The sequence below is a fragment of the Cyprinodon tularosa genome, unplaced genomic scaffold (genome assembly GCF_016077235.1).
Source record: "Cyprinodon tularosa strain WSP-4 unplaced genomic scaffold, ASM1607723v1 ctg634, whole genome shotgun sequence".
NCBI classification, from domain to species: Eukaryota; Metazoa; Chordata; class Actinopteri; order Cyprinodontiformes; family Cyprinodontidae; genus Cyprinodon; species Cyprinodon tularosa.
The window spans coordinates 415,001-483,091 of NW_024039379.1; the positions used below are offsets into that span (position 1 = coordinate 415,001).

Here is a 68,091-nt window from a genome sequence, read left to right on the forward strand (position 1 = left end):
GTTTACAGACCCCCGAAACGCCGGCTTCGTATGGATGAGAGGCTGGTTTGGTGAAAAATTAGTGCGTTTAGGCCAGGGTTTGACTTCATGTGGACGGGGCCTGAGCCTCAAACGCAGAGATGAAGTGATACATTTTTTTTTTTTTTTTAAGATTATAAAACTAAATATAGTAGTTATCAGGGCTTATTAACTTTTCAATTATCCTTTTACCTTTTATTCAAACTTAATCTCCAGCAGGTAATCTATCATTCAAGGGTTCATCTAATTGGTCAACTGACAAAATAAGATTTACAGCAATGTAGCAGCATCTATGCTGAACGGCTGGATATAGATCTAGTGCTTCTAGAGCTCACTGAGGGACCAAGGGGGGGGGGGGATTGATCAAAAACGCTAAATTGCCTTATAAAGGGTTGAGGAGAAATACACTTAATGTAAAAATCTTTTTCTTATTTCTAGATGTTTTTTCCAGTGTAACGGTGCGCTCCAGTGTTGGTTTAACTGGTTTGTGTTTAGACTCCATTTGAAGAGCGATACAAGTGATACAATCGCTAACTTAGCCTATAAAGGGTTAATGATCAAAAGGTTCCTTCAGAGACCCAATGATCCCCCCCCCTCCCGGCCTCCTCACTGAGTCCCTGAGTAATATCTCCAGGCAGGTTGTCATGGCGACAGAGCAGCGTGCTCCTTAAAGAGCCTCCCTCTGACGTCCACAGACACCTGCAGCATGGGGGGGGGGTTAAACTAACAGAAGGAGGGGGTCCATCCTCCGTTTGATCTCAGGTCCTCCTGAACCTCAGTGACGGGTCTCTGCAGCGCGTCAGGGTTTATCAGCTGATCTGGATCCTCCTGCTGGGACTTAGATGGATCACATGGCAGATCCTCCATCAGCTGACCTGCTGTTATGCAACACAGTGTTTGTTTCAGAGAACCAAATTGCAGCCTGGTGCAGGACGCCCACAGACCGCTTCCACTGCTGGGAAGCTACGTTTACACTCTGATGACGAATCAGGGCTTTAAACTATTAAACATTCACAGGGATGTTTGCACAGAAGGTCTGATTCCAAGACTGACAAAAACCAGAATGACTCGATTCATTTATTTATGTTTTTAGATGAAGACAAAAAAATATCTGCTTTGTCTCTTTCTTTGTGGCAAAGTTTATTTCTGCAGCATCATTCATACAGACAGTAACTTTTAGCTTAGCCTCTAAACAAAGTTTGCTTCAAAATAAATAACCCAAAAAAGTTGAAAAAAATGAATAGAATCACGTCAAATTAATCAAATGAAAAGAAACCAGCTTTTAAAAGACGATTTAATGGATAAAATGAAGAGATTCGATAATTAGATTCCACAATATTTTAAACTGTTTAAGTTTTATATGTTTTATATTAAGGTTTATGGGATGTTTCATTGTGACCCGTTTAGTTTGATGGTAACACACAGAAACTTTGGTCTGAAAATCTGATTATTTAAGTCTATCTGGCTGTGTGTTTTCCTGTTTAAAATTAAAATTTTTGTATCTATGCTTCTTTTTCTATGTCTGCTTCTGTCTCCTTGAACCCCAGTGGGCCTCAGCAGATGGCCGCTCACACTGAGCCTGGTTCTGCTGGAGGTTTCTTCCTGTTCAAAGGGAGTTTTTCCTCTCCACTGTCGCTACAAGCATGCTTAGTGTGAGGGATTGCTGAAGAGTCAATGAGTCGATGCAATCAGCTGGTTTTCCTTAGATAGAAAACTTTGAACCAATCTGACTGGATGATCTGGTGAACTGGAAAGTGACCTGAGATGACATGATGTGAATTGGAGCTATAGAAATAAACTGAATAGAATTGAATTAAGCGGTTTTCTGTGCAGATAAACTGAGCAAGCATCAAATAATCCTGATTCTAACTCAGCCATTAAAAACCAGCAGCAGGTCAGAGTCAGCAGGAGCTTCAGGAACCATCCTCCCTCATATCTTCTGATCTCAGAGGTTAACAGGTCGGTGTCTCCAGGTTCCTTAGAAGCGAGTCTTGAAGCCAGAGATCTCCACCTCATCGATGGCTTTATGGTTGGTGAACTTGGCTTTGGAGATCCGACTCGTTGGACTTCCTTCTTTGCTCAACCACACCTTCCTGCAGGAGGGAGAAGAACGGAGCAAATCATGCTGCAGGTCAGAAAGATCTGGGATCAGGTTCCATCATGGACATGTTGGGAAAAGAAAGAGACGCAGAATCAAACCTAAACGCCACAGAGACTTCTGAGTCCAGGACTAAGAAAAAAAGAATGTGAAGAGAAATCAGAGCAGAGAATAATCCGCAGCTGAGGTATCAGGGTTGGGTTGGGGTTTTGAGGACCTAAATGCAGAGGTGAGTTCTTGAAGATTTAATTAAATAAATGAGGCAAAAATCCAAAGAAAAAATTACAAGCAACCAAAAACCAGACAACTTCAGGGGAAACCTCACATGGGGAGCCAGGGAAAGTACAATCAGGGGACAAAACAAAGACGGAACTAATGAGCTGATTGGGAGCAGGTGTGAACAGAGGAGTCTAGAAGGGAGCTGGGGAAAATAAGACCAACACAAGAGGGCAGCAGAGGGCAAACAAGAAATACCTAAGAACTCAAATACATCCAGAAAACACCACTAAATAGGAATTAAACCAATAAAACTATTTTAGTTTCAAAGGCTTATTTTCAAATCTCAAGAATTAAAGGAAACAAGAAGAAATTCAAAGAAATAAAAGAGAAATGAAACCAAACTGCAGCAGATAAGAAAAAATCGGAACCAAAAATCACTTCGTCTTCTGGTTGGATTAAATATTTTTCCTATTTGCTCAAATAACAAAAGCATTTCCCTGATTTCTCATTTTACTAATGATTTCAGTTTTTCTTTATTTCAAACCTTGAAGATAGAAAAACAGATTCTTTAATGCTAAAGGAAAAGTTCTGTCAGCAGGAATAACCGATGGATCATTTTTTATACCTAAAACTAATATGTTTGCTGTAATTTAATGAATTTTGCGCAAATCAGTAAAAAAAAAAATAGAAACGCAAATTTTCATTGCGATCACTGAGTCTGGGAGCAGCCATTTCCCCCCCCCCAAATATAGTAACCGCTCCCTCTGGACTCTGTAACAGGAGGCAGAATTAAATCGAGTTAAAAAGTTTGATTTGTGGCTGCAGGAAACCCTGTTATGGTGAAGTTAATGATCTACTGAAGCTCCTCGGTTTGTTTTTATTGGAAATAAATCAGCGAATAAAAGAAAACCAAACTAAACTGCAGCCAAATATGGTTTTAATCGTTTACCCTCTATTGGTTTATATCGTTTGGAGCTTTTTCTCCTTCCTGGTTGCTCAGAGCTGAAACCAGCTACCAGCCCCCGGCATGGTGGTGGCGCTGTTTAATAGTGGTCCTGTGGGAAAACGTTTTTTTTTTCCTTTCTTTGAAACAAACTCATCCAGACCTTCCTCCTTAGACCAGCTTCATCTCTTTGTAGAAGTTATAAACAGTTTTGAGGTAGGTGGCGCTAATGAGCCTCCTTAACGAGCCTCAGGCGTTGAGAGGAGATGCAGGAGTTCAATTAATCCTCATCTTTAAATTAGTCTCAGGAGAAAATTATTTCATAAATCATCAGAAAGTTCACAACCTGATTTACAGTAAAGGCATTAAATGAGTTGTTTTATAGAAACTCAGCTTTTTATCAGGGCTGAGCTATTAATTACATTTGCGATATAATTGAACAAACACTATTTTCACAATCGCAGAGGCGCTCGGTTTTAGTCACAATACATTTAACAACATTAAGATAAATTCTGGTAAGTACATTTCTCCCTCCGGCCTTTAGGTGGCGCTAATATGCTACAAATTGCTTTGCAACAACGCAGAACGGAAGAGACAGTTACAGGAAGTAAGAACTTTTTTTAAAATTGAAAATAAAGAATATCAATGACAATTTCGAAAAATACGTCAATAATGAATATTACAAGAAAAAAAATTTGATCACAACCTTTAATAACTTCAATAGAAATTTAAGGATAGAACAAGAAAAAAAAAGAAGAGGGGAAAACTGAAATTCTTCCATTAAATCAGACAATTTATTTATGTATATTTCATCCAAATTCGATTGAAATTTATTTATTTTTTCTTTATCCTCATCGCTCCAACATCATTTCTTGTAAAGTGACATAAGATCTTTAATCACTAATGTTTCTTCTGTAAATCTTGACCAAGTTTAATTGAAAATGTTCTAATTTTATATTTCAAATACTCCCATTAAAAAATTGGTGTTTCAATAAAATTACCATTTGAAATATCTAGAATTAGTTTTTCAATATAATGACAAAAATCCAAATTTGTAAAAAGTTTTGAATTAAATTTCCAGTAATTATTGGGTTTATAACTTCTATTTAGCTTTTGTATTTTCAGTTAGAGGACAGCTTGCAGTTTCTGTTTCTTTAACATTCTCTGCTGCAGATATCAGCCAATAATCAATACGGGATTTACTTTGACCTTTAGGTTTGTGCCAGGTGAACGGTCTAAGCTCTCCAGGTATCCAACAATTTCGCGTTATTAACAAATTCTTTAAGGACAGGATTCATTTTCATTTTTCCGCACTGAAGGCCATCGATCCATCTATTCATCTGGAGCCAAGTTAAAATCCCCACCAACTATAATATAGTCTGTAAGAAATGTGGCAGTAAACTCCGCAATAACCAAAGTTATATCAAATAACAGAGTTTTGTCCTGGGATGTACCTTTTGTTCTTTTCTCCGGCGTACTAGTCGGGGTGCGAGCTTCTGTTTCTCTTTGCTGCTGGTAGCTGACTCCATCGGCACTTTCAGAGCTATTGGAATGCAGAGTCTAGACTACAGGTGGTATAAACTTGTTGCTTTTCCTCATACTTTGGGCTGAGTACTGATATTACAGATATTTACTAATAGTTCACTTCATAAGTTAACTTAGAGACGGGACCTCTCCAGGAGCTCAGAGAAACATGACTACGCTGTCCGCCATCTTCCCCGAACTCTTTTCACACAAAGTTTAAAATAAAAAAATCCTGCAACAACTTTAAGAAAAAAACGGAAACCCCTAGTGAAACAACTACGTATTTATGCTTAGTGTAAAGAGGAATCGCAATAAAATCACAATATTGGTTAGAATTGGTTACGATTTTTGGCAAAATCGTTCAGCCCTACTTTTTATACATTTATTGCTTTGAAAAGGAATAACTAATGGTTCATTATTTAAATCTAAAACTAATACGTTTATGGTGATTTAAGAAATTTTGCATTCATCAGTAAAATATAAAAAATAATGATCTGGGAGCGGCCATTTTTGCCCAAATATAGTAACGCCAAACTGACAATGCCCACGTGCATGGCAGCTGGATGCTGGAATACATCGGGTAAAAGGGAAAAAAAAAGAGTTATTCCACCTTTCTGATTCCCGATCCTCCACGGACGGGTTGGTCGTTGGATCGCCAACTTGAAGAGGGAGGATTCGCCATCGAACTTCTGGCCAGAGAAAAAACCCGTAATATGTAGCCAACATTTGGAAGAAGAATGTTTTCAAGATGACTTGGATAATAGCGCGTTGTGACAAACACCAGATACAGCACTGGGACTTGATCAACAGCCGATACCGCACCGTGACAATGTCACTAACCAGTAGGTGGCAGTAGTGTTCTTTGACAAACATGGATGCCTCCAGTAAAGCACATTCACAGTTTACATTCAGCACATTTTTCATCGGTAGTAATATTGAATATTGAGCTGCTGTTTCCCTCATTTTTTAAACCATCTTGAGGAAATTGTTCTGTTCAAAATCCCCAAACTCTAAGAGTCACGATATAAATATGTATAAAACTTTATCTAAATGAATGCTAATTACAAAAGTTTTAGGTTAAAAATAAAGATCAAAGTTTTCACGGCTCACCTGCTGATCTCACCATCAAATTAAATCTGGATTATTCAAACTGAGCGCAGCAGAGAATTATGGGAAGCAATAATGTGCTTCTATAAAGGAAGTTTCCTAAAGGAGATAAAGAAGGAAGCCTTAAAGCTCCTTTCCTCAGGAAGCAGAAAACTCAGCTAGATGTTATCAAAGTCTTTCATTTTCAGGTATTTTCAGTCAGTCTGCAGCAGATATGATGAAAGGAAAAGAGAAACGTTAAGAAAGGAATCAGACTGAGGCAGAAGATCCAGATTAGAGAAAATTAGGATTAACTTCATGATCCTCAGAATGAGGAAAAAAAGCAGGAATAAAATAAAAACCTGGACAGAAACCCTCTGCCCCAACAGATGTCCTTTAAACCAGACGTCTGGGACAGAAAAAACGCAGCCGGGTCAGAGGGTCAGTCCTTGCTGTGGACCCAGGGGCATGATGGGTAAACGGGGACATATTTACCCTGAGAAGGAGGCGGGATTCTGTCAGCAGATTAAAGGAGATTTCAGCAGATCTGGGTCAGCTGGGAGCATCTGTACGGACTGACCCACTCATCATACCCACTCTGACGTCCACACCCACAGCGTAGACAGGAACCCCTGCTGGTTAAAACCAGCTGATCCCTGTCAGCCAATCACACTCTGCCGCTGCAGACATGAGAGGACAGCAAACATCCCACCTGGTTCTGGTTCATCGGATGTTTTTAATCATTTATTAAACCTTTTAATTATTAGCTTCCACCTTTTCCTTCTGTAGACTTTATTATTCTTTTACTTTGAAAGGCCAGCTCCCCGTCACTTCCTGTCTCTGGGTTCAGGTTTTATTTCTGTTCTTTCTGAATCCAGCTTCACTACAAAAATGATCTATAAATAAATAAAAATGTCTTAAATTAAGGAAAGTTCCCGTTAATTAGAGCAGGTAAATGAGATGATCTGCCAATAGAATGAGTAGTTTTGCTCCTAAAATAAGTTAATTAGAAAAAGAACTTGAGAGTTGAGTAAATTGTCTCACTTAACACATAAATTCAAGAAAAAAATGCATTTATTTAAAGAAAAAATGACTTATTTAATCAAAATCTGTTGTCATGTCTCCTGCACTGCAAAAACCACCTGGAAATAAGTAAAAAATTCTTAAATCAAGTGTATTTCCCTTAATTTGAGCAGGTAAATAAGATGATCTGCCAATGGAATGGGTATTTTGATTTTTATGTTGTTTATTTTTATCTTTGATTTTATTGACCACATGATTTTTATGGTTGATTTTTATCTTTGATTTTATTTGCACTGTGTAGCACTTTGAGATTTTTCTTAATGAAAAGTGCGGTACAAAATTGGATTTATTATTATTATTATTATTATTTTTACTCTTAAAATAAGATCATTAGATAATATGCACTGAAATAAGACAATAACATTGTTTTTTTCTGATTTTAAAAGTCTTGTTCCATTGGCAAAGTGTCTCACTTACCTCCTCAATTCAAGAAAAAATGCGCTTATTTTAAGAAAAAATGACTTATTGAGATTTCTGTTTTTTGCAGTGTGGTTTTTATACTTCATATATGTTATGAAGTTTTACTTTACTTACTTTACTTTAAATAGTTTGTCCTGACTGATCTCTTTTCAGGAAAAAGAACCGGAGCGAGAAAGCTTCGAGGTGGAAACAGAGCTTTCCTTTAACAAACGGTTCTTTTTCCTGAAAAGACATCAGTCAGGACAAACTCTTTAAATTACACGTTATAACGTATATGTATTAAATAACAAGGAGATATGAGAGCAGATTTTGATAGAAATTGATAAATCATCAAACATTAATTGCTGGTTTAAATTATCAAAGAAACTCTCAGAATTGTGGTAAATATTTATACTTTGTTCATGTACTCATATATGACATGTTATCCCTGTGAACGTTGTTTTGTTTCCTTTGTGATGTATTATTGTTGCCTGTCTATTCAGTGGATGTGATTCCTGGATGGTAGGGGAAGGGGGTTATTTTATTGATTTTATTTACTTTATTTCCACCTTTTTTTTTTCATTTCTTACAATCATTTATTATTATTATTGTTGATATTTCTTTAATGCCTTGACATCATTGGGTGGGGAGGGTGAAAATGAGGGCAGGAGCAGGGGAGTGTAGACATGGGTGGGGAGGAAGGGTGTTCTACTATTGACGACACAAATCTGTATATACTGTACAAAATGTTGACTAGCTGTGGTTGGTGCACATGTTGCTCCTCTAATGTGAAAAAAAACAATAAAAAATTTATCACAAAAAATAAAAAATAAAAAATTGATAATGTGGAGACCTGGTGGTTAGAGGGGCGTTGGCGTCCTAAAGAGGCCCTAAAGGTTGGTGGTTTGAAACTCTCCCTTAGCATGACTCAGTGTGGGGCCCACTGCTCCCTGAGGGACGGTCAAACCAGAGGACAAATGTCCACCTGGGAGACCAATTCATGAAAATACAGGAAAATATTCATCCTGGATGGTTTATTAAACTGGGCTGCGTTGCAGCACGAAGGTTCTGGGTTCAATTTCCGGCCCGGGGTCTTTCTGAATGGAGTTTGTTGTTCTCCCTGATGATGTGTGGGTTCTCTCCGGGTACTCCAGCTTTGTCCCACAGTCCCAAAACATGACTGTGAGAGTGGGATTGGTCCTGTAGACGACTGGAGATAGGCTCCAGCACCCCTCGCCACCCCAGCAGGGATAAAACATGTCAGAAAATGGATGGATGGGTTTATGAAACCAATCTGGTTCATTTTGGCCTGAGTAAAAATAATGTTTGGTTTATATTTTCCTGATCTCCACTGATTCCTGCTCCTCCTCCACAGCAGCTTGTTTCCCATCCCTCCTCCTGCTCCCCTCAGACTGACCCTGCGGCTCCTCTCTGGGAACGACTTGATCCTCAGAGGTGAAGTAGAAACCTCCCACCAGCAGCTTTGTCCAGATATGTGCCCAGTTCCCAGGCCTGGCAGGAAGTGAGGTCGCGGTGAAAGTGGGACAGACAGGAAGCAGTTGAAGCACGGATAAAGCTCCTGATGTCATGGAGGCTGTGGGTTCCTGGGTCATAAAGTCCTGCTTTATTTTTCCTAATGAGACAGAAAAGGTTGATCTCATCCAGAGTCTCTGTTTTAGCTCAGAATTCCTGATTCAGCCAGAGGGGGGGGGATTCCATTAGGCAATACTAGTTAGGTGCCTAGGGCCCCAAGTTCCTGGGGGCCCCATAAAACTCTGTTTTCATGTATGGTTAATAAAACTATTCCTTATTTCTGCACATTGATTATGTTTTTGATTGACCTAAAATAACTTATTCATGTAAATCCTGGAAGACAATCTGAGTCAATCAGATAAAATAAAGTCTGAATCAGCTGGATTTTTTTCTTCTTCATATTTCTGTTTAAAGGAAAATCATTAAAGATGCAAATGAGGATAATTAACACGAATCCTTCATGAAGCTGTTATTTCTCTGATCAGCTCTGATTAACCAGTCTGAACCCGGTGATGACATCACTGTTTGACGTCCTGTTATTTTAGTGAAGATCAGAACCTCTGTGGCCCGTTCAGAGTTCTGTGACCCGTCAGAACCAGCTGCTGGATAATCCGACCTGTCCTCCGTTTATTTTTTTTACTTTTTCATATACTAAGGGGCTAAGGGCCTTGCTCAGGGAGCCAGGGTGAGTGGGGGATCGAACTCACAACCTCAGGATTCAAATTCACCACTAGGCCGTCACACCCCTTAATTATGATGAAGCAGCATTGTTTTTATCTCTACAATCTGAATCTGGATTCCTGTTTGAAGAAAAACATCCCAATAACTAAAACCTGCAGACATTTAAACGCTGCTTTCTTTAAACCTGACAAGTTAATCGGCAATTATAAAAAATAAAAATAAAAAAAAGAAGAGGAGGAAAATAATGAATTAACTTTAAACTGAAAATGAATCCGTGTATCATTCGTTCTTTCTATTTTCAATTGCCAATCAAAAAACAAAAAATTGACTGGTTATTTGTTTTTTATGGTTAAACCAAAAACGAAAAAAGGATTTGTTTTTCATATATCAATTCTAAGCTCAGATCAAGAATACGAAATGGAAAAACGGACAGCAACGCAGAATTTGTTTTTAATATTTAATCGGTACAGTTTACGTGACCCGGAAATAGCTCTTTGCGCAGCAGTTGGGGTAATGAAGTGGCTACCATGGCGACGCTAGAACCACACACTATGTTGATCGAGAAGCTGTTTGTTGTTGCTAGTTAAAAGTACAGTGCACAGAAAAGTTTCAAGAAAAAAGTTATACCTGGAAAATCCTGCAAATTTTCTCCGTTGTCATGTCCTCCTCAAGAGTCACACGCTTGGATCCTCGAAATAAAACGTAACTGTCCATGGCTGATAGGTCCGACTGCCTTATCTGGTGCAGTTTGATCGAACGTGGTGGGAGTAAGCCAATTGTTTTTTTAGCTAACGCTCCACCAAACTTCCGGGTCATGTAAACTGTACCGATTAAATATTAAAATCAAATTCTGCGTTGCTGTCCGTTTTTCCATTTCGTATTCTTGATCTGAGCTTAGAATTGAAATATGAAAAACCAATCCTTTTTTCGTTTTTGGTTTAACGATAAAAAACTAAAAACAAAATAACCAGTCATTTTTTTTTTTTTTTTTTGATTGGCAATTGAAAATAGAAAGAACGAATGATACACGGATTAAAATGTCTCAGTTTATTGGACTTTTGATCCTAACAAACCTCCTCCTCTGAGGCCCAAAGGTTTGGCTGTAGCAATAAGAAGGTAAATGGCTCCATCTAGTGGCTGGAAATTTTCCTACATCTCTACAGAAAGTGGAGCAAACCTCCAGTTTCTGTCCCATTCAAGAGCGTAGGTTTGATTTCAGCTTTGGTAGGGACACTATTGGACTGAAGTTGAATTGGTCTGATGTCAAAAATATGCTTGCTCCTATTTTTTTTTATTTTTATGCTTGACTTTAGCATCAGGGTGCATTTCATTTAAAGAGAAAACAGCATTTTTTGCTACATTTATACACATTTTATAAGCACTAAACACACAAGATGCTGTTTATCAATGTTTGAAGCATCAGTTGCTCTGAATAATGTAAAATTGGGACAATTTAACACTTTGAAAAGGGTTACATTACCAGTGACTAAGATGGAAGGTAAATATTTAACCAAATATAATCTAAATAGGTCTGTTTTATGTGTATTTATCAGACATTTTCTTTAGAAGAAATAGAATTGTGCAGAGGTAAACACAAGTAAAAACCACTCTTATTTTTTTTATCTGATATGCTGATATTCTGTGTATTGTAAAACAACATATTCTAGGGAATGCAAATAGATTTATTGTATCTCCATGAGAGCGGAAACTATAAGAGGAACTGACACTGATCATTTAAAATATGAAAAACTGAAAAACTATAACTCTAGAGTTAGAGCTGGGTGAAGGTACTCCAGACCTGCTCCATGAGGTTCTGCCAGCTGCTGATGGACGGTTGTTCTGGATGAAGGATCAGAGATCCCTGCTCTCCAGTTAAAGCTGCTACCTGACCTTCCTCCAGATGTTCTGCTCTGCAGATGGACGAATACTTCCATGTCCTCCATCTTTGTTCTTAATCAGATCAGTGATTGTTTCCTGACCTCCGTCCTCAATCTGAAGATTCTCTGGAGCCGCCTGCTCCTCAGATCATCATCCTGGTTCCAGATTAAACCGGTTCTGAACCTTTATGTCTCCTGTGGAACATCTGGACCTGCAGAGGAACCCCAAATAAAGCAGAACTCAGAGGCGACGTTGCTCTCATGTTGTTCTTTATTCTCCAGAGGACATCACTGACAGGTTTCCACAGATCTTCACAGCGTTTACAGAGTTGTGGAGAGAAGGCACAGAACCAGAGACGGCCTCCTCCAGCCGGACCTTCACAGACGGTCCGGAGTCAGGACCGTCACCGAACCGGGCCGAGAAAAAAACACACGACACCACATGTTGCTCTACCTTCATGGACTCAGCTGATTGTCAGCTACACGCTCCTCCTGGACCGGAACCAAACAGATCCGCTCTCTGTCTAAAATAGACCTTTGACTGCTAGAAAACACACAGATTACAGCAACTTCTAGATACACCGAGTCTGCAGCTAAACGTGGAACAACATGGAGAAGATCAGAGGTTCTACCGTCCTGGAAACATTCAACACCTCAGTGAGAACTTTAAAATGTTGGACAGACTTCAACAGGATGCATTATGGGAAAGGTCAGAGGTCAGGGGCTCCGTTCAACCTTTCAGATTATAAAGGATTTTAACAGAACATCAGCATTAATGCCTCTAAGGTTATGTTGGACCAAAAAAAAATGTGTTTCTTTCTCTCAGAGAGTTTTTCATGAATTTCTTCTAGAAGCACTTTTGTTATTTTTCTTAACATATTCTGGTAAGTTGGCGTTTCTTGTTATTATACTGACATTAATTTTTTCCATCAAAATATCCATATTTTTTTAATGTTCCAAAGGTAATAAGGTCTTGTCCTGGATTCCATTTACACTATTGGCTGGAAATTTAGTTTTTAAAATAATCTGACTATAAAGTGTTCATTTGAGCAGGTAAATGAGACAGTTTACCAATAGAATGAGTATTTTTACTCTTAAAATAAGATAGATAAAATGCACTTGAATAAGGCAATGCAATTGTTTTTTTCTTATTGTAAGTATAAATTGTCTTGTTCAATTGACAAAATGTCTCTTTTACCTCCTCAAAGAACAAATGCATTTATTTTCAGAAGAAATTACTTATTTAGGTTTTGATTTTTTCCAGTGTAGAACTTTGTTCTGATCCATTTCGACTGAATCCTGCTTCCTTCTCGGATCAGACAGGAAGGTTTCGCTGCAGACGGATCAACACGGCGCCGTGGGTACCGCTGGGTTTCTGGGTCCAAGCTGAACATCAGAACATTCTGTTCTCCAGATGAAGACGCCACATTTGCTGCTTCTGGTACAAAGTTCTGGGCTGCAGGAGATCAGGAACCTTTGACGTCTTTCTGGGCCTTCAGAACAATCCTGATGAGCCTGAAGGCTGAGAGGTCCGTTTACTTTCAGATGACAAACAGAAACTAGACCTGGTTCTGTTCTGGGTTTCATGAACCCAATTGGACCCCAAAGAATCGATCTGTCACCTGATATATTACATGTTCTGAAGTTCTGCTTAGAAATGGATCCGATTCCAACTACTGATCAGAACCAACATCTACTGAAAGAAAAATAAACTTTACCTTTTCCTTAAATAAGTGCATTTTGTCTTGAATTTAGGGATTTTTTGCCAATGGAACAAGACAATTAATATTTAGAATAAGAAAAAAAAACAATTGCATTGTCTCATTCCAAGTTAATATGATCTAATTATCTTATTTTAAGAGTAAAAATAATAATTCTATTGGCAGATCATCTTATTTACCTGCTCAAATTAAGGCTAAATACACTTAAGACATTTGTACTTATTTCTATATTTTTGCAGTGTTTGGGTTCCTGAAGTTTCTCCTTGGACTTTTCTTTGAACTACACTGCAAAAACAATCTGGAAACAAGTAAAACATTCTTAAAATTATCCTTATTTATCCTTAACTTGAGCAGGTAAATAAGATGATTTGCAGGTGTTTCACTTGCTAACTCAATGCAAGAACAAATGCAATTATTTTATGAAAAAAATGACTTATTTAGATTTTGTTTTTTTGCAGTTTCGAGGATCTCTCTAACAACTGAAGGACTTTCAAGGATTCTCAATGTAAAGAAGTTCCAGAACATTTTTCATGCAGATAAACTGATTCCTGCATCAATGGTTTCTCATGATGAAGATGCCTGATCTTCATCCCTGGACAGCAGGACGGATTGTTGAAGATCCTCCGCTCAGTAAATCTGCCTGATGGAATTCCAGGATTTCCAGGTCCTGTCAGGATCCTGATTGTAACCCGATCAGGTCTCAGGAAGACAAGCAGCTTCTTTAAATCAACACAGAAGAATCATGGCGGTGAAAACTGGACTGAAAAGAGGAGAAAAGCAGGCCGAGCCCAGAGAAGAACCATCAGAACCTTCCAGGAAGATCCGGCTGCTTGGATGGAAAAAATGAGGAAGAATTTATCAACTAGATGCTGAAATAATCTGATAATCTGAGGGTTGGACCAGAAGAGATTAAAATCTCCTTGGTTCTGTTTCAGGATCAAATATTAAAGATCTAATCTGTAGAACCAGACGACACCGACTATGATCCAATCAGAACCGTTTGTGCTGATGTAGAAAGAACCAGAGAACCCAAACCGACGGTACCAACTGCTTGGTATCAACATGGTCCAGTAGTGACATCTGTTGGTTCTGAAGGACATTATGATCTGGACCGGGTTCTTCCGGGTTCAGATTCATACTTAGACAAATATCCAGAACCTAAAGGTACCAGCAGAACTACTAAGAACCCCAAGGTTCTGATAAAAGTTAATTTTTTTACCCGTAAAGTTTTATTTACAATATTCTAGGCAGAAAGTTGGTTCTGATGAGGTTCTGTTCATGTGGGCCTGGTGGTTTGAGGACCCACTGGGTCTCAGAACCAGACCCCATCTCTCCGGTTCTAGGCCTCGTACCCGGTGGACCGGCGCCGCTGGTGGTTCCAGATGTCGTCTCTGTGTTCCGGTCGACAGAACAGCCGGGAGGACTGGGCCAGGCACTCCTGCCGCTCGCGCTCCACGGCAGCGTTAGGAGCGGCGCCGAACTGGGAGGAGGACTGAGTCCTGCTGTCATGGAAACCAGAGGAGAAGATCGGACCTGCTGCGGACCTGAAAGCATCACAGAAGGTTTCCGTTCAGCAGGAATCAACCTGGATCAAAGTTATCGGATCAAAGGCTCAGAGGTTCCACCATGAGAAACACTGTCAGCACGGCGGTGGAGGAGTGGTGATCTGGACCAGAGATAAACTCAGTCTGTCCAACATGTGACCACTCATCTCTATTTATTCACTGGATTACTGGTTGCCAGAAAAAAGTGAAGCCACTGGCGGCCATATTGGTACTCCAACATGTTTCCTGCAGGGATTCTTTAAAGATAAACATTCCTGGAAATTATCCTGGAAATTTATCCCACAGCCGGTCGTCGTTTCTACAGCTTAAAAAAAACTGATTCATGACTAAATCTTTGGATTCAGAAGAATAAAAAGTCTTGATTTCAGATTAAAAACATTGGATTATTTTCTTATATTTAATCAATTATTATAAAAACTCACCTGCTTTTAGTGATTCTGTGGCGGCAATGATCAGCCTGCTGCTGCTGCTGGGAGAGAAAACAAAGCAGGATTTGATTCCAGCAACAAGAGGAAGAAAAAAAGACTTCACATAAAAATACAAGGTTAAAAAATACAGCTGACCAAACAAAACATCGTTAAATCAATTAAAAACAAACAAAAACAGCATAAAAAACAAAAAAATAGACCAAGAAGAAGAACATTGTGCCACTCAGCTGAAAGCAGCAGATCTATGTGACCTAGACTGGCTGCGGTACCTGGTAGCGCTCACACTGGGCCGGGCTGCCGTTCACCTGGTAGAACTCCACCAGTTTCTCAGCCAGGGCGATGCGGCCCAGCAGGCCCTCGATGAACCGCTGGATCCGGACCTTCCCGCTGGTCTCCTGGCGCGCCGCCGCCTCCAGGAACCCCTGGATGGTGATCACCTCCCTGGACAAGCAGAGCATCAGGCCACATGTTCTAACCAGGTTCTGACCTGCAGGCCGTCCAGGTGTTCCCACCTCTCTCTGCGCTCCAGCTCGTTCTCTGAGGCGTAGAGCTGCTCCCTCAGAGCGGCGATCACCATGACGGCCACGTCCACCTGCCGGCTCAGAGAGCGCCGCCTGTCTGCCACCTCCTGCCTCTCCTGGGCCAGATGCTGGGAGTGGGCGCGCTCACACAGCAGCTCCGTGTCGGTTCTGGCCAGTTCCGTGCTCAGCTTGGCCAGCCGGCGCTGCATGGTGCTGTCCGCGGCCCGCAGGATGCCGGCCAGCCGCCGCCGTACCGCCGCTGAGGCGGCCGCCGTCTCCAGGCCGGAGAAGGAGCTCTGAGCTGGAGGAAACAGAGGAGGCGGGTTATCACCATGTTGTTACCTTAAAGTTAAAGGAGTCAAACTGGATCCTACCGGTCGGGTCCAGGTCCAGGTCCAGGTCCAGGTCCTGGTCCTGGTCCTGGTCCGGTTCTGGGTCCATGTCCAGAGGTGGGGCGATGGAACCAGGAGGGAATGAGCGGTGATGCTGGAGGCCAGTTTCTGGCTTTTTATTGGACACTGGAAGCTCTGACTTAATCCTGGGTTCATCTGCTCCTTTATCATCATCATCATCATCCTCCTCTTCCTCTCCTGTATCTTCATCCTCCCCTCCTTCCTCTCCCTCCTCTTCCTCCGCCTGCGTCCCCACCCCTACGCTCTGGGTGCGCCTCCTCACCGAGCCGTAAGGCTGCAGGAAGCCGCTGTCTCTGCTGTCGCTCAGCGAGCGAAAATGAGGCGGCCTGGTGGCGCCCTGCTGCCCCCTGCGGGTCGGGAGGCTCATGTCCTGCCAGGGGATCGCCGCCGTCAGCGGGTCGGGGTGTTTCCCAGTGATGCTGAAGTCTCCGGAGATGACATCGGGGGAGCGGTAGGAGTAGCGGTACTCCAGGTGTGCTCTCAGGGACGCCAGGCTGCGGAAACGCTCCTGCTCGCCGCACCGGGGGCAGCGGAAGGGGAGCTCACAGGAAGTGGCTGAGTCTGTGACGGCGCCGCACGCCCGACCGTTTCTGTCCAGGAGGAAGGAAGCTGGACCTCTGGGACACACCTTCTGCTGCATGACTCCCCTCCTGAGGAACAGAGAGAAACCAGAGGGTTACTTTTGGGTTTGGTTTATAGTTTTGATCATTTTAGCGTCTTTATTAAAATGATGCAGCTAATATCTGCATAATGAGTCAGTTCAGAGCTGCAGGTGGAGCCGAATGTTCCTCTCACTTTTAAAACGGTGTCATTTCAAATACTCCACTCACTGTGGTGAATGCATCTACCTGCAGAGGTTGCCATGGTTACAGCAGGTTGCATGGAAGCAGGAGGAGGTGCGGCTAAAAACAGGAGTAATCAGAGCAAACTGCCTGTTAAATTTTTCTAACACATGGGGGGGATTCACCATTAGGCAATAATTGGCAGTTGCTTAGGGCCCCGAGTTCCTGGGGGCCCCATAAAACTCAATCAATGTTTTTGATAAAAATCCTTTGGCTAAAATGCCATCAGAACGCTGATAATATTAAGTGTGTCTCACCCCCCGCCCCCCTTCAGTGTCCACCATATTGGATCAGTCCATTTGCTGCACATGTTCAGAAAGGTCCAAACAGACAGCAGCAAACCATTTGAAAACAAACCATGCAAAGAGCAGTGTTGCCAACTTAGCGCTTTAGTCGCTATATTTAGCCACTTTTCAGACCCCTCTAGCACTTTGATTTCTAAAAAGCTCCTAGCGCCAAATCTAGAGACTTTTTTCTGCTACTGGAGACTTTGGAGACAACATCTAAAAGCAGCGAACTCTGCTCTCCAGAGCGAGTAGATTGGTAACCCCGCCTCCTGCTCTCCTCTATCTTGTCTGCTGTCATGATTCATGCAGCTATTATTTCATCCAAATGAAAAATGGAGAACAGATAAGCAGATCATGGCTTGTCTACAGTGAAAAGAAGGACTGGGTTATTTACTTTGGCCTTTTTGGAAACACAGGAAGGAGCAATCAGCTAAGTGAGCTTAGTGCTTGGAAAAAATCTTTCATTCCTTTAGAGACAGCATGAAAAGTCAGCTGAGTACAAAACATAGAGAGGAAAACAAGAAGAAAAGGGACAAGAAGAGAGGGACACAACCTAGAACAGATAATGGATGTCTATTCTATTAACATTTCTACATCTGGAGAATGGGGCTGATCTATGTGTTCTCCATTCAGAGGGCCCCCTGCCTGTCTTTGCCTAGGGCCCCACATTTCCTAAATCCGCCCCTATTTTTAACATCAGCATTTTTATCCCAGACTAGGTTTAGAGCTAAATGTTTGTTCAGAAGGCAGAAAATGTTCAGATTGTATATTTGATCAGGAGAAGATTTATTTTAGAAATGTTAGAATAATCCTTGAATGTATTTAATGCCTTTAAAGTACTCAGCTGTAGTACTTAAGTAGTATTGATACTCGTAGTCAAATCTTACTCAACCACAAGTAAAAGTCAAACATCTACTAAAGTTAAAGTATTAATAACTTTTTAAAGCAGTTAAATATTCCAAAATATAAATACACTTTTCAAGTATCAGAGCAATTGTGTATAATTTTTTCAGAGTAATTTAAAAGAACCTTTAACTTTCAGAAACCTCCTGATGTATAGGTGCGTCTGTAAAGAACGACGGGATAAAAATACCACAAGAAATAAGGATAGTTAATTGGATTTTTATTTCTTATTTTAAAACAAACCAAATAGAAACCAGGAGAGTCTCTATTCTCCTCTTTTTTCCTCTATAGAAAAGAGGTTAAAAGTTGAATCTATTAGAAACTAGAACTCTGATCTGAGACTCATCCTACTGAACAACTTAGCCTCATGGCAACAACTAACGCCTTAATAAAACGATAAACTACTAATAATATCTATTCTGAGTTTCTCTCATCAGTGGAACGTCATTAAATCTGTAGATCAGTGGCGTCTAGATTCAGTCCTAATGGCTGCTATCCGCCATGATGGATGAAAAACAGCAACAGAAACTAATCCTGGGAATGGAAAAAAAATAAAAATAATAATAAAATAAAAATAATTTTTAAAAAGTACTTAAGTACAATAATCAAGTAAATGTACTTAGTTAGTTTCCATCCCTGCTGAGGGGTAAATCCGTGTTTATCAGCAGCCAGTTTATGATCTTTTTCCAGCCTCTGGATTAAGTTTATTCTGAATAAAACTTTTTCTTTCTGTCCTTCAAAGAATCTGAAGATGGAAAAGAAGAAAAACTGAAAACCTCCAGATGTTCATCCAGAGAATTTATTGACTATGAAGATCTGAGTCACCTAGATGTGCCAGTCCTGGTAGAGGGAACATTTCTGCTCTTAATCTGGATTAGAACCCAGTCATTAGAACCCTGATGACCTCCAGCGGTCCTGAGGATGATGATGATGATGATCAATCAGAGGAAGGATTTAGGAGAAGAAAAGCAGAAATGTTCTCAGCAGCTTCTAAAAGTTTTCACAGATTATTAAAAATTAAACAGAATCAAGAAAAATCAGTTTTTATAAAGCTGGAGAAAAAAGAATAATAAATAAAGAAGAAATATTAGAATAAATGAATAAATAAATAAAAAGAGTGAAGCTAGGATTCATATATCTACATTATTAAACCTTTATCTTTATTCCACAATCAGGAAAATGTTTCCTTTGTTTGATTATAATATAATAATTTTTTAATGACATAATTTAACACATAATCAGAATGAGGCTGATTATTAATAATTATTAATCCATTAATAAATTATTAATAAATAATTAATCAAACATTTGGGTCGGTCGGAACAATCTGTTTGATCTCACACCGAACATAATAAACCGAACAGAACCAGCGGTTCTAGAATGTGGTTCTAATCCTGCAGAACCAACAGCTCAGTCTGTCCTCACTGCTGGTTCAGAACCGGGACCAGGACCAGAACCAGGACCAGAACCTGGACCAGGACCAGAACCAACAGGTCAGTCTGTCCTCACAGCTGGTTCCTCTGAGGCACCGAACAGCAGCGACTCTGACCCACTAAAGCCACCAGAACAAGAACCAGGACCAGAACCATGAGCAGAAACCGGACCAGGACCAGAACCAGAACCAGAACCCGAGCAGCAGGAGGTGCAGCGGCTCCTTCTTACCTCCTGTTTAGACTGAGCAGCTGGCTGAGGGAGTCATGGCGCAGAAACACAGACCTCCATGATGTCATCCACGGCAAGCTGACGACGCTGATAGGACTTCCGGTGGAGGATTTCAAATAAAACCGGTATGTGACAGTTTTAGAGCACAGAATAAATCCTGTTATTAAAACATTAATATTTAATAATCTAAAAGGATCTAATTAGGTTAAAATGATAATGCTACAGAAACTCACTTGATCGGTCCGAGAATGTCAAACCTCTTAAGAAGGCTGAAGCCATGGCGGAAGTACGTCACCGGTGGCCATAACCCCGCATCGACTGTTGCAGCGCAGGAATTACGGCCGCCATCTTGGGGAGGTCAACCTGCTACAACGATACCTCAACACTCTGTGGCGTATTTTAGTTTGAATCGACGGACGGCCTGAGGGATAACTTTGTGTAGTAGCCAGATCTGCACACTAAATAAAAAATAAATAAAGAAATAAAAAATAAAATAAAATATATATATATTTATATATACAGAGAGAGAGAGAGAGAAAAGAAAATCCAGTGTTACAGCAACAAAAGATTACAGCAAAAATGGTCATCAAAGTTTTTTCCTTAAAAAGTGTATAAAAATAAAAGAATAAGTGACAGACTTCAAAATATGTCTAAAAAATAAAATACTGTACTGTACAGTGTTTTTACAAATGTAAATACTCTGCATTTGAACAATAAATAATCTATACAGCTGTGGACATTTTTATTGTATTTTACAGTATTTTCACAGTCTATTTATACATAGAAAGAGATACATATATATCTATATACACTATATTGCCAAAAGTATTTGCTCACCTGCCTTGACTCACATATGAGCTTAAGTGACATCCCGTTCCTAATCCATAGGGTTCAATATGACGTCGGTCCACCCTTTGCAGCTAGAACAGCTTCAACTCTTCTGGGAAGGCTGTCCACAAGGTTTAGGAGTGTGTTTATGGGAATTTTTGACCATTCTTCCAGAAGCGCATTTGTGAGGTCGCACACTGATGTTGGACGAGAAGGCCTGGCTCTCAGTCTCCGCTCTAATTCATCCCAAAGGTGTTCTATCGGGTTGAGGTCAGGACTCTGTGCAGGCCAGTCAAGTTCATCCACACCAGACTCTGTCATCCATGTCTTTATGGACCTTGCTTTGTGCACTGGTGCACAGTCATGTTGGAAGAGGAAGGGGCCAGCTCCAAACTGTTCCCACAAAGTTGGGAGCATGGAATTGTCCAAAATGTCTTGGTATGCTGAAGCATTCAGAGTTCCTTTCACTGGAACTAAGGGGCCAAGCCCAGCTCCTGAAAAACAACCCCACACCATAATCCCCCCTCCACCAAACTTTACACTTGGCACAATGCAGTCAGACAAGTACCGTTCTCCTGGCAACCGCCAAACCCAGACCCGTCCATCAGATTGCCAGATGGAGAAGCGCGATTCGTCACTCCAGAGAACGCGTCTCCACTGCTCTAGAGTCCAGTGGCGGCGTGCTTTACACCACCGCATCCGACGCTTTGCATTGCACTTGGTGATGTATGGCTTGGATGCAGCTGCTCGACCATGGAAACCCATTCCATGAAGCTCTCTGCGCACTGTTCTTGAGCTAATCTGAAGGCCACATGAAGTTTGGAGGTCTGTAGTGATTGACTCTGCAGAAAGTTGGCGACCTCTTCGCACTATGCGCGTCAGCATCCGCTGACCCCGCTCCGTCAGTTTACGTGGCCTACCACTTCGTGGCTGAGTTGCTGTCGTTCCCAAACACTTCCATTTTCTTATAATACAGCTGACAGTTGACTGTGGAATATTTAGGAGCGAGGATATTTCACGACTGGATTTGTTGCACAGGTGGCATCCTATCACAGTTCCACGCTGGAATTCACTGAGCTCCTGAGAGCGACCCATTCTTTCACAAATGTTTGTAAAAACAGTCTGCATGCCTAGGTGCTTGAATTTATACACCTGTGGCCATGGAAGTGATTGGAACACCTGATTCCAATAATTTGGATGGGTGAGCAAATACTTTTGGCAATATAGTGTATATGTATATATATGTATATATATATCTATATATATGTATATATATATATATCTATATAGATATATATATATAGGTCAGATATATATATATATATATATATATATATATATATATATATATATATATATATATATATATATATATATATATATATATATATATATATATATATATATATAGATATATATATATATATATATATATATATATATATATATATATATATATATAGATATAGATGGCTGATTAGTGGAGCAGTGAGTAGCACTGCTACCTTGCAGCAAGAAGGTTCTGGGTTTGATTCCTGGCCCGGGGTCTTTCTGCATGGAGTTTGCATGTTCTCCCTGAGCATGCGTGGGTTCTCTCTGGGTACTCCGGCTTCCTCCCACAGTCCAAAATCATGAATGTTAGGTTAATAGCTTCTCTAAATTCTCCTTAGGTGTGAGTGTGTGTGTGAGTGGTTGTTTGTCTCTGTGTTGCCCTGCGATGGCCCCGCCTCTCGCCCGTAGACAGCTGGAGATAGGCATCCCTCGGGACCCCACTCAGGATAAAGCGTGTCAGATAATGGATGGATGGATATATATATATATATATATATATATATATATATACACTCACCGGCCACTTTATTAGGTACACCTGTCCAACTGCTCGTTAACACTTAATTTCTAAGCAGCCAATCACATGGCAGCAAATCAGTGCATTTATGCATGTAGACATGGTCAAGACAATCTCCTGCAGTTCAAAGCGAGCATCAGTATGGGGAAGAAAGGTGATTTGAGTGACTTTGAACGTGGCATGATTGTTGGTGCCAGAAGGGCTGGTCTGAGTATTTCAGAAACTGCTGATCTACTGGGATTTTCACGCACAACCATCTCTAGGGTTTACAGAGAATGGTCCGAAAAAGAAAAAACATCCAGTGAGCGGCAGTTCTGTGGGCGGAAATGCCTTGTTGATGCCAGAGGTCAGAGGAGAATGGCCAGACTGGTTGGAGCTGATAGAAGGGCAACAGTGACTCAAATAACCACCCGTTACAACCAAGGTGGGCAGAAGAGCATCTCTGAACGCACAGTACGTCGAACTTTGAGGCAGATGGGCTACAGCAGCAGAAGACCACACCGGGTGCCACTCCTTTCAGCTAAGAACAGGAAACTGAGGCTACAATTTGCACAAGCTCATCGAAATTGGACAATAGAAGATTGGAAAAACGTTGCCTGGTCTGATGAGTCTCGATTTCTGCTGCGACATTCGGATGGTAGGGTCAGAATTTGGCGTCTACAACATGAAAGCATGGATCCATCCTGCCTTGTATCAACGGTTCAGGCTAGTGGTGGTGGTGTCATGGTGTGGGGAATATTTTCTTGGCACTCTTTGGGCCCCTTGGTACCAATTGAGCATCGTTGCAACGCCACAGCCTACCTGAGTATTGTTGCTGACCATGTCCATCCCTTTATGACCACAATGTACCCAACTTCTGATGGCTACTTTCAGCAGGATAATGCGCCATGTCATAAAGCTGGAATCATCTCAGACTGGTTTCTTGAACATGACAATGAGTTCACTGTACTCAAATGGCCTCCACAGTCACCAGATCTCAATCCAATAGAGCATCTTTGGGATGTGGTGGAACGGGAGATTCGCATCATGGATGTGCAGCCGACAAATCTGCGGCAACTGTGTGATGCCATCATGTCAATATGGACCAAACTCCCGGAGGAATGCTTCCAGCACCTTGTTGAATCTATGCCACGGAGAATTGAGGCAGTTCTGAAGGCAAAAGGGGGTCCAACCCGTTACTAGCATGGGGTACCTAATAAAGTGGCCGGTGAGTGTGTATATATATATATATATATATATATATATATATATATATATATATATATATATATATATATATATATATATATATATATATACCCCTACCCCCTGGCAGGCGCAGGGAGGATAGGGTCTTCTCACACCCCATGACCCCGGTGTGCATTGGTGGAGCTGGCCCGGCCAGCCGGGGCCCAGCTGGGGCCCCTGTCTGGGGGTCGGGTGCCCCTGGGGCCTCGGATCCCTGGGGCCAAGTGCCGGATTCACTTTGGGGTAGCTGGCTGCCAGCGGAGCCCGCGGACGAGCCCCCACAGCTCCTGGGGGCTCCGGCATTGCGGTGGCTGGGGGTTTTCCTCGGGGCTGTCTCTCCTCCTCCCTTGGTGGTGGTCGGATATCCGGGGCTGTCCCCTCCTTGGGGCCTTCACTCTTGGGGTCCCTTTGGGCGTCTGGGGCTTTAGGTCCCCCGGCGCGTGCCTTGGTGCTCTGGGGGGGTGCCTCTTTGGCTCTTCACAACCACTATTGAGCATTTTTTCTTTGTAAAAAGTTTACATGCACAAGTGCACTTTCACAAACAACTACAGGTTCTTGGTTCCAGGTACTCAGAGATTCACTTCCATTCAGAAAGCTCATATTCTGATCTTCAGGTACCACAGTATACATGTCAGATTAAATATTACTACTTCAGCGATAGTAGCTAGGTGTTACTTTATTGTATGTCTCGTACCATGTCTGTTGGTTGTGCTGTTCTTTTTCCATCTCTTTGCAGGTGTTAAAGCAGACTGAAGATGTTTTATCATTCTCTCCCTTCTAACTTCTCTTTCTTTCATCTTTTCTCCTTTTTTTCCTGTTTTTCCTCTTCAGTTCTACTTACATTGCAGTGTCAATATAATCTGTAAAACTCCCTGCATAATTATAATAAAGCTATTTATATGCATGAAACAAGCGGAACACTATGGCGATAGCACTACTGCCACTGCATGAAAAGTGGGATTTTCGTCAATATGTATGCACTGTAGATTGTCGTGGAACTTCAGGTTAGCGGCAGTTTACGACAATTTGCAGGCTTCGCCGAAAACTCCCGTAAATTGTCAGAAATTGACGTGGACTTTGTTAGGCAGTGTTCCTCCCATGCCTCCCCCCCATGGAATTCTAGGGGAGGCTTTAACATGTAAATGAACATGCTGTGAGCTATACAAATGCAAATCAGGGTTGCAGGGGGGGTTTACTCCAAGTGACATTTTTCTAAAAGGTAAGAAAATCTCTGATACAAAGAGATCAGGCTCAGTATAGCCTCTTACATTTTAGCTTGAATTGATTTATTTAATTAAAGTATAGAGACCAAAACAGATCTTTAGCTGACAGAGCAATACATTTAAGCAGCAGTAAGCAGTAATTATTATTTTTTTTTTTATTGCATTTAAGATAAAAAATAAAATGTTGTCTGTCAATATGCTCAATTCACAATAACTTAAGTGGAAAAGTTTCAAGAAACGAGTCTGAGATGATTCACTTTATAACATGGCGCATTATCCTGTTGGAAGTAGCCATCAGAAGATTGGTACACTGTGGTCATAAGGTCCGGCCAGGTCAAGATCCGCAATTGCAATCGCACCAAACAGGAAAAAGAACATCGACAAATTCCGGTTCGTCAAATTAAAATATAGCAGCAACAGATCGGTGACTAGAAGTCAAGAAGAGGTGCGCAGTGCGCTGATTCATTGTTTTTATTTTCAGCTTCTGAAAGCGAGGCAGAGTGTGCTAGCAGATGAGGAAGTGGAACTCTGGATGGATTGTACGGTCGCCGCCATTTCGTAGGCCGGATCTCACTGAACTCTGTGTTAAGCTGCAGTCCCGGTTAGAAGCGATGCCGAAGTACAGGGCCACGCACAGTAGGCGTCTGCACATCGGACCTGCCTCGGAGGGAATGCTGCCAGTTACCTCCAACCCCGAGGAAGCAAACAGACCGTTCAAGGACTTTTAATTTTTAGAAACGCATGTGTTTGGATACGCGTTGTATATAGTTGTGTGTGTGTGTGTGTTTCAATAAAGCTCTTTCTTTGCATAAACAGCTTCCTGGCAAATGTTCATTTCCTGTATAAATTCATTCATGTCCTTGAAGGTAGCATAATAATTGTGTAGTAGTGTAGGATAACATAAATACACACCATATGAATGAATAAATATATATATATATATATATATATATATATATATATATATATATATATACACTATATTGCCAAAAGTATTTGCTCACCCATCCAAATTATTGGAATCAGGTGTTCCAATCACTTCCATGGCCACAGGTGTATAAATTCAAGCACCTAGGCATGCAGACTGTTTTTACAAACATTTGTGAAAGAATGGGTCGCTCTCAGGAGCTCAGTGAATTCCAGCGTGGAACTGTGATAGGATGCCACCTGTGCAACAAATCCAGTCGTGAAATTTCCTCGCTCCTAAATATTCCACAGTCAACTGTCAGCTGTATTATAAGAAAATGGAAGTGTTTGGGAACGACAGCAACTCAGCCACGAAGTGGTAGGCCACGTAAACTGACGGAGCGGGGTCAGCGGATGCTGACGCGCATAGTGCGAAGAGGTCGCCAACTTTCTGCAGAGTCAATCACTACAGACCTCCAAACTTCATGTGGCCTTCAGATTAGCTCAAGAACAGTGCGCAGAGAGCTTCATGGAATGGGTTTCCATGGTCGAGCAGCTGCATCCAAGCCATACATCACCAAGTGCAATGCAAAGCGTCGGATGCGGTGGTGTAAAGCACGCCGCCACTGGACTCTAGAGCAGTGGAGACGCGTTCTCTGGAGTGACGAATCGCGCTTCTCCATCTGGCAATCTGATGGACGGGTCTGGGTTTGGCGGTTGCCAGGAGAACGGTACTTGTCTGACTGCATTGTGCCAAGTGTAAAGTTTGGTGGAGGGGGGATTATGGTGTGGGGTTGTTTTTCAGGAGCTGGGCTTGGCCCCTTAGTTCCAGTGAAAGGAACTCTGAATGCTTCAGCATACCAAGACATTTTGGACAATTCCATGCTCCCAACTTTGTGGGAACAGTTTGGAGCTGGCCCCTTCCTCTTCCAACATGACTGTGCACCAGTGCACAAAGCAAGGTCCATAAAGACATGGATGACAGAGTCTGGTGTGGATGAACTTGACTGGCCTGCACAGAGTCCTGACCTCAACCCGATAGAACACCTTTGGGATGAATTAGAGCGGAGACTGAGAGCCAGGCCTTCTCGTCCAACATCAGTGTGCGACCTCACAAATGCGCTTCTGGAAGAATGGTCAAAAATTCCCATAAACACACTCCTAAACCTTGTGGACAGCCTTCCCAGAAGAGTTGAAGCTGTTCTAGCTGCAAAGGGTGGACCGACGTCATATTGAACCCTATGGATTAGGAACGGGATGTCACTTAAGCTCATATGTGAGTCAAGGCAGGTGAGCAAATACTTTTGGCAATATAGTGTATATCTGCCATGAGTATGGGCTGGAAGTCCCAAGGTCAAAATGGAAGACACCTCCTAAGGTAGTTGAGAATGACCGAGCTAAGATCCTATGGGACTTCAAGATCCAGACTGACAAACAGGTGATGGCTAACCAACCAGACATCGTGTTGATGGACAAACAGCAGAAGAAGGCAGTAGTGATAGATGTGGCAATCCCAAGCGACAGCAACATCAAGAAGAAAGAACACGAGAAGCTTGAGAAATACCAAGGACTGAAGGAGGAGCTAGAAAAGATGTGGAAAGTGAGAGCAGCAGTGGTGCCAGTGGTAATTGGAGCACTGGGGGCTGTGACCCCCAAACTGGGAGAGTGGCTACAGCAGATTCCAGGTAAAACATCAGAGGTCTCTGTCCAGAAGAGCGCAGTCCTAGGAACAGCTAAGATACTGCGCAGAACCCTCAAACTCCCAGGCCTCTGGTAGAGGACCCGAGCTTGAGGATGACACATACCACCCCTCGAGGGGGGAGAAAACAGTTTTTTTTTATATATATATATATGAATATATGAATAAATATATATATATATGAATATATGAATAAATATATATATGTAAATTTATATGTAAATATATATATATATATATATGCCAACCAATCACGAGCGACTTTACTTGTTTAAAAAGAAGTGGTTCCGTCCAATACTCAGTAAGAAAATTAAAGCCTGGCGTGGCCACGTGTGGTTTTGCTGCCAATCACGAGCGATTTCATTTGTTTGAGAATAGTGGTTTCAGCCAATACTGAGAAGGTTATTCAAGCCAGACCTGGCCAGCCCCGCGGGTTTGCTGCATTCATATGCTAATTAGGGCCATTAGTACAGCTGATCGCTCTCCACATACGTCAGAGTCCGTTTCCGACAATTTGTGGCACAACAAACGCGGACAAGCACGGGTTGCAAATTGTCGGAAACTGATGAAAATCAGGCAGATCTGCGGGAGTTTACGGGGACGAAAATCTCACTTTTCATGCAGTGTGCTCCACTTGTGAAAGTAAAATCTGTTAAGCTCTTTTTGGCATCGAGACAATTATTCTTATTGCCACATTGCCAGACAGGACACTGTAAAAAAAAAAGAAAAAAGAAAAAGGTGAAGGTAACAGCAGGGGGGTTCTGGGCTGGAATACAATAAAGTCAGACATTTTTTTTATTAAAACCAAATACAATAATGTCTTCTGTGAAGTGAGATCTGGAGTTTCTATGTGTAACTGTATTAAAGTGAACTTGTTGTAAGCCTAAAATAAGTCAATATACTTTCAGTTTACTTGGAGTTAGAATTCTTCAGCAGAACAACAACAGAGATAAGTCTGATAAAAACCAGTTAGAATCCAGTCAGACCAGAAGTCTGCCTATCAACCTCCACTTCATTCGTCTCCAACACAGCTCTGCCTCCTTTCAGGAAGTAGCTCACCTTTGTCTCAGACTACTTCTAAATATGTAGATCTGGTAAAGACACCTAAGCCAAAGAGGTGGAGTGTCAGAGGTTGCCGTACTAAGAGCAATCTGAATAGTGTTGGATGTAAGAAAGGAGGTAGGAAGAGGAGGCAGGACGCTTCCTATCACCAGTGTGGCCCTTCCTCTCCTGCATTGTGCTGCTCCCATACCGCACTGTCACACTGGAACATAGGATGCTTTGATTGTGACCCTGAAGAACCCTTATTGGGCTTCCTGCTCCAGAGTGGAGGTGTTCTGAGCCCAGGAGAGGTCAGATTATAGAGACACCTTCTGATTGGTCAGAGCAGGAAGCAGATTGTCTTTAAAATCAGTTACCATGGTAATAAACTCAGAGTTACAATAATGTACCTTGAAAAACTTTGAGCAGATGAGAAACAGCTTAAATCATGCAATGACTTAGATACAACAGTTTTTGCTCATTTAAAGATAAAGTTATGTGGTGTACATTTAATTTAATTTGATTATACTTAATTAATCACCAAAGGGAAATTCAGTTTTGATAAAGGTCGTTCAAGAAGACAAAAACACAGACATTTTGCATGGGGGGGACACGGTGTCTAAGGTCTTGTTTCCAGATGTAACGGTTCGATCCAACTAACAAGGTAGCTTCACTGATGTCTGCATTGGAGGAACTGGCGCAGAGCCTCATATTTACATTTCATCACAGGAGACTCGTCTAGATAAAGGTCTCTCAAGGCCAATTAGGAGTCTCTATTTCAGATAGAAACAGATTGTTTAGGTCAGGCTGGCTGTCAATTCTTTCTTCCAGCCTTCAAAGTCTTTGCTGGAGTCTCATCATGGCGAAACCCAATAGAACAGATTTTATGGACCAGTCCGCCAAGATCCGAACGTACAGCTTTCTCAGAAATTATACAATTTCACCTCTGAGTCCCGGAACCGCAGCCAGCTTTTGATCCTGTGCAAGGATTGCATCCAGTTTACGGTTCTGCTGCCTTAACATCTCAGTCTGAGTGTAGATAGCTCTGCAGATCCCCTCATACATGCCGGCAGCCTGACAATGGCAAAAACAGCCCCTGACATCTTCCCAATTTCACAATATTCCAACAGAAATCCTGTTTTCTAAACTCCAAATATGTATGCATCTTCTACGTCCCGGACAGATATCGTTGTTAGGCACATGATCTTCCATTTCTACCAAGAATCCATTCTGCATCTGCACAAAAACGCACCGTCTGGACAGGAAGGTTCTCCCTTACCCTGTCTTCCTGTAGGAAAAAAAGATCAATTGCATTGAGAGACCAGCTGACCAAATGTATAATGCAGTTTGGAAAGTTTTGGGAACATATGTGAAGAGAGGCTCCAACAGAAGAAAAGACACACAAGCTGAGCAGGGTAGATAGGGGAGGGAGTGGGAGACGGAGAAGAAGCATCCTCCTCTACAAAGAGCCGAGAAAGGCTCTCAGCTAAAGACTGTCTGGAAAGACCTGTAGAGGTTATTTATATCATAAAGGGAAAATTTGTTCATAAACTGCATTTTCAGTTATCCTTGCCGGGAGCTGTTGGTTGGATTTAGACCCAGAATTCCTCAGCAATGAATTTAGTTTTGGTATCTTTAAAACAGGTTTGATCACTGCCTTTTTTAGAGCCCAGTTGAGCAACATAACCAGGAAGCAGGTTGTTGATTTTAGATCATGAAGTGTGTTAAAGACTCAATATTCAGTTCGTTAAACTTGTTTAGATGCTGGAGTGAATCTGGAGGCCCTGAAAACATCAGCTTGTCTTATTGTTTGAACCTTCAGATGCTTTGCAGAGATTATTTCCCAGATTCAGGAGGACAGGTGGTTCTGGGTCTGTAGCCTTTCAACAATATTAAATAAGATTTGAGCCTAGTTAATGTTTTTATGGTAGCATTTATAGCTTTATTTAACCGCAGAAACACACATCGGAATGGTTTAGATCAGGGAGCAGGTAATCTTTCCAGTCTGTTACCATGGTAATAAACTCACTTGGGTAATGAAATGAAACTGAGCTTTCACTGAACCATCTTCCTAAAAGGAGTGGCATCTTCAGCAGAACAACAACACAGATGAGTTTGATAACAGTTTGAATACAGTTAGACTAGAAATCTTGCCACCAAACTCTACCTTACTACTTGTCTCTAACACAGGTAAAGCTCCACCTCCTTTCAGGATGTAGCTCACCTGTGTCTCAGACTAATTCTGAATATGTTAATCTGGTAAAGAAACTTAAGCAATAGTCTGTGTCAGAGGTCACCATAATAAGAGCAATCTGAATAGTGCTGGAAGTAGGAAAGAGGGAAAGAGGAGGAGGCAGGATGCTTCCTGTATTTAGCACAGGGATCTCCTGATGTTCCAATTTGACACTAGAAGCTTTATAGTCACCCAAAATAGACTTAGAGTGTTAGACAACTTTATTGACTTTATTGGAATTCGTTTATGCAGCTGTCTGACAATGAATGAGCAGCAGCTTAGCAGTGACAAAAGAATGTTTCCATTCATAAAGTGCAGCAGTGATCAAATGTACTCAAGTATTTGTTCTGTGTTTATGCAATTTAAGTCAGATTCTTTAGTATTATACACATTTCAATACATTTGAATAATCAACCTATTGAATAAACAGGTTAATTCATTGTTTTTTTCTCAGCTAAATTACTTATATTTTATTTTTGGAGCAATTTTCCCTTATTTGATTTCTAATAATCTTTAAATATATCTCACATCTCAAAGAAGGAAGCGTTTGTTTTGAACTTCCCGCTGACCTTTAGGGACCTTGTAGACAGAATTCTTCTCTCTCCCTTGAACTTCTAAACAGGGTATTGAGGATGGAAGACTGCTACCTCCAGGTGGTACCTGACCCTTCGGACGATCGCTGTCCTCTAAAAAAAATCAGTCATAGGAGAATCCAAACCTGACTCCGCCAGATGGATTTGCTCCGCATATCCATCTGGAAACCTTCTGTTGAAGTAATTTTGGGAAGGGGCGAAAATACTGGTTAGCTGATTGGCCTATGTTGGTGATAGACGGGCCAAATAAACCAATCAGATCAACCAAGCATATGACGTACTAACAGAGCGACGACGAAAAGGAGCCAATTGATAGATCAAACTCTTGCTGAAACCAGTCGGGAGAAGAGCAAAAACATCTTTTCCTATGAGAAAAGCCTCCAGAGCAGTGTTTTGCTCTTCTTTCAGTGAAGAAATACTCTGTAATTCCCATAAAACTTGCTCGATAGCCACGCTAACGCTAGTTTCATCGGCTGAAGCCGCCATGTTCTTTAGACTGAACTGTCGCGCTTCTCGTTGCGTCACACCTCAACCCGCCTCAAAGCCAACGCTGATTGGACGTTCGTTTGGTGAACGGCTCCAAATTTTCTTTAACGGAGAGTCTCCAGACTAATTAGCGAGTGAAACCTTGAAAGCTCACGAGATCAGGATGGTCTCACGAGGCTAGGAGAATCCTGCCAACAACCCCAAATTGTAGTTTGAAAAATGTATTCAACTATATACTGGAACTGTTGTTTATGTTGTAATTTACCCTTAGGCTCTAGTCCCAATTTGACCAGCATCCTTAATGTACATGTCTGTCATGTTATGACATTCAAAATGCTGAAGCTTGTCCAGAATCACTGCAGCAGTCCAGGTTTCTTTTCCTAACTACTACAATAGAGTTCTAGGCCGTTTCCCAATTCAATAGAACGCGAGTACTGACTCATGTCCTCGCCAAGTATGTTCTTGAGAAGAACACATGAAAGTCTAGACTTGATGAGAACCGGAGCATGCAACATAAATCTGGGTCAATTGGAACAGAAGCGTACTTATGAGGTCACCACACACCTGGCTCGTCTAGAGCTGCATTTCACCTCCTGTTATTATTAATAGTCTCTAGATAATAATAAATTCTGACTTTTTTCATTTAGTGGGGGAATAATAATGAACACAGTCAGATAAACACAAATCAAATTAACATTTTGCCAAATAAAACAAACAAAAAAAACGCCATCAGAGCCAGCGGAACTTCACACACGGCTATGCAGAGAGAGGGTTGCTATAGACGGGCTAATGTTAGCCTCGGGGTACGCTGGTTCCCGCGATCCTCTCAACTTCGGAAATCTTTTTTTTTGTTATGCATTAAATCGGTAAATGGACCATATAGAGATGCTCTAAAGTATAATATTCTCGCCTCAAATGATCTTAAAAGGTACTTTTATTGAACAACACTAACAGAAAAGAGAACTTTAAACTTTTATTGGAGCGCTCCATTAAAGCTGCTGTTACCGTAGTGCATGCTGGGACAGCTGTCAATCTCAAGAATGAACAAGTCTGCTCTGATGCATACTCGATAAAAAGGGCGGGGCAAGAACAACATCCAAAGATTTAGTGCGTTCTCAGCAAATGGAACAGTGCTCGGGCTGAGGCTGATGACGTGTCACGAGCACACAAGAACGCTCAAGAACGCATATTGAGAAACGGCCCTACTGTTAAAAGGTAGAGGGATAGGAACTAGGAACAGGAGCTATGATCAGGGGCTAGGAACAGGAGCTAAGGACAGGTGTTAGGTGCCACAATATTAGGTATTCTATTTGAAGACTTATCTACGGCGTCATTATATTATTGATGAACTTGAATCTTACAACTTCATGAACAGCTGATGTTTCTTTGTCTCTAGGTCTATTTGCTTAATTTTAAATGCAGCTCAATTGTTCTGCTGAAGAAGAAGAAACAAATAGTTCATTGCTCCGGTGGGTGTGGTCTGTAGCAATGCTTCTGGCCCTCTTTGGATTTGTAGCCCAGGAGAGGTCAGATTATAGAGACACTTTCTGATTGGTCAGAGCAGAGAGTGGATTGTCTTTAAAGTCAGTTGCCATGGTAATAAACTCAGAGTTACTATAATGTATCTTGATTAGAAAAACAGTATATCTAAGCGGAACACTATGTCGTTGGGGTTAACATTTGATTAAACTGAGTTTTTACTTCACTTGTTTTCTGTGAGGATCTGAGTCCTGTTAAGAACAACATTAAAGATGAAAACCAGTTAGAAACCAGTCAGACCAGATTCCTCCCACTAACTCCTCCTACCTGTCACCTCCATCACAGGAGCAGCTCCGCCTCCTGTCAGCAGCTCACCTGCTTTTCCATCTGTTGCTCAGATCTTGATCTTCAGCTCTTTGGACCGAACAAACTGTAAGTTTGCTTTGTTTTTCTACTAGAACTTTGTCTTCAGAAAAGTTCCTGTTTGTTCTGATGTTTAAAGAGCATGTTCAGTTTTTATCTTAGCAGAAAGATTCTGCTGTTTGAAGACCAATCTATAGATTAATAGATTATTGATAAACTGGAATTAAAAAAAAGAATAAATAACTGATATTTCTTTATTCTCTTCACTCAACTAACTGCTTATTTCCTGGAGTCTAACTCTGCTTTTGTACCCAATGTTTCCTCATGAAGAAAAATTTGTCAGGCTTTGGTTGAGGTTTGAGAAGCAGGGAGGCAGAGGTGAATTTTTGTAGATTTAATGAGAGGTAAACAAACGACTGATGCAGGAATCCAAAAACTAAAAAAATCCAACAAGAAAAAAGTAAAACAAACCAGAGACCATGGGGACATCAGGGGAAAACAATCATGACGAGGTAAGACACTGTAAGACGGTGTAGGTCGAAGTTAGACGAGGAACCAGCACTGAGATACTGCACAAGGAGAGTATTTATGGGAGACTGAACAAAGAGAGGACTAAGGAACAGATTGGGAGCAGGTGTAAACAGAGCAGACAGGAAAAATGAGAAAAAGGGAAAAAGGAGATCACAAGAGGGCAGCAGAGGGCAACAATTTAAACCTGAAAACTGAAAAATAACCAGAGAACACAACTAAATAAAAATCAAACCAATAAAACTAGAAAACATGGAGCAAAGTAAAACTGAATACTCAAAAGAAAACATAACAGAACCAAGACTATGACAAAATAATTTGTTTTTTTCACAACGAAAGAAAGGCTATATGGCATGCTCCCGGCCACCTCTCCAGGAAGCTTTCTCTGGAGAGGTGGCAAAACATCTTCAAACCTTGGAAACCAAGTCCACTGGATATCCACTGGACTTGGTTTCCAACCAACCAACTTGGTTGGAAACCAACCAACCAACTTGGTTGGAAACCAAGTCCAGTGGATATCGTTTGAATGACTATGACCTGGATGACTGAGAATCTTCATCACCTAAAAGATATATACTGCCTGGCCAAAAAAAAAGTCACCACCAAAAAAAAAAGGTCCTTCACTCTAATACTTTGTTGGACCGCCTTTAGCTTTGATTGCGGCATGCATTCGCTGTGGCATTGTTTCGATAAGCTTCTGCAATGTTAAAAGATTTATTTCCATCCAGTGTTGCATTAATTTTTCACCAAGATCTTGCATTGATGATGGTAGAGTCTGACCGCTGAGCAAAGCCCTCTCTAGCACATCCCAAAGATTCTCTATGGGGTTGAGGTCTGGACTCTGTGGTGCCAATCCATGTGTGAAAATGATGTGTCATGCTTCCTGAACCAGTCTTTCAGAATTTGAGCCCGATGAATCCTGGCATTGTCATCTTGGAATATGCCTGTGCCATCAGGGAAGAAAAAGCCCATTGATGGAATAACCTGGTCATTCAGTATATTCAGGTAGTCAGTTGACCTCATTCTTTGAGCACATACTGTTGCTGAACCTAGACCTGACCAACTGCAGCAACCCCAGATCATAACCCCACCCCCACAGGCTTGTACAGTCGGCACTAGGCATGGTGGGTGCATCACTTCCCCTGCCTCTCTTCTTACCCTGATTGGTCCATCACTCTGGATCAGGGTAAATCTGGACTCATCAGCCCACATGACCTTCTTCTATTGCTCCACAGTCCAATCTTTATGCTCCCTAGCAAGTTGAAGCCTTTTTTTCCCGGTTAGCCTCACTGATTAGTGGTTTTCTTACAGCTACACAGCTGTTCAGTCCCAATCCCTTGAGTTATAAAAAATAAATTTTAGAATTTATTTTCATTAGGTTTTTTTTTTGTCTTAATCAAGGTCATTGGGCTGGTTGGGCGGCGCCCTAGAACCCTTTATTGGCCAGCCACCACTGGTGGTTATGCCATTGCTTTGCGAGATCTCTCCTCGTACAGCATCAGCATCATTAGTGACAGTGGAAACAAATAATAGAGATGGTGCAGGCCCCCTGTGGGGAGGCGGAGTCACGTGACCAATGGGTAGCGAAAAAGCAGTGATCATCTGTCCGAACGGTCAGTTAACTGAGTCCACTGTATAGTCAGGGCTCTATATAGTGATTGAGGTGTTTAGACTTAGACTTGGACCACTTTTTTGTCATTATCTATACTCAGGGTATACGAAGTGAAATTTTGTTTTGTACAGCTTTCAGTAAATGAGCAGTAGCTTAGCAGTGAAATGAACATTTCCATCCCATAAAGTGCAGCAATGATCAGATGTAAACAATGTGGGAGAAAAGAAAACAGTGTAGAAAAACTCATTGATATGGAAGTTTAGAGCATTTGGTTTGGTGTTATCAGTTTGATGCAGGGTCTGTCACATTAGAGTTTTTTCAACAGTTCAGCTGTCTGATGGCGATGGGGAAGAACCTGCTGGTCCTGCATTGAATGCTGTGAAGCCTCTTTCCAGAGGGCAGCAGGGAGAACAGTCCCCCATGAGCCTCTCTGCTGTTCTCACCTTCTACCAGTCTGAGGCGCTGCAGCCTCCACACCACACAGTGAGACAGCTGGTCAGAACGCTCTCTATGGTGCTTCTGGAGAAGGTGGGGAGGGGCCGGTGGGCTCTCCTCATCCTCTTTAGGAAATCCAAGCATTTATGTGACCTTTGGACCAGTAAGTTGGTGTTTCCAGTCCAGGTGAGGGTGTCTGTGATGAATTTGGTGCTGCTGACCACCTCTACAGCTGAGCTGTTGATGAGCAGTGGAGCGTGGTTAGGCCGGTTCTTCCTGAAGTCCACCATGATCTCCTTGGTCTTCTCCACCTTCAGGATCAGGCTGTTATCTCTGCACCACCAGCTGCTCCACCTCCTCTCTGTAGTCCTGGTCATTGTCATCTCTGATGAGGCCCACAGTCGTGGTGTCATCTGAAAACTTCACGATGTGATGGTGGTGAACCTGGGGACGCAGTCACGTGTCATCGGAGTGAACAGCAGGGGTCTTTAACCAGCCTTTGGAAGCCATTCATCATGATAGGAGTCAGTGCAACAGGCTGGTAATCATTGAGTGAGGTGACCTAAGGCTTCTTTATGACCTGAATGATGGTAGAAGACTTAAAGCATGCCGGCACTATGGATTGGTCCAGCGAGGTGTTAAAAATGTCATGTGATCCCAGTTTTTTGTGTTCGTCTGTTTGTCTTGTCTTTTGTGTTTCTCCCTTCCACCACCAGGAGGCACCTGGCTCCGGCTCGCCTCCTCACACACCTGCAAGCTGTTGCCTCATCACCAGACTGCTCTTAAGCTGCTGGTTGCCACTACTTCGACGCCAGAGTGTTTGCCAGTTTTGGGTACTCTACCCAAGCCTTGTTTATGCTGAGTCTAATCTGAGTTTTTGCATTTTGAGTTTTTGTCCTCTAGCCAAGCTGAGATCACATTGAATTTTACTGAGCGCTTGTTTCTCCCTGAGTCTCAACTTTGTTTGTTCTTTGCCTTTCGGCAGGAAGACTTCCTGCAAACTGGACCTTTTCGGACCGCCTTCTCCCAAGTGGGATCAACTGAGTCTTACACTGAGCAACGGATTCCAAACAGGAGGTTTGGATCCAGCCACCTTTAAGCACGCTGAGATCACTCTCTGAGTAAGGAAGTCATCTTCACCACGACCCGTTTAAGTACCACAGGAAAACTGAGTTGCAACCAGCGGCTGCATCATTCCACTCCGTCCAAGTTCTGGGTAAACCCTGTTCCGCCCTCCACCGAATCAAACAAACTCTGGAAGACCAACATACAGACTGGAGTCTACGTGTCTCTTCTTCTCTGGAAACGTGAGTGGCAACAAATCCTCTCCTTCAAGATAAACAACTCCAATTACCCACTGAGCCGGAATCTAACAGTCTGTCTTCCCCTCGTCTTCCAGTTCCCGGCTGAGCAGAGTTCTGAGGAACTCTACATCGAACTCAAAATACTCTTCAATAAAACCCGTTCAAACGTTTACTCTGTGTCTCTCTCTGTTTGGCTTCACTGCATGTGGGTCCAAGCTTTAGACATAATCATGACAGAACACTCTGGCCAAACCGCTGACCCTGCAGAAGCCATTCAGAGAGCCATTTATCAGCAACAAACCACCCTGTCCTGACATGATAACACCCTGGTCGAGCTAGTAAATCACCAGACTGAGTTAAACCGCCGAGTAACTGAGCTAACTGAGGCTGTACGTTTTTCCCTCCAGGCTTCGGGCTCTGCCGGAGAGCTAGCCCCGCAGCAAGCTAACCAGGTTGGTTGACCTCCTCCTAATACAGAGTGTCAACTGGCAAACCCCCCTAGGTTCGATGGGGATCCCAAGAAATTTCGTGGATTTTTAATGCAATGTATCATCCAATTTAATCACGCTCCAAGTAAGTTCCTCCAGGACTCATTTAAGATATCATATATAATATCTCATCTCACAGACCGAGCCTTGGATTGGGCTGAGGTAAGATTTTCCTCCTCATCCAATTACGAATGCACTTATGATCAGTTTCTCAAAGAGTTTAAGCAACTTTCAACCACGAGACTGACAAAACATAAATCTCTCGTAAAGTTTTGAAGCTTAAACAAGGACAGAAAACAGTTTCTGAGTTCACCATAGATTTTATGGCAGCCGCTTCAGGCTGAAATGAAGCAGCCCTTAAAGGGGTTTTTTCTCAAGCACTTTGTGAATCTATCAAGGATGAATTAGCTTCCTAAGACGAGCCTAATACTCTCGAGGATTTAAATAACCTCTTTATTCGTTTGGATAGTCGAATTCGAGCCCGTGCTAAGGAGAGGAGTAGCAAGATGGCTTCTACCAAGTCTCCAGTAAACAATTTTCCTGTCAGACTGCTTGCTAGTCCTTCTGCACCTGAACCGATGCAGATAGGCAGCCTTCGTTTCAGCCCTGAGCAGAGGCAACACAGAATGCTATCCAAAATCTGCTTATATTGTGGTGAGGCGGGCCATTTTTTAGCCTCTTGCGCTCTGTTGGGAAAAGCCAGGGTCCACCAGTAGAGAGAGGGCTACTGGCGGACCAGAAGATTTCTCCCTCCTCACCTCTTCTTCTCCTTCCTGCATCGTTACAGCTAAATAATAGATTTGTCTCTTTATCGGTTCTGATTTATTCTGGCTTTGAACGGAACCTAAATGTCTCGACTTTCGCTCCGCAGATGGGAATAGAGCTTATTCCTCTACAGTGTCCTCTTCTGTCCTTCGTTTTTGCCTTGGACGGCAGAGATCTGCCCCAAATAACCCATCAGACAACACCTTTGCAGCTAAAAGTTTCTGGTAACCACATTGAGAACAACCTTTTTGTGTTCCCTACAGCTAACTCAGCCTTAACCTTGGGATTTGAATGGCTCCAGGCTCACAATCTCTCTATTAACTGGTCCAATAGACATGTGGATTCATGGTCTGTTGATTGTCACTCGCACTGTCTCAAATCTGCTGTTCCCCCAGGTTTCCAGGTTCAGGAACCCCTTGAGTCAGACACCAGTGATCTTTCTTCCGTACTTGCTGACTACCACAACCTCTCCCAGGTATTCAGTAAATCCAAAGCCTGTCCTCTGCCTCCCCACTGTGCCATTGACCTGCTTCCTGGAGCTCCTCTGCCCAGCAGTCGCCTTTTCAACATCTCCAAGCCTGAGAGGGAGGCCATGGAGAAGTACATAAAAGATTCCCTTGCTACTGGCATAATCCGTCCCTCATCTTCTCCCCTCGGAGCGGGTTTCTTCTTCATGGGAAAGAAGGACGGATCCCTGCGACCCTGTATAGATTACAGATGTTTGAACCAAAAAACTGTAAAAAACAAATATCCTTTGTATTAAGGAGAATTAAACTGGATGCTAATCCGTATGGAATATGCTGATGAAGGTTCTCAGTCATCCAGGTCATAGTCATTCCGTAAAAAAAACAACCAGCGGCTGCATCATTCCACTCCGTCCGAGTTCTGGGTAAACCCTGTTCCGCCCTCCACAGACTGGAGTCTACGTGTCTCTTCTTCTCTGGAAACCTGAGTGGCAACAAATCCTCTCCTTCAAGATTAACAACTCCAATTTCCCACTGAGCCTGAATCTAACAGTCTGTCTTCCCCTTGTGTTCCAGTTCGGAGGAACTCTGCACTGAACTCAAAATACTCTTCAATAAAACCCGTTCAAACTTTAACTCTGTTTCTCACTGTTTGGCTTAACTGCATGTGGGTCCGAGCTTTAGATAAAATCATGACATCGGCACAGCGCAAATGAAACACAGGATGTCCATAGAAAAATAAAACAGAAACTCAGCCGTCTGCTGGACACAGGCAACACTGCCTTAAAGATACACACTCAAAAATAATGTAAACAGAAATTAATATTTCAGTGGTAACAATATCATATGTACATGTAGAAAAACTACTTTCCTATCCATTCTGGTCAGCGGAGCAGTGGTTTCTGATGTTGTGTTACATGATCCAGTCTGAAGTATTTTTCATATATGATTAAGTTTCAACAGTTGGAGGACAACATTGCCACTTTTGTGAAGAACGAGTTGAAAAAGATCCAGAGGCTTTTGAGTCCAGGTGATCCAGAATGTTTGGAGAGCCAAAGGGATGAAGAGGAGGTATTGGAAGATGAGGATGAAGAGAAGAGAAGCAGCAGAGAGGCACTTATGAAGATCATAGTGAACTTCCTGAAAATTATGAAGCAGGAGAAGCTGGTTGAATGTCTTTTGAGCAGTAAGTGGATTATTACAAATATGTACCCTGATGGATAAATCACAGATTTACTGATGTCTGAAAAATGTAATCACATTTTTTTCAAATAGTCTTGGGATGATCATGTTCTCTCCTCTCTGATTAAAGTTTTTTGTTAATTTAGAATCTCCCAAATTTTGTCAAGACAAGCTTAAATCTGGTCTGAAGAAGAAGTTCCAGTCTGTGTTTGAAGGTATCGCTAAAGCAGGAAGTTCAACCCCTCTGAACCAGATCTACACAGAGCTCCACATCATAGAGGGAGGAACTGGAGAGGTCAATGATGAATATGAGGTCAGACAGATTGAAGCAGCATCCAGGAAACCAAACAGACCAGAAACAATAATCAGACCAGAAGACATTTTTAAAGTACCACCTGGAAGAGATCAACCAATCAGAGCAGTGATGACACAGGGAGTGGCTGGCATTGGGAAAACAGTCTTAACCCAGAAGTTCACTCTGGACTGGGCTGAAGGCAAAGCCCACCAGAACATCCAGTTCATATTTCCATTCACCTTCAGAGAGCTGAATGTGCTGAAAGAGAAAAAGTTCAGCTTGGTGGAACTTGTTCATCACTTCTTCACTGAAACCAAAGGAATCAGCAACTTTGAAGACTTCCAGGTTCTGATCATCTTGGATGGTCTGGATGAGAGTCGACTTCCTCTGGACTTCACCAACAAGGAGATCCTGACTGATGTTACAGAGTCCACCTCAGTGGATGTTCTGCTGATAAACCTCATCAGGGGGAAACTGCTTCCCTCTGCTCTCCTCTGGATAACCACACGCCCTGCAGCAGCCAATCAGATCCCTCCTCAGTGTGTTGGCATGGTGACAGAGGTCAGAGGGATTAGATCAGTAGCGACTGGCGTGGTTTGGTATTACATAATTTAGTGGGTTAACCCGGCTCTGGTTTTCCCACAACATGCCGATCAGAGCCGAGGAGATTTTAACGCGGGTTGCTTTCTGAGTCGTTTGACCTGGATAGACACACGTCAGTGAGCTGTCACTCACTGCCACTGCCACTAAAAGCCCATTGTTCCGAGGGTTAAACAGATTTTTGGGGCAGTGGGAAAATATTGTTGCTGACTGGCAAGAAATAAACAACATTAGTGATCAATCATTTAATAACAGATTTTCCTCCCTGTTTCCTCAGGCTAAGTTACTGTAACCTCTCAAATAGAAGCTGTGAAGCTCTGTCCTCAGTTCTCAGCTCCCAGTCCTCCAGTCTCAGAGAACTGGATCTGAGTAACAACAACCTGCAGGATTCAGGAGCAGAGCTTCTATGTGCTGGACTGGAGAGTACAAACTGTAAACTAGAAACTCTCAGGTAAATGATCTCACATCCTGTTGGAAGAAGACTTCTTTCCATTAACTGTTAATTGAAAAGATGGATATTTTATTTCAAAAACTTTTTTCTCAACTTTGTTTTCTGACCATTATCTCACATGAATCCAGACAACAGCTTAATCCTTCATCTTAGCTAAATTTTATTCATGCATTGATGGATTTGTAATGACAGATTTTCCTCCCTGTTTCCTGAGGCTGAGTTACTGTAACCTCTCAGAGGAAAGCTGTGCAGCTTTGTCCTCAGTTCTCAGCTCCCAGTCCTCCAGTCTCAGAGAACTGGACCTGAGTAACAACAACCTGCAGGATTCAGGAATAAAGCTTCTATCTGCTGGACTGAAGAGTCCAAACAGCAAACTAGAAACTCTCAGGTAAATGGCTGAATATGGCCTTGCATTTATCAAGAACTAAATAACTTACTCCACCGGTACAAAGTGATCTGCCACCAGATTTAAAAACATTGAAAGTCATTTAGCTGCCATGCAGTGCTTTCAGTTATTTTCAGGAGTGTTAAACCTGAAAGTTACAAGTTTAGCACAGCTAGTGGCTAAAAGTTACACAGTGTTGCTTTAACCTTTTAAGCTCCAGTTTATTGTTTTTTTTAATTCTGAAAATATTTGTTACAGCACTTGGGTTCTACCGGAACATTGTCATGTTGTCATCATGTCTTGAATTGTGTGTCTGCAGGTTGTCAGGCTGTCTGATCTCAGAGGAAGGCTGTGCTTCTCCGGCCTCAGCTCTGAGCTCCAACCCCTCCCATTTGAAAGAGTTGGACCTGAGCTACAATAATCCAGGAGAGTCAGGAAGGAAGCTACTGTTGGCTGGACTGAAGGATCCAGAATGGAGACTGGAAGATTTCAGGTATGGAGGAACCTGCTGCAGGTGCAGGAAAAGTCTAATAGAGGAGGAAGAGGTATTGCCATGATAATGAGGAGTATGACCTAATGCTATTAATTTAAAATGGGATAGCAAACAAACCAACCCAGCAGTCCATTTATGACATAGTTTTGAGAACAGCAGGGGGACAAATATAGCTCCATGTGGAAACAAATGTTTAACAGAGCAGACAGAAAAGACAAATACAAATACAAATTAAATTGAACTAGTTTCTGTTTTGAACTGCTGTTAATGAAGAATTGAAGCCAGGCATACACTGTGTGTTATTTTCAATCATGCAGCTACAGCTCAAACTGTATGATGAAACCAAAGAGTTTAAAGGTTCACAGCTCACGATGTATGTTCTCACACCGTGTGACTCGGTGCTCTGATGCGATCTACCTGCTCAAACTGCACGTCCAAGCTCCACACTCAGCGCCGAGAGATGGAGCTGGCCGAACTCGTCAATCTAGAGGAAGTATTAGAAGAAGAACTTCCTTATTTGCAAATGCACAGTGCTCGATGTTCTGGTAAATCGGCTCGTACCTCTGCTTCAACAGCAGGATTTATCCACAAACACCTCACACGGCCGACTGAATTTTAAACATGTTAAATTATCTCCCAACAATTCCTAATCAGGGGTGGTCGTTAGATGCTAATCAACCCTCGTTACCTCCTGTACACTATAAGACGCACAATCAGGCTGAAACTTGGCCATATCGAAAAAATTCTTGCAGGACTGGAGAATTGGCCCGAAAAGGACAAAAAAAAATGTACAGGTCGACCAGGATCTCGCTTGAACTAAAAAGAATAAGAAAAAATATTGCTATCCTAGGATTTTACCTTTTTCCCACACAGATAACTCTTTCATGAACACCAGTGGTGAGATACGCACCTTTTAACATGTGAAAACTAAGTACGAAAAACCTCATCCGAAATGATTTTGTGTCAGAGACGCCCATGCCATCGTGTTAAAAAGAGATTGATGGTCTAACTCCCCTCCTTTCAGGTTGGAGCCTGCTGGAGAACGATGGTTAACACCAGGTCTGAGGAAGTGTAAGTTAGTTTTTCATTGGATTCATGACAACAAAGCAGCTCACATTCAACCATCTTCAAACTGTCCATCAATCATTCAGGAGTCTTCATCAAAGTTCAATAAATGATCAATAACTGCAGCTGGATTGTGTTTGCTCTCTCCATCAGATTCCTGTCAGATCACCATCGACACAAAGACAGTGAACAAATACCTGAAACTGTCTGAGGACAACAGGAAGGTCACATGTTTGGGAGAGCTTCAGTCCTATTCTGACCATCCAGAGAGATTTGATCTTCCTCAGCTTCTGTGAGGACAACTGCTCTGACTGATCGCTGTTACTGGGAGGTTGAGTGGAAAGGAAATATTTGTATATCAGTGAGTTACCAGAGAATCAGGAGAAGAGGAGACATGAGAGACGTTTTTTTTGGATTGAATAATCAGTCATGGTGTCTGAGATGCTCTGAGGGTGGTGGCTGTTCTGTGTGGCACAATAACAGAGAAGCATCTATCCCTTCGCCTTCTGTCTCTAACAGAGTAGCAGTCTATGTAGACTATCCTGCTGGTGTTTTGTCCTTTTACAGTGTCTCCTCTGACTCATTGATCCACCTCCACACCTTCAGCACCAGATTTACTGATCCTCTGCATCCTGGGTTTGGTTTTTCGGTGTTAAGTCCTGGTTCCTCAGTATCTTTGTGCTGAGGTGAGTCTAAAGAGTCTAAGATCTACATGTTGTTTTTTTGTTAGTTTCTTATCAAAGCTTTAGATTGATAATCAGGATGTTCTGTTTCTCAGTTTTTTTATTTCATTCATTATTAAAAGTTCATTGAAATGTGCAGTTTTCTCAATCAACAGAAATTATGTGGTTCTGCCGGCTTCTAATTTTTGACAAATTTTATACTTTCATATGTTAAAACTTATTTTAATATATTTGCTGCAGTTCTACTTCATGTGATTTTTTTTCCTCTGGATTTGATTCATATTATCCTGATTTAATTCTGTTCCTGTTTTCAAATAAAATTAAATTCTGATACTTGTTTGAATAAAACAGATTATTTTAAAAATCCCAACGTTGATGTAATGTACAGAGAATCATTCTATTTTCTTTCTGAAGAGTTTTGAAATGAAAGATTTTGTTTAGTTAAATAAATGGCAAAAACAAATAAATGATAAAATGATATCTGTTCCATATTTCTAAACATTGAAAAAACATTGATAATGAAGGAAGAGCCTTAGGATGGTGTTTAGACTAAAATGAACTTTTTTATCTCCAAACTGCTACCTTGGATGCAACACCAAACCGGGGAGCTGTCCAAACACCAGCAAAAATAGAACAAACAACCACACTAGAACATTTCCAAATCAAAGTCCCATTTAAGAAAAAGTGAGCACTCAGAATAGGTTCTAGTTTAAATCATTGTATTCCCTAAATTTTTGGACTCAAAAGGTGAAGAACCATTTTACCATGTCGATTTTATACCGCAAGTTACTTAATGAACCAACCCTGGTTGATGGCAGGATTTGTTGACCTTATCCTGAGTGTGTGAGTATCATCAAAAATTATGTGGCCTTCAACTTCAGGGGCCTTTAGCAAATTAGTATTCGCTCTTAATCAGAGACTTCTGCCTTCTGTTTGTGGTTAGGGCATAGGGCTTTGAATCCTGAGATTGGGAGTTCGACCCCCTACTCCCCCAGACTGCCACTCTTGGTCCCTGAGCAAAACCCTTAACCCCACACTGCTCCCCGGGCGCTGCACAATGGCAGCCCACTGCTCCTCAAGGGGAGGGGTTAAATGCAGAGATAAATTTCTCCAATGTGAGATAAATAAAGTTCAATTATTATTATTATTATCAGGTTAGCTAAAATACCTCCATTGACCATACAGGACATAGAAAAGACCGGTATGGAATGAAATTTATTGGATATCATAAACTTTAAAAAAAAATAAAAACCTGAAGACTGCAGTGCGCAAAATTACTCTGCCTGGTGGAGTTAATATGTTGTAGCTGTTTTGCTGGCTGTGATTATAGCTGCAACTCCCTTGAGGTATATCCCTATCAGATCTGCACATCAAGAGACTGACATTTTTACCCATGCTACCTGCAAAACAGCTTGAGCTTAGTGAGTTTAGATTGAGAGCATTTGTGAACAATAAATTACAAATGCTCTTCATTGAAACATAAAATCAAGCAAAATCTTGATTTTATGTTCCTAACAGAAACATTGTTAGGTGAAAATGAGATATCGATTTTACTGGAGACCACACCTCCTAATTACATTTTCTTCATCATGACAGGCTGTTTAAAAAAGGCAGAGGGGTGATTACTTTGTTTAATGATCCACTAAAGTGCAAAACAGTGCTCCTTGGTAAATCTTTTGTATATCTGGCCATCAATGTAATTCAACCCAAAAGTACTTTTTTATCTCAAAAGCTAAATTAAATGTTGCAGTAACACATAAGTTTTTTTTTAATCGAGATTAATTATTAATAGCTGTAGGCAGAACGGATACTGTATCTGTCTTGTCTTGCACCTGATGTGGAGAAGCCTTTAACTGAAGACATTTTGTTGTTGTTTAAAAATGTTCTGAAGAGGGAGCTCACTGTTGTTTGTAATTTTCTTCACCTTATTAAGATCTTCTTTTTTTAAAAACAATCTCCAGAGATTTTATAGGAGTTCTTAGAACAGAGCCAGCTTTATTTATTAGCTGGGTGAGCCTTTTTAAATCATTAGCTCTAATACTGTTACCCTGGCAAATGATGCCAAAAGAGATCCCTCACTCCACAGCTGGGGTGGCCTTGCTCATTGCCCCCCATCATAGTCGTCACATGTTGGAGTTTACCCTGGTCAACAAGAAGGTTGGGGACAGGCCTCTCATCATTGTCTCGGCCTATGGGCCCAACATCGGGCAGAGTGTTAGGGTTGTTAAGTTTCCCCAACTTTAACCTGTAAAAAAATGAAACAAAGACAGTGTAAGATTTTTCCTGACAGTGCTTTGCAAAGGGGAGATAGGCAGAGTTGAAGAATAAATCTCTGCATCTCCGCTTGGCTCAACATTTGCCAGGCTTTTTATTGAGCAGTCAACACATTACAACAGCAGGCGTTAGTTTCGATTACGCAGTCTCTTAGACATAGCATGAACGTTTAAGATAGGGAACTTGCCTAGTTTCAGTATACGCTTTACACAAGTTTGATGAACACCCAGTCTCCTAGCTTAATGCTGAGTGGTTCCTGTTGGGAGACAGAATCATTCGGCAATAAACTTGCTTTTGACGCTTCTTTTTCCTGCAATACTTTTCTCATATAGTCTGCAAAAGTTTATCTTCTTCTGCTTTGTCTAGGTCTGATTGGAATAGTGGGATTCTATAACGTCTTCCATGAATGATTTCAAAAGGAGTCAACCCTGTTCCTGTAGGTGTGATTCTCATATACAGTTAAACTAAGTCTAAACATTCTGGCAAAGGCCTTCCTGTTTCTTCCATGCATTTATTAAGTCTGCTTTTAATTGTTACATTAGTCCTTTCAACTAATCCTGCACTTTGTGGGTGATACGCACAATGATTTTTTAGATCTATTTTTAGATTGTCTGCCATAGTACTGATCACTTGGTTCACAAAATGTGGTCCATTGTCACTGTAGATGGTCTCTGGGATGCCATATGTAGGAATAGCAAATCGCTTTTGCTACAGTTATGGCTTCTGCTTTACCTGATGGGAAGATTTCAACCCATTTTGAGAATGCATCAATCATAACTAAACAGTATTTGTATGGACTGCTTTGCGATAATTCAATAAATTCCATGTGCATCTTTTAAAATGGAAATTTGGATGGAGGAAACTGTCCTCTTTTAGGTCTCATGTTGCCTTGTGGGTTATGTTTTATGCATGTGATACATGCTTTACAAAAACTGCATAAGAATGAAATCCATAGGTAGTAAAATGTTGTTGTATAACATTACACATCCCTGCTGCAGAATAGGGAGGCTCAAAATAGCTGCAGTTCTGAACAAACTTTTTGGTAAGACAGGCTTGTCACAAACTTGGTAAATTCCACTGTCTGTTTTAGTAGTTCCTTGTTTGTTCCAATACTTTTGTTCTGCTAGTGGGGCTTGCTCTTGTCTGCTCCTTAAAACTTCAGAATCAATGGGAGATTTATCATCCTCATCTTGTGAAACATATATATCAGACACTCTAAACACCCCTGACGCTGCCTGTTTAGTGGTTTCATCTGCAAGTCTGTTACCGCAGGAAACTGCATCCTTCCTTTTTTTTGTGTGCTGCACATTTACACGGCTATGTTTTGTGGTAGTAATATACCTCGGAGAAGCTGCTTCAGTAAACCGGCATGTGTTATTGTTTTGCCCAGTAATCATTCCTCTTCTGTCCCATTGTTTAGCAAAAAAGAAGTGTTCTGTTCTTTCCAAACAGTTATGTGGTATTCTATCATGCTCAGTGGGTAAGAGTGTTGCAGGATTCAATGTTGTGCATCTCTTAATCTGAATGTGAGGTTGGGATAAAAGAATGGCTGTGTATGAGAGATGTCTAGCTGGTGACAGAAAATTAATCTTAGCCTGTAATAGTAAAACATCCACTGCATGTGTGACATGTAATGTGAGCGGATGGTACAGGACAACATCTGATGAGTATTCTACAGCTGTTGCAGCTGCGCACACAGCCTGTAGACATGCTGACAGAGCTTGGGTTACAGGATCCAGCCGTTTAGAGTAGAAAGCAATAGGCTTTTTATTGCCACCATGTTCTTGCAATAACACACAGGTCATAAAACCGTCTTTACAGTTGATAATCTGATGGAAAGGTTTTTGGTAGTCAGGTAAAGACAAAACTGTGGATGACATAAGTTCCTTTTTAAGCTCCACAAACTTTTACTCGGCCTCAAAGTTCCATTGTATTTTGTCTTGTTTCTTGAATACGTTTTCCATCAGCAGACAATGAATGCTTTAAATAAAGAACTTCCTGTCTCACCCATTGCAACTTGTCTTTAGAAACTTTATTTCCTGTTTTGCAGAGGTGATGCACAGTAACTGGAGTGAATAAGCTCTGCAACCATCCTCTGTTTCTGCTGCTACTAAAATCTTATCTAAATAGACAAGAATCTGGCTGTCACATTTGGGAACAAAATCATCCAGGCAATTCCAGAATAGCTTGGGTAAAAATAGTAGGGCTGTCCGCAAAGCCTTGGGGAAGTCTGGTATATGTAAACTTTCTACCCTCAAATGTGAAAGCAAACCAATATTGAGAGTCAGGATGAATTGGTACTGAGAAAAAAGCATTACTCAAATCAATAACTGAAAAATATTTGTTTTCAGGGCTTAAAGTGTTTAACAGAGTGTGCGGATCAGGAACATTAGGGGCTCTAGTCTGTACAGCTTGATTTATAGCTCGCAGGTCCTAAATCTTTCTTCAATCTTATTTATTAGCCTTTTGGACTGGAAAGATGGGGGTATTGCATGGGGAATCAGAGCATGGTCTGATTATTCCTGCCATGAGTAATTTTTTTTACAACTGGTCTGATACCCTCCTGTGCTTCCTTCTTTAGAAGGTACTGTTTTATTCTGGGCCTCCATTGTTATTTTGGTTGAATGGTAACTGGAGAAATCGTTGTAATTAGACCTACATTTGTTGGGCCCGTTGACCATAACTGCAGAGGAACATTTTGTAAATCAAGTTCCTCTTTTTCAGTTAGAAAAAGTTCAGTTTGTCAGTCTAACTCATGTACTCTGGTCTGTGAGTCGACAACATACTTAAGCTCAAGTCTGCTTAGGCCAGTTGAAACGCTAAAGGACCAACCACAGTGATTTGGAAGTGTGTAATCTGTAGCTGCGTCTGCTACTTGTAAACGGGGGCCACTGTCTTTCCACTGTGTTTCACTAGAACGGAAAAGTGATATATGTGGCAGCCATGGGAATCTGTACAAAGGTTGAAGCTCTGAAGGTAACAAAACAGTTGCAGCAGCAAATGAGACTCCATCAGTGTACAAATATAGACAGCTAATTGGGACAACCCCGTTTCTCAAAAATTGCTGTGCATAGTCTGTGTCTGGACTCTGAGAAATATTCATAGTGACATGGAGTTGACTAGGGGGCATTTCATGTTCTGGCTTGGTGAGGGTTTGTTTAGCCATTTGCATTAAATTAGAAAGCCAGAATGGGTCCCTTTTGTTCCAGGTGTTTAAAGCATAATAAACAGGACCCTCGGTTGATGAGGTGAGCATCACCTGTTAGGGTTAGGGTAGGCTCTTTCAGCAGTCATGCCTCCTTTAACAGGGAATACGGCTATCCCTAATTGCTCCATCAAATCTCTGCCTAACAGGTTAATAGGACAAGATGGGGACAAGACAACTGAGGAATAACATTCCCTGCCAGAAATGGGATCCCTTATTTTAGCCTTTTGTGAAAAACACTCTCTGGTAACCTGTCCGTTGGCTGCTTTGACCCAAATGGAATCATGAGATTTTTTCAGTTTTAAATCATCTTTAACACAAGTTCTACACGCACCAGTATCACATAGAAATGGTTGGATGGATGGATGAATGGATACTCTGCCTTTTCAACACCCACCAGCGGAAACACCCACCTACCCAACTGACAGACGGAAACTCACTATACATCAGCCAATCTTATCCTCCCCTCTCTCATGACAAGGCACGCACCTCTGGATGACCTAAAAAATAATCTTTAATATCTCTTAAACAAAAGTAGCACAAACAATATTTTTTTCTGCACAAATCTGCACTAACGTTGCACTAACCATTCAGTCTATTTGCAGAGTTTTTTGACGTGGGTGGGGTGTCAGCTTCACGCAGCTGCGCACGAGTCCTATCATGAAAAAAGGTTAATTGTGTGACCTGAGTAACGCGCAGTAACGGGGTGTCTGCAATGGTAACTGCGTTATAGTTACAGTCAAAGTAATTAGTTAGATTACTCGTTACTAAAACAAGGTAACGGCATTAGTAACGCCGTTATTTTCAACGCCGTTAGTCCCATCACTGTTTGCGGCACATCTAATGACCCCAGGTTAGCTGGAGGGGCAGTAGGCCTTCTTTGAACAATTTCATTGTCCTCTGGACGGAAAAACATCACCTGATTTTGTTGATCAGAATAGGGAGGCGGAGACTTATTATCTCTATTTTGTTCTGCTTTTTTTATTGCCTCACGCCGGTTTTGGGCTTGCTCTAACCAGCTATTTACAAGTTTTAACTGGTCCTTTTTTTCTTTTTTCTTTTTCCCATTTTTAGTGCTGACACTAATTTCTAGTTTTTGCACCACAGTTTGCTACTGGTCAACTGTTAATTTTCCACTAACTCCATATTTTCTTTTCAATTTATCAAGATATTGTAAGTGGTCTGGGTTTATTTGACCCATATATTTTTCATCTCCTTCATGCAAAGGTACTTTACTTTGAGGTTTTCCCATTTTTTTTTTATTTATTTTTTTTTTCTTTTTATGTTATTTTTTTTTTTATTTCACTACTCTGTGTTGTGTTGTTATTATTATTATTATTATTATTTATATCTATAACCGGTTTAGACTTCTATTTTGCGCACTCTGGGGACTCCAGTTATCCTTACGGCTCCAACAGTGCTTGTTCCAAAAGCGCTTCTCTCAGGGACTTCAACCCTTTTATTTCCTTGGTACCTTTACCTTATGTCTCTATCAGCCTTGCTCCGAGAGCACGCCATCCATGTCTTGAACTCCATGCAGGTTGCCTCTCTGTCTCAGGGTTACAGATACAGCAGCTCTCTCCTATCAGTCCGGCTCCAAGATGTGCCCATATCCTGTGTACTCTTAGAGACACGAAGGCTGTCTTGATTAGATGACCTCCGTACACACCACGACATCCACAATGTGAAGGAAGGCCTTCTGCTCTGTCTAATCAGACTAACAAATTAACAGTGCACATGATGTATAAATAATAAAACCTAACAACTCCCCCTGATAAGTTACCGTTTTTACAGGTAACTTAAAAACACAAGAAGCGACACATCTTTGAAGGACCGGGTGACCCAGAGAGCATCTATAATTAGTCATGTATCATTAATTAGGGATCAAAAGTAATCACAATCAAAGCTTCACAGACCAAATGTTCTCACTCAAGACCACAGTTTCAGCATTTAACTACAATTTGGGTGTCATCTAATTAAAGGAAAGCTGTTTTAGTTTCCTATGCGCACATTATTTTAAGTTACCTTAGCCTAGATAACCTAAGCCTATAAAGCTAATAAGGCCAAATTCATCTACTCTCACTCCCACCTGGAGGCCTCCTAAACGTGACCGCTCCTCATGGATAAACCATCTATCCAACTTTACCAATCATTCAGTCACAGTAGGGGACGTCACAGGACAGGTTGGGCCGTTCTCCACCGGAAAACGCTACCCTCTCTAAAAGGTAGTAAAAACCGGGGTGACCCCGGGGAAATCCCACTCTCGGCCAATCTGAGCAAGAAAACCCCGTTTTGAATCTGATAATTATCATTACCAACTACTTAAAGAACCTGTAAGGTTCAGAGTCTTCCTACATCAAAGAAAAAGTGGCATAAAACGTGATCTTGGTGGGTCTGGAGCAAAATGTCTCCATGATTTTCATCAAAACCAAATCAAAATAAATCAAAACATATACATCACAATTAGGTAAAATAAAGAATTATCCTGGTCCGAGTTAAAAACAAATTATGAATATCACTGATGATGATGGATTCTTTCAGTGTCTCTATCACTCATCAATCTAATTAATCAATCAGAGTCTCGTATGGCCTCCTCCACAGCCACTTTGGTCTCCATGCAGTCCAATGGCAGATAGATGCTGAATCCATGTGGTGGTTCTCCTGGACTGTTCTCATCACAGTTCATCAATCCTTTCCTCCTGGATCCTTCGACACACAGAGAGTGCAGTCAGTGTTCTTATCACGATAAACAATGTCTTCAATGAGCAATTCTTTATTCACTCAAAATCTAAGTGCAGTCACAACCAGATATTCTTATCCACAATTACTTTCCCTTATCCCTTAAATCACCATTAAACTGACAACATTTAAATTAATTATCCATGGACTCTGTGGTTTTTCAGCAGATTATTTCAGTGTCTATTCAAAAAACAAAAAATAAAAAAAAAAATAAAAAAAAAATTCCCCAAAAACTTTTAAACATTTAACAAAACCCCAACCTTTCAATCCCGGGGCAGTTAAAAGGTTTTTAAATCCCAAAAATGTATTCAGCCGAAAAAAAATCCTAGGGATGTTTTCCGCTCATCTTTTTTGTTAAATATAAGCTCAAAATCACTGAAACTAATATAATCAAATTCAAAGGAACCTTAAATTTTTAAAAAAACATTTAAACCCCTTTTTTACCCCATTTTTAAACACTAAAATTCAGGAAATTAAAAAAATTTAATTTTTAAAACATTTCAAACTTCATGGGCCATATTGGGGGTTTTAAGTCCCCGTTTTTAAAAACTTGAAAACTGCTTTTTAAAGTTTACTTTTCCCCCCTAACCCCCCCCTTTCCCCCAGAAAAATTATTAGAAGTTCTTTAAATCTCTAAGGAAAAACCCCCAGCTTGGCGCAGATTCCCCCCTATTAAAAAACCCCCCCCCCAAGAACCCCCCCTTTTTAATTCCTTTAAGTTGGTGCTTTTGAAAAAAAAACCCCCCTTTCCCCCCCATGTGGCCCCTTGGGTGAGTTTTTTCCCAAAGGGGCCGTTAACCTTTTTGGGTTTGGGGAGGCGGTTTTCCCCTGACAGTGTATTTGGGTTGGGGCCTAGAAACTTTTTTGGATCTAAAACCGGGGAAACGGGTCGGGACCACCCCCGGTTTCCCGGGTTTTTGGAACAAAAAAAACTGTATCTTGGAGCAGGGGTACCCTCCAAAAACCCTTCAAAAAAAAGTTCGTTTTGCATGCGGGAAAAAAGTTTACCACACCCGGGTTTTTCCCTCTCTTTTCCCCCAAAAGCAGTTTTTTGAAACCAATAAAAAAGCCCCTTGGGGGCCCCCTGGGCCCCCCAAAACCCCCCCCCTGAAAGGGAATAAAAGCCCCTTTACCTGTGCCCATCAGCAAAAACCCCACATAAAAAGGTAGAAGGAAACAGAGCTAAAAGGGGTTTTCCCTTCCCCCTTCAAAGGGGTAAAAAATGTCCATATTTGAATTTTTCCCAATCTGCTAAAGCTAAACACAGGAGGGGGTCAATTCGGGGAAAACCTTGCTGCTTGCCGTTCCCAAAAAACTCAAAGGGGCAGTACAAATTTCCCCTAAAAGGTGTTTGAATTTCAAACTGCCCCCCCTCTATTAAAAAATTTGTCCAGCAAATAGTCCATTTAAAATTTTTTCTCCAAAAAAAAGCATGTTTCCGATGAGGAAAAAAAAAACAAACAAAACAAAAACAAAGAAAAAATAAAAAAAACAAACAAAAAAAATCTTTTCCCCAACATCCCCAGAACCAGCAATAGTTGTCATATCGGGACCCCTGAAAAAAATTTCCCAAAAAAGGGCAGGAAACAAAAATCTTTTCCCTTATATTTGTTACCCTCAAATAAACTAAACACTAAAGTTTTCCCTTCCCCTCAAAAATAAAAAATTGGGCCGCTGTAGTGAAGTAAATCAGGGTTTCTTTTTGTTTTAAATGCAAAAAATTTTATGGTTCCCCCTTTCCCCCAAAATTGTATATACCCCCCCTAAAATTTGCTATCTATAAACTCTGTTCGTAGTAAAAAAAAAAAAACAAAAAACTTAATAAAAAAACAAATAAAGTAAAAATAAAAAAAAAAATAAATGGGGAAAGGTTTTTAAATTTTTCCCCGGGGCCCCTTTGATATTGAATCGCCATAAGCCTTTTAAACACTTTTAAGTTTTTCATGGGGAAATTTTGTTTTATTTTTAATTAGAAACCATCATTTTCCCTATAAAAAATTTTTGGCCCCTAAAAGGGTTAAAATTTCCCCCAAAAATTGAAATTTCTGTTAAATGAAAACAAAACCACCCCCCAAAATTTAAATTTTTCAAACTTTTTTGCCCCTTTTAATAATATTACCCAAATTTAAACCCAACCCTGCCCAAAACTTTTTATAAAAAAACCCAGGGAAATTTTTATCACATAGAAAACACCCTCTAAACCTCTTTTTTTTTCCTCATGTAAGAATACCCCCCCCCCCCTTATGATAAAAAAGGAAAATTTTAAGCAGACCATTTTAAAACCCCGGGGGTTTAAAATTTTACTCCTAAAATTTTAAATTTTCAAATTTGTTTTGCCAACCCCCCGCTTCTAAATTTTTTCTCTTTAAGAAAAAAAAATAAAAAAAAGCAATAAATAGAAAATAAAATCCCCCAAACTACCCCGGGGACCCGCCGAATTTTCCCCCCAAAAGAAAGATATTAACATTAAATTCCACTTTTGTTTTGACCCCGTAAAGCAAAAATATTATTCCCTTAAATAGATCTGTATTACAAAACGGGTTTAAAAATGTTGCCCCAAAGGTTTTTTATTGGAATAAGAAATCGGGGGTGTCATTCCACTTAATCTTTTTTTTTTTCATTCCGTCTTGCCCGATGCCCCCAAGGACCCTTACCATAAACCCCAAAACCCCCAAGAAAAGTGTTTTTTTTTCCCCATCTAAAGGGAAAGGGGGGAAAAATCCCAGTCTTTTCCTTTAAATGCTCGCATCTAAACAGCTGCAAACCCATCCCCACCCTCTGAATTAAAAGGGGCAAAGTAATTCAGCCGTCCCCCCTTGTAGGTTTTAATCCCCCTGCGGCCTCAAGAAAAAAAAATTTTCCAAATGCCCTTTCCCCAAAAACAAAAAAACCCCCCTTTTTTTCTTTTTGGAAACTTTTTCCACCCCTTTTTTTTTGTGTAAAAAACAAAAACCTAAAAAAAAAAATTTAACATGCTTCCCACGCATTTTTGGGGTTTTTTTTTTTTTTCAACAAAAGGCTAAGATTTTAGAAACAAACAAAAACAAAAACAAAAAAAACCCATACAAACCCAAACAATACAAAAAAGAAAAGGACAAACAAAAACCCCAGTGGTCCCTTTCCGACTTCTCCCCAAATAGTTTTTTGGTTAAATCTGTCATTCATTTAATCCCCCTCGGGTTCACATACTGCCCCAAAGGGGTTCCCACCCCAACAAAATCTTTTGGGGTTTCCCAAACCCACCACATCCTTCTCAAAACCTCTTTGGGGTTAAATAATCAGAACCAAAAGGGGAATTTAAAAACAAACCCAAGCCCCCACCCAGAAGGCCTTTCACCCCCCGGGAACAAAACAGCAGCTCAAAATCTTTTTGCACCCCTCTCTCGGGCCCAAGGGCTTGGCGTACTTACACCACCCTTCTCCCCCTTTTGTCCTGATCCATGGTTCCGTCCATCCAGTTACTAACCCAAGCCCATTTCCCAACCATTCAAAACATATTCAAATCCCCTTCAAAATTCAACAAAAAGGGTTAAAACCTAATTTGAACCCCCCTCCTCTCTTGCCCCAGTCACCTCCCCCCCCAAAGTTTCCATTTAAACATCCAAAAACTTCTGCGGGATTTTGGGAAAATAAGGGTTAATGCAAAATTTTAAAAACAAAAACAAAAAGGGGGGGAAAGAACTTTTGTCGCCTGCCCCTGGAAGAAAAAAATGAAAACATTTAAGGATTGTTTACAAACACAGCCTGAAAAAAAAAAAAGAAAAATTTTTAAAAAAGCAAAACGTTTCCCCCTGACCTCCTTAAAAGGGCCTTTTGAATAATCATTGCCCCGCTCCCAAAAGCCCGCACCCCGTCACTCTCTTTCAAGCAGGGAAAAAGTAAATGACCCCTCTGGTTTTGTTACCAGGGGAAAAAGCAATCAAAAAGTTCATCAATTAGTCAATAGTTAATCACTTCATTCCCCAGAAATTTGTAAATTAGCAGAATTTAACCCAAATCATGCAAAAAAGGGAAGGCCCCAAAATGAAAAATGAAAAAAATTTAAATGTTTTGTAATGATTAAGATTCAAATTAATCCAGTTTTTTAGGCCCGTTTCCCCAAAAGGCCCTTAACAACCCGATAAAAAAATTATCGTAAAAAATGAAAGGGTGAAAACCCCCAGGGGTTTAGGTTTACACCCCAAATTGTTTTCTTTTTTTCTCTCCAGCCTTGTTTATAAAAGTTGACCCCGCTAATCTGCTGAGCTCCTGCGGGTATCTTGGCCATATGCTGTGTCCAGTTCCAGCTCGAAGAGTGATTTATCCTTTCCCTAATCAATCTCTAATAAAATCCTAATGAGAGAAAAATGAAACTAATCAATCTCTAATGCAATTCTAATGATTGAAAATGAAACCACCTTTAAATTAAAATCATGTAATGCCCCCGTCTGAGATTTTAGTTTCCCAAAAAGTAAAAACACTCATTCTGCTTCTTTCTGGATAATTACTTATATATTTAATTATTTTTCTAATCTACTGTATAATCTATTAATCTACAGTATCTCAGCTGCACTCCACACCCAAAAATTACCTCACACCCTACAACAGCAACCTGCTCTGGTCTTGTCACGGCCTCTCCTAGTTGGGGCCCCTGAGCAACATGTTTGATACGATTACCCTTCTGTTTATGCCCCCAGTGCTTTCCTTTTTCTCAATCCTGTAAAAAATTTCAAATCATTTTAAACCTTTTAAAGTTTTAAAAATCAAAAATATTTCTTAATTTTTTCCCAACTTTAAACCCCAACACTTCTAACCCCACATGCATTCCACATTTAGGGGCAGACAGACAGACATTGGCCACATAAAGTTTTGGGTTTAAAAAATTTTTCCCTAGTTTAATTTATAAATTTATCCCTTTTTAAAAGGATTTTTTTTTCCCAATTTAAAAAAAAGTTTTTAATCTTTTCACCAGTCCGGTTTTTAAGACCTCTGCACCCCGGCCTTTTCTTTTAGCCTCATTTTAGGGTCCTTGTTAAAAACTATATGGCACATTTATTTAAACCTAAGATTTATTTTCCACGTTAAAGGGCACCAAAAAAAATTTTCACCCCCCCAAAATTTTTTTAAATTTTTAAGCGTCCCCCCAAAAAAGACCCTGTTTTTAATTTTTCAAAATAAAAGAGAAAACCCCCTCTAAGGGGTTTTTTGGGGGAAAAAGGTGGTATTTTTTTTTTTTTTTCTCCCGAAAATCCCATTACCTTTTGTAAATTTTTTTGGGCAAGGGGCACGTGAAATTCAGGGGGCTGTATCTGGCCCCCGTATCAACCAAAAATAGGACAAACCCCTGCCCCGAACCCAAACAAAAAAACCCCTTACCCCAACTCGGCTGCGGAAATTTCTAAAAAACTTTCCCCATTTTTAACCCAAAAACAAATAGGGGAAAACCCGGGGCCTCCCTATGTTGCGGGATTTATTTTTCCCTTTTTCTAATTTTTTACGAAAAACCCGCACCTTTGATCTTCTTTCCCCTTTTTTCTCCCCCCTTATTTTAAACCAACTCACCCTCCCCTTTCAACTACTGCTGGGCTGCCTCCATTTTACCACTGAAAAATCAACCCGTCCCCAATTTATCTAAATTTATGTAAACCCCCCTCCCATTCTGAACCATTTACTGAGTAAAGAATCCATTTAATCCACCTTAGAGTAGGGCCCAGTTTTTCAGGGGTTTAAATTTATATTTACTTTTTCTACATTTGACAAACTTAGGGTTGTGTGGTGTAAAAAATTTTTAAATATAAGCCCTAATCAGTCACTCTAAATGCAGATTCCCAAAACCAAATTTTAGTGTAGTAAAATTTGGAAAATGTCTTTAAGGTTTAAAAACGGGTTCTAGACCCCCCTGGGGGCCCTGGGTTCTCTGTGATCCCGGGGCCCCCTGTGTTCCCCCTCAGTTTTTCTCTTTTGCTCTTTTCCCCTTTTTTTCTCTCCCTTCCCCTCAATGAAGGGCGGGTCTTGTGGATCCACCTTCCTTTAAGCTCAAAGGGTTTGGGGCCCGGGTTTGGGGTTTAACACCGCACTGAAAATGTACTAAATTTATCTTCCTTACCCCTTTAAAAATGTTAAAATTTTTACAAAACATCGTAAAATTTTTAAAAATATCAACCTCTTTTATTTTAAAACTTTCCTTTTCCCAAGGGGGCAAACCCCCAAAAATCACCCGAAACCAAAAAAGGACAATTTCAAAACAATAGGGAAATGAAAAAAGGGTGGGAAAGCCCTTTTTAAACCGCCTCCCCCTAAAAAATTTTTGCCCTCTTAACCCTTTTTGTACCTCTTGTCCCCAATTTTTTCCCTGTAAAGGGCCTTTTTTTCACAATTTACTGAACTCCCTAACGACATTGCACACATGGGTTTGATTGGAAAAAATGCCCCTGCAAACCAACCCTTTCGAAAATTTCCCTGACACCCTGGTGTGGACTGGGGTTTCCCTAATAGGCCCCCTGTTTTTTGCCCAAAATTAGATTACTCATGAAAAGGTTTTTTCTTTCCCCCCTTAAGTGTCCGGGTTTTCCTGCTCCCCCTCCTGGCCCCCGTTTTTTCTCCCAAAGTGTTCCCGTTCAGGGTCCCTTTTCAAAAAATAGTTTACTAAAAATTTAAAATTGGGTTTGTCTAATCCCCTTAATCTAACTTTGGTTTGGGGGGGGTTTTAATTTTAAATCAATGAAATCAATGCAATCAACTGGGTTTTTTTCCCTTTAATAGGGGGGCCCCTTGTATCAATTTTTGGGCTTTTATGATCTGGTTTAACTGTAAAAGGTTGCCTTGAAGATGACATGTGTTGTGAATTTGGGGCTATATAAATAAACTGAATGAATTGGGGAAATTTAATTTAACAAAAATTTCCCAAAAGTTTTTTTTTTCTTTCCTTCTGGTTTTTTTGTCCCCCGTCCCCAAACACACCACACCCCGCCATTTTTTCACAGCCTTTGTGACACTCCCCATTTTTTAGTGTAATTCCCAAAAAAAAAACCACGTTGGTGAAGTGTTGGGGAGGGGGCCCCCCTAATTCCCCCAAACCTTCCATCTTCTCTCATTTTTTTTCCCAACCCTTTTATCAAATTTTCTAATGTGGTGTTCTGGGATCCTTCCAATGGGTTTAACCCCGCCATATCCCTATTTCTCCCCTTTTTTCCAAAAACTCGCCTTTTTAACGGGTTTTTCTGGATTTTAATTTCTAGTTTCCCCATGCATCCACCTTTTACACCTTCCCCTTTACAAAAAATGTAAAAAAAATCAGGGCCCCGACTCTTACGTAGATCCCTCCGGGGCTTTTTAAACCCTTTTTAAAACCCAAAAACTTCCGTGAGGCCGCTCTTCTGGGTTAAAGGGAAGGGGCGTTTCCCTCAACAACTGGTCCGTCAAGGAAGTGTGTCCGTAAAAAATCGTCCGTCAGTGAAAAGGAAAAAAAAAGGAAAAAATTTTGAGAAAAGAAAAAAATTAAAATAAATTTTCCGGCCCCAAATTCAAAACCACCAACTTGAGGATTAGAAAAAAAAAGTTACCTAAACCGGGGATCCCGTCTCCTTCCCAGTTTTTTTTGAGGAATAGCATTTTATTTGTCTCTCTCTTTTTTCCCTTTTTTAAGAGGGAAAAGGGAAGGGAAAAGAGAAAAACACCTCAAAGGTCCGTTTCAACCTGACCCGCTCGCTTATTTCCAGTCTCGGTTTTTCGTAAATGTCCTTATGGGAGGTATACTGGCAAACTCTAGCCGGCTATGTGACTGGTTTCTGTCTGTGCGTCTGTTTTCAGAAGTGCATCTTTCGTGTCTGCAGGCAGACCGGGAATAAAATCACCGTCCCTTTCTGCATGCAGAAACCGTTGGGCTTTCCAACCAACTTATCCTAGTGAATAGTATAGTTCTTGAAGACGTTTGCGCAGTCGCCTTCAGTCGGACTTTCAACCGCTACCCACAGCAGAACGCACGACTTTCTTTCTCTCTCTCTCTCCTTTTTTTCTTTTTTTTTTTTTTTTTTTTTTTTATGTGTACACGTTCGCAATGTAAAAAAAATAAAAACCAACAAATACAACAAAACAAAAACCGCAAAAACAAAAACTAAAATCACTCTGAGCAATTTCTCTGTCCTCTTTTGCATAAAAAGCTTCAGCTCACTTCAGAAAATCACTACACAGCCAAAGTGTTTTAACAGTAAAAACACTGGAGATATTTTGTAATAAGGAATCTCCTCACCTTATCAGTTGTTTCGGCCGCAGGCTGTGCAGCTTTTTCCGTCGGTGGCTCTGTTGTCCTGCTTCCAGGTCACGGGCGGAAACACCAATTTGTTAAAGTGAGAAGGATTTGTCCCCTTCAAAGTAAAGGCTGTAACGCCCCGGGGCCTCCTCACACGGTTCTTTTCCTGGGAGCAAGTTATTTACTACTCTTAAAACCATATAAAAAAGGACTATAAAAACAGGAGTAAAAAAGTAACAGAGTTTATTCTAGATCAGGTCGTTACAGGACAGAGAAAAATGCTTAGAGCTATACACAGCTGTGGTCTCAAAAATCACGTCCGCAAGCGTCCGGCAAAGTTTGAGCCCCGAACAAGGTCATCACCTGCTTCTTATACCTTGTGAGTCTATGTGTTGCATCATGTGGATGCTTAGCTGTCCGTATCAGAAACTGACACGCCATCCATGTCTTGAACTCCATGCAGGTTGCCTCTCTGTCTCAGGGTTACAGATACAGCAGCTCTCTCCTATCAGTCCGGCTCCAAGATGTGCCCATATCCTGTGTACTCTTAGAGACACGAAGGCTGTCTTGATTAGATGACCTCCGTACACACCACGACATCCACAATGTGAAGGAAGGCCTTCTGCTCTGTCTAATCAGACTAACAAATTAACAGTGCACATGATGTATAAATAATAAAACCTAACATAAGTTATACGCTAAGTTAATAGCCTGTTAACAAAATATGATGGATTAACCTGCCCCAGTCGCTTGCCACCAACTGAAGCCACATCCAAGCTTGGGCAACCCCCTTAGAGTGCATGGGACTCTGACCCAAAAAGGCAAAAATCTTACTTGGTCTGCCTGTGTTGGGATCTGGAGGTCTGTCCACCTTTCTCCAGCAGAGGGCGTTCTAGGTCTCCTGGAGCTGAAGCTAACCACCACACCTGCGGCTCATGAGCTCATCAGGAGACCAGCATTTAAGGAGGGGCAGAGCTGCAATCCGACGCCAGAGTGTTTGCCAGTTATGGTTAGCAAGCCTGAGCCAACCTGCCTGTCTGAATCTCTGACTCCCCTGAAACCTGAACCAGAACCCAATCTGCTTTTGTCCTGCCCGGAAAACCTGGAAGAGTTTCTCAAGCATGAAACCAAGCTGTCTGTTCTGAGAAGAACCCTGGAAATCCAACTCAGTCTGAAACCTGCCTGCCCGCTCTCAGTAAGAGCTGAGAGAGAAGCTCTGAACCTGCTCAGTAAGATTAACTGCTCTGCCCTGCCTCTGCCTAGCCCTCTGCCTGCCTTCAGCCTCTGGACCCTCCTGGTTCCCCCCTTCTACCGCTCTGCTCATCTCTGATCAGCTATAAGACCTGCTAACCAATCTGTCCCTCTCTGCAGTGAAAACCAGTCGTGACCAGACCCGGACCCAGTTTATCCCAGAAACCATTGTTCTTTATTGTGATTATTCTTCAGTAAACTTTGTGAACTTTTTCCCAGCCTCTGAGTGTTCGGCATGTGGGTTAGATCCCTGAAAGCAACATGATAGCCTGTCCTTGTTCTGGTATCGGATCCCGTCAATCGTTTGCAGAAGGAGTTTGACCTACGGCGCTGGCCTGGCGAAGAATTCACTTCCTGGGACTTTGAAACAAGCCCCCTCTGATGGGACATTGACTACCGGTAGTTTTCAGCGTGTCTTCCTCCCTCCGTCAGCGAGCGGGTATGTTGGGATCCGGGTCAGGGCACCAAGATGTTAGGGTTGTTAAGTTTCCCCAACTTTAACCTATAAAAAATGAAACAAAGACAGTGTAAGATTTTTCCTGACAGTGCTTTGCAAAGGGGAGATAGGCAGAGTTGAAGAATCAATCTCTGCATCTCCGCTTGGCTCAACATTTGCCAGGCTTTTTATTGAGCAGTCAACACATTACGACAGCAGGCATTAGTTTTGATTACGCAGTCTCTTAGACATAGCATGAACTTTTAAGATAGTTGCCTGGTTTCAGTATACGCTTTACACAAGTTGTCAAGGTTATGAACTTTCACTTCTGTTCTTCTCAAATGAAAAACAGGAAAGCATTCTTGCAAAACATTTGACCGTCTTATGGCCTTCATACACTATTTCCAATGATGAGAGTAACATATAGAAAAAACAAATGATTGAGAGCAATATCAAACATATAAACGGATAAAATGATCAAAACAACAGAAACCTTAATAACTCCAACACAGAGTACCCTGCCTTCTTGGAATGCTTGGGAGGAATACTAGATGGTGCTCCAACTGGGGACTCCATTGTTCTTCTGGGGGACTTCAACGCCCACATGGGTAGTGACAGTAAGACCTAGACAGGGGTGATCGGTAGGTACAGCCCTACTGATCTGAATCTAAGCAGTGTTCTCTTAATGGACTTGTGTGCTAATTGCAGTTTATCCATAACGAACACCATTTGCAAGCACACGGGTATCCATAAGGTCACGTGGCACCAGGGCACCCTAGGCCGGAGGTCGATTATCGATTCTGTAGTTGTGTTATCTGATCTCCGGTTGTGTGTCTTGGACACTTGTGTAAAGACAGGGGCTGAGCTGCCAACCAATCACCGCCTGATGGTGAGCTGGATCTGCTGGCAGGGGAGAAAGCCGGTTAGACCTGGCAGGCCTAAGTGTGTTGTGAGGGTCTGTTGGGAACGTCTGATGGATCCCTCTGTTAGTGCGGTCTTCAACTCCCACCTCTGGACAATTTCCCCCCCAGATCCCGAGAGAGGTTGGAGGCATAGAGTCGGAATGGTCCATGTTGTCCTCCTCCATTGTCGATGTAGGCGACATCGTAGCTGTGGCCGTAGGCTAAGGTCTCCGGTACCTGTTGTGGCGGCATTCCCCAAACCCAGTGGTGGTGCCCGGAAGTAAGGGATGCCGTCAAGCTGAAGAAGCAATGCTTCCCCCTCCTAAGGTGCGCCCATTCACCAGGTTGAAGTTACTGAGGTTATTAGAAAGCCTCTCGGTGGCAGGGCCCCAGGGGTCGATGAGATTCGTCCTGAGAACCTTAAATCTCTGGACGTTGTAGAACTGTCTTTGTTGACATGTCTCTGCAGTATTGCGTGGTGGTCAGGGACAGTTAGCCTGGATTGGCAGACCGTGGTGGTGGTCCCTTAATTTAAAACGGGTGACCGAAGGTTGTGCTCCAATTAGAGAGGAGTCACACTCTTTAACCTCCCCGGTATTCTCTACACCGGGGTGCTGGAGAGGAGGATCCAGCCGAGAGTTGGACCTCGGATCCAGGAGGAACAATTTGTTTTGTCCTGGTCGCAGCACAATTTACCAGCTCTACAAAAACTGCAACTACAGGTGGAAGAAATTTACTTAACAACAAACTTTCTCCTTAAAAGATACAAACAGTCAGACTCCATAAAATGGGAAGGCTCCACAAACCACTGTATAAAACAATGGGGGAAACAGAGTTAAACTACATGGTAGGAAGTAGTACAACATTCCAAATTGTTTTATATTATGTTTCATGCTTCAAGGTACGAGATGGAGGGACATGAATGTGTACATGTGCAGTGCCCCCCATGGAATATCTCCAAACAGAGGTTGGTGTTCTTCCTGGTCAAATGTTTGGTGGCACACTAATAGTTGGGCACCCTATCATTCAATTAAATTCAATGCAGTTTATTTATATAGCGCCAAATTCACAACACATGTCATCTCAAGGCACTTTACAGTTCAACCAGATCATACAGTCAAATTTATACAAAGTTTTCTATCTAAGGAAAACCAGTTGATTGCACTGACTCATTGACTCAAATACAATCCCTCACACTAAGCATGCTTGTAGCGACAGTGGAGAGGAAAAACTCCCTTTTAACAGGAAGAAACCTCCAGCAGAACCAGGCTCAGTGTGAGCGGCCATCTGCTGAGGCCGACTGGCGTTCAAGGAGACAGAAGCAGAGACACAAAAAGCAGCTGTAAAAGGCGGCCCCGTCCAGGAAACACACAGCCAGGCAGACGGGCTCCGAGCCAGCTCCCATGCCAGTAAACGAAGAGAGCACATCCACTCAGTCACGGTCAGAGAAACAGGACCACAGTGGAAAACAGGCCGATCTCCAACATCTATAAACAAGGGTGTTGATGGAAGCAGCACAGCTGATATTTTTTTCCAGGATGACGTCACAGCCAAACAGGAACAGACGAGGCAAAGCTACTCTGAGGAAAAGCAGAGAGAGCAGAACATTAGAGATTGAACTAACAGATTCTGCAGAATAGGAGAACAGAGAGAGAATGAAGCAGAATGATGAAATGGGGGTCCCTATGTCCTCCAGAAGCCTAAGCCTATAGCAGCATAACTATAGAGATAGCTCTATGACCATCTTATACTACATCTCAGGCAGTGGTATGGAATATTACCTAACACAATACATTGGAGTGATGGAAAGCCTGGTGTAAATCCTCTTTTGCTGACCTTTAATCACTGGAAATCTGGCCAGATCCTGCTCGGGCTGTGTACGCGGTTATACCACTGAGTTAAATGTCAGACCAACTCTCCATCTGGTGTAACCAGCATTTGAATATGCAGTTAATGGCACTAAAGCCGATCAGAGTTATATGGCCTGCCTATTACAAGTAAAGTCAGCATAATTTAGATAATGCATGCTCAGCCTGATGCTAAGCCTTTATCCTTCTGTTCCTCAAAATACAGCATCCCAGACTTCCAATGTTACCTGTATTATTGATCAAAAATACTGCTACAAAAATCATTCAGGTGGGGCAATTAGATAAAAAGTATTGCAAGACTTCTGTTGACATTACTGGAGATGGTAATTTTTACTCTATTAACAGTAAATAGAGCTGGTATATGGTGGTATTGTGGAGGACACAGATTGTTAGGATGGTTACCAGCAATTGGGCTGGGATATATGTGTCACGATGGCTAATGGAACCTAGCCCATGTGCAGAACACTCTGAGGCAGGAGAAAAGTTCAAAGGTTTATTTAAGAAATGTAAATAATAAACAAGTCCAGCGTTAGGGAGACTGATCTGGATTTGGTTCACTGCTGATCAGGAGATGAGCAGAGCTGCAGAGAGGGGGGAAACCTTGTGGATCCAGAGGCTGTTGGCAGACTGAGGGTTGAGGGCTAGCAGAGGTTGAGCTGAGTGCAGGCGGGAGGAGAACTGAGAGCTTTGGCTGAGGCAGTCTGAGTTCTGGCGGGCAGGTTCCAGGTTAGGAACACAGTTCAGGCAGGAGGAGAGCTGAGAGCTGGGCAGAGGCAGTCTGAATGCAGACTGGCAGACTCCAGGTTTGGTTCTCTCTCTCTCTCTTGAGAGCTGGGTTGAGACGGTCAGAGTGCATGGCTTACTGTGTGCTTGCAGGCAGATCGCAGACAGAGTCTCTCTCCTAGTTTTCCTCTGAGGGCGGGCTGGCAGCAGCTGACAGATGAGGCCCTCCAGAGTTCAACAGAGAGCGGGCAGGCAGATCACAGCAGAGATAACTCTCCAGAGTTACTGGTAGTCAGGCTGGATTTATCTGTGAGACAGAAAGGGGAAACAGGATCAGGCTTGGGTCATAAAAATTCGGAAGACTCAGACAGGCAGGTTGGCTCAGGTTTTGCTAACCGTTACTGGCAAACACTCTGGTGTTGGAGTGTTAGTCTCCTCTTCCTTAAGTAGGCCAAAGGCTGATGAGGAGATTAAAGACAGGTGTTGCAGGTGAGCACAAGCCCTCAGGAAGGGATCCTCGGCGCCCTCTGGTGGGCAGGCCTCTGGATCCCAAGAGACAGCAGAAGCCCTCAGGAAGGGATCCTCGGTGCCCTCTGGTGGGCAAACCTCCGGATCCCAACAGTACCCCCCCCTCAGGAGCGGATACCAGACGCCCCAGATCAGTCAAAGAAAAAAAAACAAAAAAAACACCCATGTTGGGCGTAGGGGGCACCAGGTAAGGAGGGAACGAAAACACAAAAACAGAGTCCAAAACAAAAAACAACCCACCCAGGGTCGAACAACCCACCTAAAGTGGGCGAGGGCAAAAAAAATCTCAGAAGATTGATTAGGAAGAGTCTCTGGAGGCCGGCCATGGGGCCGGAGGCGAGGATGAGTCTCAGGAGGCCTGCTGCGGGACCTGATACGAGGGGGAGTCTCTGGAGGCTGCATCAATTAGTTATTGATGCTTCTCCTTTAATATGATCATTGTTATCATTTAGAACGTGAAAAACCTGTGTGAACTATGGACAGCAGAGTTGGTTAGAATCATTTCAATCATCATAATATCTTCAGAACAATTTCAAAGATATTTTATTGTATTTATTTTGTTGTGGGTGTGACCTGGAAAACCCACAGCCTGACAGCACATGCCATAGTGTAAATTCAAACATATATAGGAGCCCTACCTCTGCAGAGGAGAAGACCCACTCCAATATTAGGCTATACTCACCTATCCCAATTTACATAAATTAGCATGATAAAAATATTTGTTAATGACAGTAGCATCGGTACCATTTGAGTGGGTCTTCTCCCAAACTGGAGAAGAAGTGAGAAAGAAGTCAATCACTGTTTACGTTTTTTTTTATTAAAAATAGTTTAACTGAAAAACAAAGGTGCAAAACAAGCTCCTCTCAATTTCACAATTTAAAGTAACATGAGCAAAGACCCGGTACAGAAGCACAGACCCTTCCCACGTTATCTTTTTTTTTTATGTTAAAAACATCCTAAAGTACAGTATCATATTTTGAGGTAGAACTACTCAACATTCAGCTCAGAAAGGTTTTAATATCTGCTATGCGTCAGAATGGCTGTTTATCAGATTACAGTTTTAAACGTCAGACATTTGTTTTTGAAAATAATTTATTTATATTAACATTATTAATACCATTACCAGGAAGCAAAAAAGTTCAGCCATGAATTAATACAGATATCAGGATATCTGCTTAAAGGTAGTTCTCATTGCATCCACCAGATGCCGCCATTTAAAAGTGTAATAAATATGTTGAGCACGGTGTCGACTTTTGGCCAATTGTGTCAACGGGTTTTGTAGTTTGTTTGGGTCTTTCTAGGTAGTAGTGGGTAAAAAGTAGTTAGAATCTATGTTGAAGTGAGAAAGTCCTCCTGAAAACATGGTCTGCGCAGTCAGTTCATCCAGATTACCATCCTACCTTCAAAGATTATTTCTCTGTGGGAGCCGCTCAGACCCCCACATACCGGCGCTGCGCT

The 68,091-nt window shown here is 41.6% G+C and overlaps 2 protein-coding genes and 1 pseudogene across 4 annotated transcripts; 2 read left to right on the forward strand and 1 right to left on the reverse strand.

Moving 5' to 3' along the window:
• Positions 1 to 14,376: 14,376 nt before the first annotated feature.
• znf365 (zinc finger protein 365) lies at positions 14,377 to 19,914 on the reverse strand. 3 transcript variants are annotated; one of them, XM_038308336.1, is made up of 6 exons: positions 19,804 to 19,914; positions 16,071 to 16,759; positions 15,688 to 15,997; positions 15,445 to 15,616; positions 15,170 to 15,210; positions 14,377 to 14,726 (listed from the first exon to the last, which is right to left on the reverse strand). In XM_038308336.1, exons 1-6 carry the CDS (start codon positions 19,869 to 19,871, stop codon positions 14,522 to 14,524), a joined length of 1,485 nt encoding a protein of 494 aa, XP_038164264.1. In that variant the 5' UTR covers positions 19,872 to 19,914; the 3' UTR covers positions 14,377 to 14,521. The 3 variants fall into 3 exon arrangements, with proteins under 3 accessions (XP_038164264.1, XP_038164263.1, XP_038164262.1); XM_038308335.1 differs by having other exon boundaries at positions 15,170 to 15,213; XM_038308334.1 differs by having other exon boundaries at positions 15,170 to 15,216.
• A 20,318-nt stretch (positions 19,915 to 40,232) lies between these two features.
• LOC119798753 (protein NLRC3-like) lies at positions 40,233 to 41,418 on the forward strand. The gene is made up of 2 exons (XM_038308360.1): positions 40,233 to 40,512; positions 40,655 to 41,418. Exons 1-2 carry the CDS (start codon positions 40,272 to 40,274, stop codon positions 41,416 to 41,418), a joined length of 1,005 nt encoding a protein of 334 aa, XP_038164288.1. The 5' UTR covers positions 40,233 to 40,271.
• Positions 41,419 to 43,192: 1,774 nt separating this feature from the next.
• LOC119798754 lies at positions 43,193 to 44,813 on the forward strand (annotated as a pseudogene).
• The last annotated feature ends 23,278 nt before the right edge of the window (positions 44,814 to 68,091 follow it).

What these genes read in the sequence shown, in the direction of transcription:
- znf365 (XM_038308334.1), bottom strand. Translation starts at nt 19,871, where the DNA reads ATGACATCATGGAGGTCTGTGTTTCTGCGCCATGACTCCCTCAGCCAG. An exon ending in GAGCTGGAGCGCAGAGAGAG is followed by an intron (nt 15,617 to 15,687) that starts GTGGGAACACCT and finishes CTGCTTGTCCAG; the next exon opens with GGAGGTGATCACCATCCAGG. An exon ending in CACAGAATCACTAAAAGCAG is followed by an intron (nt 14,727 to 15,169) that starts GTGAGTTTTTAT and finishes TGATGCTTTCAG; the next exon opens with GTCCGCAGCAGGTCCGATCT.
- LOC119798753 (XM_038308360.1), top strand. Translation starts at nt 40,272, where the DNA reads ATGATTAAGTTTCAACAGTTGGAGGACAACATTGCCACTTTTGTGAAG. An exon ending in GGTTGAATGTCTTTTGAGCA is followed by an intron (nt 40,513 to 40,654) that starts GTAAGTGGATTA and finishes TTGTTAATTTAG; the next exon opens with AATCTCCCAAATTTTGTCAA.